Below are 71,024 nucleotides of genomic sequence, written 5' to 3'. Positions count from 1 at the left end.
TCCTATGGATTGGAGATCAATTGTAATTCCAGGATGTCTTCAGAGCCCACCTGGAGCTTGGCATTTGTTTGGCTGTATCATTTTAATGTTACCAGAGTTTGGGGGCAAACAATAGCATTACAGTGGCAATTCCAGAAAGATCACTGGATTAAGCTGTAGAACTGTATGAGTTCTTTATGTCTGTACCCCCCTTTTCAGCCAACCATAGCTTTTCATGCTGGTTTGAAATAAAATGCTAACATGACACAATAGTAAAAACTAAATAAAAAATAATGCATTAGTACACATATGATGAAAATTGTCATAGAATCAATGTTATTCCAAAACAAAATTTAAAAGGAATTTTAATGTAAGACTTACTGTGCCCTAACTGCAACAATGGTTTTAGTTTGTTTCTAGTAACTACTCCAAATGGAACTGTGACTGGAACTAGGGTTGCCAACCTCCAGATGGGGCCTGGATTTCTCCCAGAATTCCAGCTGATCTCCAGACTACAGAGGCCCAAGGGAAGGAGACTCCCCAGGCTTCACCCCCAAATCTTCAGGAATTTCCCAGTCCAGGGTAAACAACCCTACCTCCATCGTTAAGAGATGAAAGCAGGAACATTATTGCATATTGTGAATGTTATGCATTTTTCCTGACGCTCTGTATTTATTCCAAAAGAAGTCCCATTATGTTCACTGAGTTTACTCCCAAGCACTGCAATGAGGCAACCTGATCCTATGAGTACTTGTTCCCAAATAAGAAGGCACAGGAATTCCCAGTGAGACTTACTCTCAGGCATACATAGGACTACAGTTTTACAGTACTGCCAATTTGGAGAGGACCCGGTGTGTCTGGATTTGGTGCGTGTTGAGCATGATGCTCAGGCCCCGGCGTTTCAGTACGGATATTTGTCTCGTTTTTGAAAGCCGCACTAATAAATTTTGATTGTTATTGTATGAATGAGCTTTGGGAGATAGCAAAAGGAAACAAAAACGGAACCAACATGGCCGTCGTGGCTATGCAAGGTATCCCAAAGAACCACGCGCTCCCCCCTCCTTCTCAAGAAAGAGAACGCAAGCTTTCAGGGCCCTTGCGCGCCGCGCCCGCACATATTAGCAGTTACACTTACAGCCCCAATTTAGGCATATTTTCTTAAAAACAAGTCCCGTTTACTCCCCAGTAAGTGAAACAGGGAGTACAGATAGGTCGGGTTCTTAAAAGAGGCGCTTTCACTGCCATACCAAGGCGGGAAAATTATGAGTACCGCTGCGCCTCTCGCAGGCCACAGATTGAGTCGATTAGAGGAAGCCAGGCACATGCGCGGGTGGGGTGGGGGGAGTAGCAGGGAGAAGTGCGGCTACTAATTATTATTATTATTTTTGCCTTGGTCACAATAATTATATAAATAGGAGTTGCACACACGTAGTCCTTTATTTAATAGGGGGGAAATGTCATTCACTAAAGGACGGAAATGAGCGAAGCGGACTTTTTTCAAAATATGCAATTATCCTGCCTAAACGGCGTGATGGACGCCGAGATAGTGCTCGCGCAGTCTTTTCCAGGCCTCGCCTAGGTTATAGCAGGAGAATAAGGGGCGGGCCTTACGGGAGGTGGGTGTGGCCTAGTTCTATAAATACCCACGTTAAGCGGCTGCCGCTCTCATTCCTTTGAGGCGCCAGCTTTGGGGAAAAAGGTTTTAGGACGTCTGTTGTGTTCGTTTGTATAGTTTGCCTTTCTCCCCTCAGCCATTTTTTTTGTTCTCTCGTATCCGTGTTCCGTTTTTGTTGCTTTCCCCCATTTTAAGCTTCTTCGTTTCGCCATGAACGGATTTCGCGACAGCAGAATCGAGGAGGGAAGCTTCCTTTTCACCTCAGAGTCGGTGGGGGAGGGGCACCCAGGTGAGTGAAAGAAAGACTTCGCTGTGGAGAAGACGGAGGATGACAGGCTGGCTGACGTGGTTGGGGGAGAGACACCCGAGGCTTGTTTCGGGCTGACGGGCTGGTGATGAGGAAGGTGTGGGACCGCGTGCGCCCACCCCCGGGAATCCGATTCAGTCGCGCTGGATTGTGGGGCGGGGGGAGACGCGCGCGCCCTTTCTGTCGCTCTCCCCCCCCCCCCTTCGTGCAATCACGGGAATGGGCGAAAAAAAATGACGAGACCGGCTTCTTGTATGGGCGCGCGCTCCCGCCGGCTCGTGTGCCGGCGTGGACGCGCCCCCGCATTGCGGACGACTCTGGCGCTGACCACGTGGTATCCGCATGGAGAGTTCTTGGGGAAGAGGATGGGGACGCGGGGGGGGGGTGGGAGAGAGAAGATTCGAGGCATCCATTTTAAAACATCGTTTTTGAGGTGGTGTGAGGAAGGAGGAAAACGAGGGAGATGCCCAGACTTACAAGGCTTAAAAAAGAGATGATGAACAGGATGGGTGCTAGACTTCATTAAGAAAGGGCGGGTTATAGCTAGCCCTCAACCGGCATTTTTCCCCCCAAATCACTAGTGCGGGTATGGGGAAAAGGGACGATAAAAAGTGGTTTGAAAATGCTTGGTTTGATTAATCTGAAGGGGGAGTAGTGGTTCCTGTGTCGAACTGCTTGGGAAGGAGGTGCTTTTTTTCCTCCGCCATGACGGTTGGGTAGTCTCCAGCGCTGACGGGGGGGGGGGCGAGATGACTGGGTAGAGCCGTTTTCGGGTCTAGGGGTGTGTGCTTTTGTATAGGGAACGATTGTCTCTACAGAATTTTCGGGTGGTCCGTATGCTTATGTGTAGAGTCCTTGATGCAGAACCAGCACAAAATAAAGTCAGCAGTGCCACTGTGAGTCTTCTGCTGCAGGAAATCAGCAGCAGTTACACTATAGACATGTGGCTTGGCCTCATTAAGCCATGTGGCATCTCAGAGCAGTTATGCTGTCTGGGTGGTGTACAAAGACCTGCACAAGAAAATCTATGCAAATTTCAGTGGTTTTATTCTGTTTTTAAACCCACAGATGCATCAGTAACATGTTTTTTCCTTGATAAGTACGTTGTGACCACGTCTTTTTTCTTTCTATACTTGATAGATCTTTGTTCCCCATGAATTCCAGATTCTTGTATCACAGCTATCTTGGTTTTGCCATCATGAACGATTTTTAGAAGAACAAAGTTTGAGTCCAGTGGCACCTTTAAGACCAACGAAGTTTTGTTCAAGGCATAACCATGCACATGAAATCTTATACCCTGAGTAGAACTTTGTTCGTCTTAAAAGTGCCACTGGACTCAAATTTGTTTTGCTGCTTCAGACCAATGCATCTACCTATCTGAATGTAGATTTTTAGAATGTTGTTCTGCTCTGCTTAAATCTTATATTTGGGAAGAAAGGTTAGTTGTTCTGTGATTGTACACTATATTTTGTTGTGATAGAAAATCTAGCAAGTAACTTTTTGATAAGTACATCTGTAGTTTACCTTGAACACTATAACATAATCTGACTTTATAATTAGAGCTGCTGCTGTGACTTCAGAGCTTCAGGATTTAATCATGTGAACAGTGGCAGATGCATATGTTCATTCCCTGCCTGTTGGATATGTTTGGTGTAATGATTTCTTCTAGTTGCTAAGTTGATTAGATGTCAGAGGGTGTTACTGGAAATGACATTTATGGCCTTTTATGTACACAGTGTTGTAGGCTATTCTTGGCTTAGTGGCATACTTAATAGTGGATGGTAGTACTCAAAGTTGGAACTAAAATATAATAGACATTCCTGGTGAGGAGACACTTCCTTTGGTATTGTGGGCCTTCTTTGGTGGAAACTAGACTGCTTCTATTAATCTGGTTGTGGTTCAGTCCCCATCATTGTGTTCTGGAGAACTGTGTTGTATAGAACTGTTGGTGTTATTCTCTGTCCTTGCACTGCTCTGAAAGGTCTGTCATGGTCATCTGCTACAAGGAGTAGTTTGTCAGGGTTACAGGGCATACCACCCGTGGAACATCTTGGGCATAAAAGCAGTGGACTTAAGCATTGGGAAGGAAAGGGAGAAAAGAAAATAAATTGTAAAGGTACCGTAAATCCCTGGGAAGGAGCGTTGTAATCAGAAAGCAGGTTATAAATCCAGAAGTCTCTATATGATGCCAGCTTTAGTTGTAGCATCCTAAGGCTTGGAATCATATTATGTATAATTAGATGAAATTACCTACACAGAGTGGTCCCCATCTGCTTAAAGTGTGTCACAGTGCAGGCAATACATTGGATGTGATTTTAATGTCATAACTCTTGTGGGGCAAATGAAGACAGTAAAGTTAAAGTCTAGATGTATATTTTAGGTTCTAATTGAACTTGGCAACATGATGTCTGAAAAGAATCAAGAATGGCAAAAAAATGGATGCAAGCCTAATTGGCTCAACTAAACCTTTAACTGGTGGGGTGGGAGGTTGGACTCTCCTGTACAGTTCAGAAGATATTTGGGTTCTGCTGTCTTGAAGTTTATCTGTGTGTTGGGATTTTAAGGGTTGTCTATGAGTGGTGGTTTTTAGTTCCCCTGTTTGGCATCAGAAATATAGTTTGCCATATGGTTTAGTAATATGTCATTTTTTTAAAAAAATCAAACAGTTATGCAGTCTGGGAATAACTAGTATATGCTAGATTTAATTTTCCTATTGTATGACATTACTGGTGTTTCTAAACGATTAAGATTGCTAATTTACTGAACTTTTAAAGCTTTGGAATAGTAGCAACCTGATGTCTAGAAAATAATGTGAACTTTCTGATTTCAGATAAGATTTGTGACCAAATTAGTGATGCTGTCCTTGATGCACATCTTAGACAAGATCCAGATGCCAAAGTAGCATGTGGTGAGTGAACTCTTCTGTAAAGAAAACAGCACATGTTTGGAGTGTGGCTAGTGAGATCAGCAGTCCTTCTTTTGGAACTCACACCAGTACAATTTTCTTTTGTAGAAGCTGCTGCTAAGACTGGAATGATTCTCCTGGCTGGTGAAATAACATCCAGAGCTGCGGTTGACTATCAGAATATAGTTCGTGAAACAATCAAACACATTGGGTATGATGATTCCTCAAAAGGTAGGTGGTCCATATGAGATGAGCCTTTTCTGGCTGTGAATGGAAATGTTTGGTTATTAATACTTAATTACTTTTGTGGCTCCTAGGTTTTGACTACAAGACGTGCAATGTATTGGTTGCTCTGGAGCAGCAGTCCCCTGATATAGCTCAGGGAGTTCATCTTGACAGAAATGAAGAAGACATTGGTGCTGGAGATCAGGTTGGTGTTCACAAACTACACAGAACATGATAGCATTCTTAAGGCTGTCTTGGAGACTGGTGTTCCAAATCTCTGTTTGTTACAGGGCTTGATGTTTGGCTACGCTACTGATGAGACTGAAGAGTGCATGCCCTTGACACTTATCATAGCACACAAGCTGAATGCTAAACTGGCAGAACTCCGTCGTAATGGTACTTTGCCCTGGCTGCGACCAGATTCAAAAACTCAGGTAAATGGCTTGTTGGTGTAACTCTAGTGAGAGAAATGTGGATGAAAGCTAGCCTATGCAAGTAAATGCTTCAAAGCAGCAGGTGAACTCCATTGGGCTGCTTCACATAGGTAAATGCATAGAATGTTTCTTTGTTAGAAGAGGCCAGGTAGTTAGCTGCTTAGTTGTAACAGTTTGCCAGAATCTGAAGGTATGGAGAACATATAAAATACTATTTTTTCATCTTGGTTTTGTTTTCAGGTGACTGTGCTGTACAGGCAGGATCGAGGTGCTGTCATCCCCATTAGAGTCCATACAATTGTTATCTCTGTTCAACATGATGATAAAATTTGTCTGGATGAAATGCGAGATGCCCTGAAAGAGAAAGTGGTCAAAGCTGTTGTGCCTGCAAAGTACCTGGATGATAGCACAGTTTATCACTTGCAGCCTAGTGGCCGTTTTGTAATTGGTGGACCCCAGGTATGAGGGAAAGTTTTTTCGCTTTTTGTCTGTTGCCTGTTCAACACAAATGTAATTTTTTCAGAGGCTGCAGATGATAGCCTAATTGCTGTTATCAGTAGCTTAGTTCTATTTATGTATATGAAAATTAATTTAAGTGGAATTGGACAGATTGCCTTGATAATGTAAAATGTCAGTCATGGTGTATGTGTGAAAGATAACTGTTCTTTACTGCCCTTTCTTCAACAGTTTTGTCTTGTGAAGGTGGCAGCTGTGTCCATCTGGACTTTAAAAGAAGGCTAAATGATTTAATTGAGTATTGTTAATTGCAGGGTGATGCTGGTTTGACTGGCCGGAAGATAATTGTTGACACTTATGGTGGCTGGGGAGCTCATGGAGGTGGTGCTTTCTCTGGTAAAGACTACACAAAGGTCGACCGTTCAGCTTCTTACGCTGCTCGCTGGGTAGCAAAATCCCTTGTAATGTCTGGTCTGTGTCGGAGAGTACTTGTACAGGTATAGTCACCCTGCTTTTTCTGTGCTGAAAGATTGGGGGGGCGGGAATGGGGAAGAGGAGAATGATAACACAGTTAAGTTGCGGTTAGCTTACAGTACTGGTTTCTGGAGATGGAACCGTCAGGCACCCTTATATTGACAATTGTCCAATCAGAAAAACTGCAGAATACAAGCTAATTGTTTGGGACAAAGGTGGTTAGGTAGATGGCTAAACAAGGCACAGTGGCTTTAAGTGATTAAGTATAAGTTGGTAATGTGGTCTGGAAGAATTTTCAGAATGGTAGATATATGGCACTTGGTAGGTCTCAATATCAGGAAAGGAAAGGTCCCCTGTGCAAGCACCAGTCGTTTCTGACTCTGGGGTGACGTTTCTTTCACAACATTTTCATGGCAGACTTTTTACAGGGTGGTTTGCCATTGCCGTCCCCAGTCGTTTACACTTTCCCCCCAGCTGAGTCAACCTTGGGCCGGCTACCTGAACCAGCTTTCGTTGGGATAGATCTCTGGTCGTGAGCAGAGAGTTCAGATCACAGTATTGCTGCTTTACCACTCTGCGCCAGGGGGCCTCAGCATCAGACTTACACACAAATAGTGATCTTTTATGTTATTTATTTCCATAGATTTATAGGCCACCCTTTCCCATAGTGAGCTCAGGGCAGCTTCCAACACAATAAAACAATTAAAACAGTTTAAAATAAGACAATTAAGCCACAGCTCACATTAGGTGGGGCAGCAAAGATGGTATTAACAGATTGATTAGGCTTACTTGTCCCAACCCAGGTGCTCAAATTCCGGCTATATTGGTTTCAAGGAATCAGTACAGTGCAATCAGTGCAGGGAGGCCCAGTTTAAATGATAGGATCCCCGTCTGCCTCAGCCATAGGCCTGATGGAACAGCTCTGTCTTACAGGCCCTCCGGAATGGTAACAAATCCTGGAGGGCCCGAACCTCCACCGGGAGGTGATTCCACCAGGTCGGGGCCAGGGCTGAAAAAGAGCCTCTCCTCTAGCATAAGTAGTGTTAGTTACGTAGTAAACATTAGTAACCATTTTTAAAAGTTAGTTTAGGAACTAACCTAGGTTATATGGTAGCTCAAGAGTCAAATGCAGGCAGAGACATGTCTGGAGGGATAGAAACCAGTGGTCCTACAGGATGTCGGACGTTACAGCATACTTTAATACTTGTGGTTTATGTTAATTTTGCTTTCAGGTTTCCTATGCTATTGGTGTGGCCGACCCGTTATCAGTCTCTATTTTCCATTATGGCACTTCTCAAAAGAGTGAACATGAGCTGCTAGAAATTGTGAAGAAGAACTTTGACCTCCGCCCAGGGGTCATTGTCAGGTAAAAAAACACGGTCAGAATAAGCATGCACAGATAAATACAAACAAGGTAATAAGGATGGGACTAGACTGCAAATGTACAAGACCCAGCCTGTGGTCAACTGCCTTGAATGTACAACGTTTTCATATTGCTCCCATTATGTGACACTCCCCCATCTACTGTAAATGGGCAAAAAGAAGCAGTTCATGAGGAATTCAGCCTGCTGGTCTAATGATAAAGGAAGTGGCTGCAAGCTGCATCTGAGGTTAGATCACCTGGACACTACAGGGAATCCAGGGCTCTACTTGCAGAGGGATCTCTGTTCAGTGTTTATTTCAAAAACATGATGAAAACAAGGTGGTGCAACTGACCAGGAAACAGTCTGTAAGGGCTTCATATAAGTAGTGATTGCCTTAAGGCTAAGCCAGTTTCTGTAGTAAGGCTGTTCTTTGGATAAATACTGATCTTTAAGGTAGTGTTAGATTGACTGATGCTCAAGACTCTATAGCCTTGGTGTCAGTTATTAAATGCACCCCCATGGGGGTGACTCCACTGCAGTAGCTCTACAAACATTGTTGTGTTGCTGCCTATGTCCTTAAGAATGTGCTCTGGAAGTGGATAGGTCTGATTAGAAAAAGCTGGTTATTCAAATAGTGTCAACCCCACTGGAGAACCATATGGTGATTTGCAGTTGGATGTAGCAACTCTCAAAGGCTGGTAAGTACTATGCAATGCCAATTGAGCCCAGAGGCTTAGTGCTTTAGGACATACTTTGTGCTGTTGCCTGCATTTCCCAAAATGGGAGCAAATGGGTTACTGCAAGTTGTACAAGGCAGCCATTGATCTGTTTGGGGCCTGCATCATTGAGCATCCCGCATACAAGTTGATCCTTCAGGGGTAGCTGCTTTTTGCTTTGTTTGGTGAATGCCTTGTATTGAGTTACGGACTTGTATATTCCAGGGATCTGGATCTGAAGAAGCCTATTTATCAGAAGACTGCAGCCTATGGCCACTTTGGTAGGGACAGCTTCCCATGGGAAGTACCAAAAAAACTTAAATACTGAATATGTCGAGCTTCTTTCCCCAGACCTGTTGGTGTAATTACAGAGAAACTTTCAGGCTCTGTGGGAAAGAGCTCTCTTCCCTAAACTGGTCCTGTCCTTCTTTGCTCTTAACTTGGTGCACACTGTCCATTGCCAGGCATATTAATTCCTATGGGGACCACAAATTGCACTGTGCTTTTCCCTCTTTCTTGACATACAAGTAGAGCCAGCTGAACATAGGAGTTGTCAATATAATGTAGAGAGGAACAGGTTGTAATCAACAGTGCTTCAGTCTAATATTTTTGTTCTCCCAAAACCTAACAGGACTCCTTTCCTTAAAACAGTGAAAAAGAAACTTCCACTGTAACATGCACAGTCTGTGGTTCCACATAGTCTCTGTTCAAATATATAGACCAGTATGATGCAATGACTTGGCTCCACTGAGAATGTAAAGCCCACTTTCCTCCAGCTAAGTAGTTCTCATGTGAGCCATCTTCCTACCAGATAGCCTTGCATGCAGCACAAGTTCCATCTGGAGCTCCAGTATGGTGTGGTTTTTATACAGAGGCAGATCTGGTTTGACAACCCATGGTATTATGCTCTTAAGTCAGCACCATATTTTAATCATTTCCCTACTCTGTCTTCTTGGAGGATGTACGTAATAAGGTTTTAAAAGAGATCCTATGCATGGTTTTAGCACTAGCCAAACCTCACCAACTTTTATCAGAACAGGCACTTGGCCAACCTCGTGATGTATTACAGAGAAATCACAGGGATGTATCCAAGGTCTGTAGGCTGCATACTTTGGCACCTGGAATTATTTTTCTTCAGAAAAGCCAAGGAATCCATGTTGCACAAAACTCCCAGGGTTTAAGTTTTCAAATCAGGTCCAAATTGCATTCTGAAGTTAGTGGTGTAGCTACAGAGAAACCAGCTTTCTTCAGAACACAAGTGCATTTGGAAAGGAAGCGGGGAGAAACCCTACATACTTGAAGTTTTTTTTATAATTGCTTATTTATTGTGTTTGGGACAGGGTGTGAGTACAGAGAAGCCCTTGTCTCAAATGGCAGCTTTTAAACTTTCTTTTTGACACCACAAATTCCTTGAGTTTCCAGTATTCCCTGCTAGGCCAAGGTGTCCTACAGAAAAGCCTTGGGTCACAACCTACAGGGGGTCTGGCTTGTGTAAAACAGGGGAGGGCAAGTGCTAAGGTGGCTGACCTTGGGAGGGCTAACTTGGCTGGTGTTGTACAGAGAAGCTAGCTTGTTTACCTGCCCATCCCATGGTCAGTGTCCTAAGCAGGAAGTGCCTTTTGCGATCCACTTCTGGGTGTTTATTACGTATGTCTGGTTCATGAAATTCCAAGTTGATTGAAGATCTCAATAAAGTGGTAGGTTCTATCTCAACTTTGTCTGTATGTTCTGTGTTTGGCAAGTGAGGGTCAGAAAAATGGCCACTGACTTGAACAAAGGTGTGTGGGGAGCCTTTTTTAAGAAGGCCAGTACAGGAAGATGAAGCAATGCGGATCAGTAGGATTCTATAGATGCAGACTGCACTCTACATCCTGGCCCAAAGCCAGGTCAGTTGGGCAGAGCTTTTTGGAGATGGTTTCAGGCTGCTCAAAATTTTGACTCCTAGAGAACAGGTCATTCATAAATACTACGAGAACATTATGTCTAAAAGCAATTATAAATTAAGTGGGTTGTTACTGTACTTGGCAGCCTTTAAAAATATGTAGTGAGGAATGCTGCTAGATTTCATTTACCAAGTTCATAGCTGGAAGCTGTATTGTGCAAGTGTTTTAACTGTAGATGGCTCTGCCTTCGTATAGGAACAAGGAAACATCTGCTGATACAACGACTTGAACGACTAGTGCAAAGTTTCCAAGCTTGCCTACTGAAGACCCTCCTATATGGTGTGGAGGGTTGAGGCATGTTTTATGGCATGTCTCCAGGGTCCCTGTTTCAGTCTGTCAGGAACTAAGAGCACCTTAAGACTGCAATACAGTGAAGCATTCTAGCAGAATATTGACAGTTATAGGCAGGATGCCCTTTAAACCTTGTTTGTAGATACTAATCTCATGATACCGTCCCTTATAAGCTCAGAGGGTGCCTTGGAGACTTCTGGAGGGGTAGGGTGCTGTGGTGACAAAATCCCATAACACCATAAGCTTGGGGTGCTGGTAGCTGGCTATGAATTTAGTGGGCCTGTTTTTGAGAAGTGACTTTGGCCCAGTCAATATGTTGCTTATTTAGAGGCCACATACACTTCTTGAGCTTACTGGAGAAAGGTTACAATACAAATGTGAGGGCTGGAATGGGAAAAGTGCACGTGACGATGTGTTTTATTATATTAATGGTAAGTTGTGGGTTTGTTTTTGTATGATTGGGCTGCGGGAGGGGCCGTCCTCAAGACTCCTTTGACTAGGAGCCATTGGTAATTCTCTATCCTTGCTTCCTTCTTGGACAATTGAAATCTCTGGACTATGTCCTACAGACTTATAGTTGAAGCAGAACCAGCATTACAGTATGGAACAACATTGGAACAGATCTGTCTTTTATGTCTGTCAGGTGGAGCTGAGCACTTAACTACCTGGCAGATTTCTGAAGCCTGCTTTTGGGAGGGGGTTAGCCTGACACAGATTGCAGACCCCAGCCTCTTGTTCTAATGAGCTGCAACCTGTGTAATGAGCCCCTTTTCTGAAGCTTTTAAGCAGCTTTTGCAGAAGTTGTCTTGACTGGCCAAACATATATATGACACTTTCTCTGGTGTAGTATTTGGCCTAGATTGGACCTTTCATTAGGACTGCTACTCTGATTTAGTGTGAAACCATACTTGTAAAGCCTAGCTTCGCAGCTTTGCCCCTGTGCTTGTTAACCTGCCATTTGAACACACATGGATCAGCAGCACTCTTGCTGGTATTAACTGAAAGTGCCTGTAGCCGTGCTGCATGCTTTAAGCCTGAGGTGTGTTAGAATTGTCTGGGGCAACTTCCCACTCATTTGTCTTTCTAGGTCCATTACTGAAGTCAGTTCACATAATTTTTCAGTATGTATAAGCACTGAAATCTGCACACCTCTTCTAGCCTCCTGCACAAAACAAGAATTGCATATCTAAAAACTGCATTAAAGTTCAAGTTCTGGGCTGAGGCAGCAATGCTATGTATACTTATTTGGCAACCATTGTGCAGGTAAGACAGTTTGTCAGGTTAAAAAAGAATGTATTAATGTTGGAATGGCTTTACCTTCCAAGTTAGGCAAATGAGGACACAGCAAAGCTGCGTTCATTGATCTCAATGGATGGAGAGGAAAGAGGTCCTAAAATAGGCTGTAGGTCTTCAGTGATTGTGGTGGACTGGGAAAGGCTGCCATTTTGCCATTATTAACTAGTTACACCGGCATCTGCAAAGATGAGGTTCAGATTCAATTTGATGACTTCCCATACCAAGGTAGGTGTATTATCCTGATCTGGATGGCTCAGGCTAGCCTGATCCCAGAAACTAAGCAGCATTGGATCTGGTTAGTGTTTGGATGTGAGACTGCCAGGGATGTTCAGGGTTGCTATGCAGAGGCAGGCACTGACAAACTTTGAATGTCTCTTCCCTTGAAATCCCATAGGAATGCCATAGGTTGGCTGCCACTTGATGGTACTTTCTATCACCTTCCAGCAGGTCTCTGGCTTGTTGAAGGGTATTGTGCTGTCCTCTGGTGCTGAGAAGCAGCAGCATTCAAAACAGTCTACTTTTCAGGAGAACCCCCCTATTCTGGGGGGCGGGGGGGCAAACTATGGCTTGGGAGGCACATGTGACTCACATATATTGTGTGGCTCTTGAAGCCCCTGCCACCCCTTTGCCCAATTTAGAGAAGGCGTTTGTCTCTTTAAATCACTTCTCCAAGTCAGCTGGAGGCTTGGAAAATGCATTTAAAGTTGCTTGCTTTCCCCCATCTATTTGCCTGCCTGCCTTTCTTTCCTTCAAACATCTGACGTGTGGCTGTCACATTAAGCAAGTTTGGCCACCCCTGCCTTAGTCCAATAGCGTAAAAGACTAACAAATTGTGGCTCGGTATGTACTTTAGGAGTCAAACTGAAGAAACGAGCAGTGACTCGAAGGTTCATACTTGGCACATATGTTTTTAGTCTTTTAAGGCGCTATCAGATTCCTGCTGCCACAGAAAGACTACTAACCAAATAAAGTGTACACAAGTATACCTAGCATTGCTGCCTCAGTCCAAAATTTGATACTCTCTAGGACTTTGCAGACCTACAGCTGGCAAGCTTAGCAGCCCTTAGAAACTACATAGCATGGAACTTCAAATTGGGACAAGGCAGGAAGGTGGGGACCAGTGGTGGTCTCAAACATGGAAATATATAGAGGCATTCCTGCAGACTTGTCTAGGGAAGCAGGTGAGCATATACCACATCTGATAAGCGCATAAGCATATGTTCAAGTAATCAGATCAATGTGACATGTTTGCAGGCCTGGTGTAAAAATATCTCCCCCCCCCCGCCCCCAAATCTGAAGCAGTACATAGCCCATTCTGCCTCTTGAACATTTCATTATGTGTTCCAGACTGGTTTACTACAAGGCTCTCCAAGCACTCCTGCCTGTTAGCTATCAAGAATACCAAGCAGTCTGTTACTATATCCAAAATAGTGCAAAGGAGTGAATGACAACTGAGTGCTGTCTTCCTTATGGACATGAGTTGTCATCTCAAAATCTGTTCCTTATTTGGTTTTATCGGAGTAATTCTTCCAATGCAATCCACTGATACATGTTGACTTTCACAGATGTAATTGCATTTGTCATTGCAGATAGGGTATTTGGGAGGCTATTGACAGCTTAGAGAATTTAGTTCTAATCTATGAACACTGATGCTGGAATAAAATTTGAAGTGGCACTAGACCTCTGCCTATGCAATGATAACTGTGCTGCATGGGCCTTACACAGGGAGTACAAGGATTCAGTACTGGGCTTCTGAAGTATTAAAATGCCAGCTTCGTAATGAGTACATGACAGTTGCTGGGTGCACAGTCCCAAGTTTTGCACCTGTAATTGACAGATTTGACAATAAATGGGGTGGGCGGGAAGATCCTTGAAAACAAGATCCCACCCCCGACTGGATAGCAGCATCTTCATTGGACAGAATATCTTAGTCATGGAGATCTTTCTTTGTGAGTGTCTTTTTTAAAAAAAACATTGCATTTATTTGGAATATATAGCTGAAATACAGTATATAAAATATTTTATCCATTTAGTTAAAAGTATATCCTAGGTTTCTGCCAAGAGAGCTGACACAAATGGGAGAGACAAATTTGATTATTATTAGTATTTCATATCAAACAGATTTAGGTGAGGGCGGAGTGAAAATTGGTGGAAGAAATATTAATTTGAGATATGCAAATGACACCATATTCCTGGCAGAAAATAGTGAAGACCTGAAACAACTGATAAAAAGTTAAAGCAGTACATCAAGAGAAAAAAGTAATGGCCACTGGGAAATTATGCAACTTTAAGGTTGGTGATGAAAAAAGTTGAAATTGTTCAAGACTTATTCCTTTGCTCCATCAGCCAAAAGGTAGACTGCAACCAAGAAGGATTGATATTGGAGGGTAGCCATGAAGGAACTAGAAAGGATCCTTAAGTGTAAGGATGTGTCACTGCTGGTGACCAAGATCAAGGTAACTCATACTTGTATTCTGCATTACTATGGATGGTAATGAACAAACAACCGGAAGAAAGTTGATTGATTTGAAATGTCTTGGAAGAGTTTTTTTAATACTGTGGACCACCAAAAAAAGTGCGTTCTACATCAAATCAAGCCTGACCTCTTTAAAAGCTAAAATGAAGCTGAGGCTATTGTATTTGGGTTACATTAGGAGAAAACAAGTCACTGGGAAAGACAATAATACTAGGAAAAGTTGAAGGTAGTAGGAAAAGGGGAGGGATCAACATGAGATGGCTTGACTCAAGGAAGCCATGGTCCTCAGTATACAAGACCCCAGCAAGGCTGTTAGCAATAGGATGCTTTGGAAGTTATTCATAGGGTCACCAAAAGTTGGAAGCAACTTGACAGTACTTAGGAAAAGGAAAGGTGCCCTGTGCAAGCACCAGTCGTTTCCAACAGGGGTGACGTTGCTTTCACAACATTTTCACGACAGACTTTATGGGGTGGTTTGCCATTGTCTTCCCCAGTCATCTACACTTCCCCCCCAGGAAGCTGGGCACTCATTTTACCAACCCCAGAAGGATGGAAGGCTGAGTCAACCTGGAGCCGGCTACCTGAAAACTCAGCTTCTGCTGGGGATCGAACTCTGGTCGTGAGCAGAGTTTAGGACTGCAGTACTGCAGCTTTAACACTGCGCCATGGGGGACAGCACTTAACACACACACTTTGTTTCTGTTGCTGTTGGCAGCTTGAAAAACTGGCTACCATTAAAACAATACTTTTTAAACTTTTTCAAATAAACTATTGAAATATACTGAACAGTTACAAAGCATCAAGAGCTGTAAAAGTACATAAACAGCTTAAATTTGTATTGCTAATATTTCATAATGTTTAACGCTTTAAGAAGGGAATAACTTCAGAATAAACAAAAAGCTGTTGACTTAAGTGCCAAAATTCAGAATTCCTCAAGAACTAGAATGGAAGAAACAATAGAGAACAATACAAATTCTGTCCATATCTTATCTAGAATAAGACAATTATTCAAATATTCCAGTACTTTCTTAGTTCATAATACTATCAGAAACCTTATCAATATATTGTGTTCTGATTAAAACAATACTGGATGGTACCAATTTACTAGTTCACCCTCCACGAAATCATTTAAAAAATTGCAGATCACTTTTTCTCTCTACTATATAACACCACTTATGTTATTAATGTAGAACCAGTATAGTCATTTTACAAAGCCAAAGTTAATATAAGGCACTGTAAGGAGGATTTTGGATCAGTGACAGAGCATTGTGTTATATACAGAAGATTGTGGTTCAGTCCCTGACAAACCTAGTTGTAAGGATCCCAAACAACAGAATGGCCTTTTTTTGTGCCTGAGTCTCCAAGAGCTACCAGTCGGAGAAGACAACAGTGAATTAAAATGGACCAATAGCCTGATCAAATAATGCTCTGTACATATAATCATAATGAGAATTTCATGAGTCATCCCCTACTGCTTGGCATCTGTACCTCATTCCTTGTTTGAAGAAGTGTGCATGCATACGAAAGCTTACATTCTGAATAAAACTTTGTTGATCTTAAAGGTGCTACTGGACTCCTACTTCGTTCTATTGCTTTAGACCAACAGGGCTGCCCATCTGGATCTACCTTTTGAATCCATTGTTAATATTTTATTAAGCATGCCTGATTGGGGTAATTCTTCAAGGACTCATTTCCCACGATTCTAGAAGTTATCCTGCAATCCTGTGCATACTTAGGAGTAAAACCCTGTTCAACTCAGTATACTTAATTGTACTGCACATTTTTGCTTGGAATATGTATTTGTCTAATCTGTGTAAATTCATGCACCTGAACTGGCAGAGACTGACCAAGAGAGAGATCTTGGGGTCGTGGTAGATAACTCACTGAAAATGTCAAGACAGTGTGCGTTTGCAATAAAAAAGGCCAATGCCATGCTGGGAATTATTAGGAAGGGAATTGAAAACAAATCAGCCAGTATCATAATGCCCCTGTATAAATCAATGGTGCGGTCTCATTTGGAGTACTGTGTGCAGTTCTGGTCGCCGCACCTCAAAAAGGATATTATAGCATTGGAGAAAGTCCAGAGAAGGGCAACTAGAATGATTAAAGGGCTGGAGCACTTTCCCTATGAAGAAACGCTTGGGGCTCTTTAGCTTGGAGAAACGTGGACTGCGGGGTGACATGATAGAGGTTTACAAGATAATGCATGGGATGGAGAAAGTAGAGAAAGAAGTACTTTTCTCCCTTTCTCACAATACAAGAACTCGTGGGCATTCGATGAAATTGCTGAGCAGACAGGTTAAAACGGATAAAAGGAAGTACTTCTTCACCCAAAGGGTGATTAACATGTGGAATTCACTGCCACAAGAGGTGGTGGCGGCCACAAGTATAGCCACCTTCAAGAGGGGTTTAGATAAAAATATGGAGCACAGGTCCATCAGTGGCTATTAGCCACAGTGTGTGTGTATATATAAATTTTTTTGCCACTGTGTGACACAGTGTTGGACTGGATGGGCCGTTGGCCTGATCCAACATGGCTTCTCTTATGTTCTTATGTTCTCTTATGCACCTAAACACTAGGGGCATCATGCAGCACAGACTGCCATTGCAGGTATATATTCAACAGCTGATATTCTGTCCTAGTAAACCAATTCAATTTTTTGCACTGGGAACGCAAACGCCCTCATGGTTTTTAAACTGGTGGAAGAGTTGATAGCAAAGTACACTCAGCTTACAAAAAAGGAATTTCAACTTCGACTTTTTGCTATGGTGGAGGAAGAAGATATTGGATTTATATCCTGCCCTATAATCTGAATCTCAAAGCAGTCACAGTCTCCTTTACCTTCTCCCCCCCCCCCCCACAGCCCCGCAACAGGCACCCTGTGAGGTAGGTGGGGATTGAGAGAGCTCTTACAGCAGTTGTCCTTTCAAGGACAAGGAGAACTATGGTTGACTCAAGGCCACTCCAGCAGCTGCAAGTGGAGGAGTGGGGAATCAAACCCGGTTATCCCAGATAAGAGTGCACACTTAACCACTACACCATACCGGCTCTCTACCCTTACATACACACGTGTAGCGCCCCGGTTCTTTTTCCGTTTGAATGATTCCAATATTGCAATACCCTTGAAATAGGAAATGGAGTGTTACAAGCATTTTTTGTCAAAGGTACTCCCCACCCCCTGCCTTTGTTCTACTGTCGGGTAGACGGTGTCATTGGGTTAAGTCTCCCATCTAGGCATCGACCAGACTCAACAAGGGTGGTGTATCATGGGCCTTCCAGCCGCGCCCTAAAACACTGAAGAATGCGCTGCTTGTCCACACGATCTTTTCTTAGCAGTACACGCCAAGCGTCACGATCTTGGGATCACTTTAATGGATTTTTACTACAGCATGAATTTAATCCTCTGCACGTTTCCTCCGAAGCGGAGATCTGTGTTAGAAAGCCACCCGACTCCCAACACCACAACCCTTTTGTTGCAGCAGACTAACGGGTCCTGCCGGGCTTGACGATTAACATACAACAGTAGGGAAGAGGAGAACCTCATCAACAAGCCTGCGTGACGGCAGGGGGGGGGGAGGGGGAGCGGTGGTTGTCGAATGATGCGCGCGCCTGCGCCCTGCGGGCCATTCTGGAAAAGAAGGGGCGGGGCTGGAGCGAGACCCTTGAGCGTTACGCCTGCGTGGAAACGGAGCAGGCGAGACCTTCAGCTTGACAAGAAGGGACAGAAGAGGCCTCGTCGTCGGTGGCCTTGAGGTGCGGGAGGCGGTCTTGAGGAGCAGAAGGGAGGAGAGCCGTTTCGTGTGCCTCTTCCCTTCGGTGGCGACCGGGGGAGGGGGAAGCTGGCCTAGATGGGGGCTGGGAAGGTCCCTGGGGAGAAGCCTAGGCGAGGAGCCTTTTCCCCGGCGCTGGCTGAAAGATGCTTTATTTGCCTTTCGCATCTCTGTCCCGCCGTAAGGCGGCGCGGGAGCCATTCTGCTTTCACAACAACCCTGTAAAGTGGGCCGCACTGAGTTGTTCCCCTGGGCTACGTTCATCTCCCTTCGCTGATGGAAATGAGTTGCCGCAGAGTGGGCTTCCTCAGACTGGCCCTTTTGCTTGCCTGAGGGTTGTTGCCAAGGTCTCAAGTCACAGAGGTTTCTAGGAGGGAGGGCATTTGTATGTGTGATGGGGGCTGGAGGCGATGGGGGCATCGGCGGGGGCACAAGTGTTGGGTGTTTCACCAGCCACAAAGCAAGGTAGTGACCAGCTCAAGAGGCCCTAACCGGTGCGTAGACTGTAAGGTGAAGTTTTTAATGGTCTCTTTCGGGTTATTCTGCTGCGGACACGTGTGAGTGATCTCTTATCTGAATGTTTTGTCTGGGTTTCTTAAGGCTTGGCATTTTGAGAATCAGTGGGGCAAATTCTTTTAAAAGTATTTTTTATTGTTGCAGAGAAAACCTCCATATCTTGTCTTGAACTGACAACGATTGTTCACATGTGCAGGTTGCTGCTTTTAGTGCTTTGATCAGTAAGTGGTGAAGTTGTATCTGTGAACTAGTTCTTAGTTGCTTCTAAAGGGTATGGGTGTGCTAAACGATTGCTGAGAGATTTATTAATGCCATTTGTGTTGCGATTCTTTCCCCAAGGAACTTGGTGTAATATGCAAGGGGGGGTTGTTGTTCCGCATCTTATTCTCTCAACAATCCCAAGAGGTGGGTTAGACTTTGTATGACTAGCCCAGTGTTGCTACCCCAAAGACACTTCACGACTAAAAGCTGGTTTCAGTTTGGATCCCCCCTAATCTGATTCCTTAGCCGCTCCCTTACATTGGTGGGATGGATTTGTTTAAACTACTTCAGCCCTTGAAAACCATTGCAAGATAAAGCCATGGTTTTGAAATCTGAGATGAGTGAGAAGTGAATGAGCATTCACAGATTGCCATTTTATCATTAAATAGCTGTAGCCAGTCTTTACTGTTAAAATGCTACTTGTGTGATGTTAAGGGACTTCATCATTTGTGAAAAAAGGCTCCACTTTTACGTTTGTTCAGATAGCCTGCATGAGAGACCTGGGAAGTCACAGAAGAGTTGTGAAGTCAGCAGAGCTGTCACAGTCCACACAAGAAAAGGATGTGCAAACCCCAGGGCAGTTTGGTATCATGGCAACTGAGTGTCTAACAGTTCTTTTTTAAAGTGGTACTACTGCCTTTTCTAAACAACAGAGCCTTGAAGCATCTTAAAGATGAACAGATTTAACGTGGTATAAAGCCTCAATACTTGCTCTTACATTTCTGATTTTGTAGTAAGATGCAGAACTAGCAGTACAGGAAGTTGCCATTTCCTGAAAAGTGCTGTGACCCCTTCCTACTTCTGGGGTGTTGTTGTTTTTTAAACACATTCTGAAATGTGTACAAACTCCAGAATACATTTTTCCCCATTCTGTTTATTTTCATTTTAAATTTATAACATTTTTTCAATGCATTATATAATATCAAATAGTACATGTTCCTTTAACTCAACCCCCCAATCAAAGAAATAAGCAACCATCCCCTAAGTATACAATGAGACAAAAACATTCCTAGGATCAAGATTTCGTATAGCAGAATATGTTTTTTAAAATGGTGCCAGTTTGGGTTACAGGAGGGTGCGATAGGGCATGAGTATACTTTTTGTATCTCCCTGTGGCTGGGTTTACGATGTAAGCTTACTGGTGGGCCACATCCAAGAATACCGGTTAATATTCTTCCACAGGAGTACATCTATATACTGAGTCAAGTGTGTGAACTTTTTAAAGTATACAGACAAGTTTGTTTTCCCCACTCCTCCACTGCCACCTTTGTTGCACAAATCATCTCTCAGGAGGATGCTGATATTGGAGAAGGAAGGGACTCGTCTGATTTTGCTGTCGTGGTTTTGATCCTCTCAGAAAGCCCAGTGTTACTCACCTCCTTTCAGAATCTCAGCCTTAGTTGATGAGATGCATGCAAAGGGGACTTGGACTACAGAGCAAGCTAGATTGCACTGAAGTAATAGAACTTAGATGGAGTGCCACTTCAGTCAGATACGCTCAACTTTCACTAGTGCTGTGATTAATTCTGCTTTTCTGATAAATGTTGAGACCAATGGATGTAGAGACATGTACTAGACATAGAGGTCATAGTTTCAGGTGAGTAGCCATATTGGTCTGCATGTTGGAGGTATCTGATGAAGGGAGCTTTGTAGGAAGCTTTTTAAAAGCTTATGCCCCAAAAATCTTGTTGGCCTCTAAGGTGCTACTGGACCCTGATCTAGCTCTTATATGGTGGTCGTAGTCTCATTATTGCATTCAGTGTGCATCACTGGTACCTTTCAAAGCCAGCATCTGTTAAGATCTTGTAGCAGTGGAAATTCTTGTGGTTTCTTGTCCAGGGTATGCTCAAAGTGCTGAGGTGGCATATAGTGAGGCCCAAACCAGATATTACCTCTGACATGAATAGCATTCAGATTCCCCCAATCCCTTCTGTGTTCCTTTTAATTGTGGCATTGGGGAACTGACTTCTCAAACACATGGGAACTCTATTCAGCTTGGGAGCAAGTGGTGGCGGGGAGGATGGGCCTTGACTAGTGTCCCATGTAATGTTTTGTGTAGATTGAAGTAGCTATCTTTCACTAGGCCGATTTATTGAAACAAGTGAAGAGGAAAATAATTATTTTGACAATGTACCATTCATTCAGCCTGAGTTAGTCAGTGCAAGGTATAAAGTTGTACCTTAAGGGGTGGGATGCTGATTGGGATGGATTAGAACAGCAGAGAAATTTTCTCATTGAAGAGCAGAATTAGGTAGTAGCCAAGGGAGGATAAATAGTCCATTTAGGGACTGCTCCTAGCCCGCTTTCAATTTTGTCCTTTTTTGGGATAGCAAACCACATCAAAATAGTTGCAGATCTGAAAAAGTGGTACATGAATGAAACACACTAGTCTAGTCAGAAGGACAGGCAAATGACATGGTCACCTCTAAGAAGCAAAACATGACATGTGACTTGAAATGTTCTTGAACAACTATATTGTTAAAACATCTTATAAAGAGTGATGAGGCTTGGGATGATTCTATGAAAGTGCTGATTTGCAGGCTGGTTTAGGTAAGTTGTATTATTGTGTATCAGTCTGTATTATTGTGGAGAGCCAGTTTGGGGGTAGTGGTTAAGTATGAGGACTCTTATCTGGGAGAACCGGGTTTGATTCCCCACTCCTCCACTTACACCTGCTAGCATGGCCTTGGGTCAGCCATAGCTCTGGCAGAGGTTGTCCTTGAAAGGGCAGCTGCTGTGAGAGCCCTCTCCAGCCCCACCCACCTCACAGGGTGTCTGTTGTGGGGGAGGAAGGTAAAGGAGATTGTGAGCCGCTCTGAGACTCTTCGGAGTGGAGGGCGGGATATAAATCCAATATCATCTTCTTCTTCTGTGGCTCATAGTTACAAAAGCTGCCTGCATACTGTTAATTACCTCACCTCTGTTCCTAGCATATTAGTGTAGATTTGTATTTTTCAATGTATTCCATAGTTGACACTGGAAATCAGTAGAATCTTTCTACTGTTCCCAGTTCAACAATTAACTACTTAAACCATGGGATATGGTTCCCCTTCTCTTGTGCCTTATACTATAGGCTGAAGTCTGTTCTGGAGCATTGAGTATGTGCCATACAATCTGTTGTGTCCAGAAGGAGAAGTGTGTGTTGACTGTTTTGCACACACCAGTTTATGTGGATATAGGAAGTAGTACATGTGACTTCTTGTGTCATGTGTACGTGTGTTCGGGAAACTGCTAGGTCACAATCTGTGTATAAATGGCAAAATAGGGACATGGATGACTGCACATTGGATATGGCGTATATGGATTTTTCCCTGAGACTCTGTGTTAGAAGTGTTATTATCAAAGTGACCCATTCTGTATACCTCTCATTTGGGAGTGCAGTCAGTGGGAGAATGATTTTAACTCACTTTATTTCCTGGTTTTGCACATGCTTCCACCTCTCTGCCTTGAAAATAGAACAGAGTATATACTCCTGTGATCCATGTGCCACATTTAGAAGGAATAGGCTAAGTACTTTTCAAAGACTTCTAAGAAACATTATAAACAAAGAGTAGTAATTCCAGAAAGGCTCATTTAGGTCCTTTCAGAATGACGGTGTTGAGGTTGTAGTACAGAGAGAAAATAATTTTAATATGGCTGTTGCCAGCAAGCATGAGTTATATTTTGAACTTAAAGTTTGAACTGTATGAGGAACTATTTAGAAATAATTTAAATGGCATTTATAAACCAACATCACTAATTGGGTTTACCTCTAAAAAACTGGCACCAGATATGTTTCTTTTGGGGAAAAATTCTAATAATGAGTTTAAGAGATCAAATCTGGGATTAGATAATACAGTTTTGAGAATTATGTAATTATATTTAAAAATTAAAGTTGATATGATACTGTAGTCATATAGTCATAGAAAATTAGCCTTTTCTGGTATAGTTTCCAACACAAGTAACATGGTATTTATCTCTAATGTTGCATGCATTTTCCCCGTGTATTTGACAGGTCTATATAAGAGCTAGAGAAGAGCCCTTCTGTAGGTTCACATTTGAGAAGTAAATGATTTAGGAGCATAGTTGTCATATAAGAAGTCTGCAACCATGTTCAGCTGTTCTCCTACTACTTCTAGAGCCCCAGGTATTGTATTCTTACAGAAGTTCAGATGGTAAAGGTAAATTGTTAGAAACTAGACATGTTAAGATAATATGTACACTATAAAGAGGTAAAATACCCAGCCATACACAGCTGGTTTGATAACTTGCTTCACAGTAGAGCTGTGCAGATCAGTTCTGTGTTTGACTAGGGTTGCCCTTTGAGAAGTGATGTTAGAAAACAGATGTGTTAAGATAATATGTACCCTGCAAAGAAGTAAAATACCCAGCCATACACAACTGGCTTGCTAACATGCTTCACAGTAGAGATGTGCAAATCAGTTCTGTGTTTGAGTAGTTGCCCTTTGAGAAGTGATGATAGAAACAGTATTAAGAAGACTAGACATTTTGTCGAGCAATTGTCAGAAGAGTACCCACTTGGCTTCCAGAGGCAGAAAAGAAGCTTTGCAATAGTAATAAAGCCACTGTAAAGCCATATTTCTTTGTAGTGCCAGAGACATAAGAATTTTGTCACTGGAAAACCAAAGGTCAATTTAGTGTGACTTTTTATTACCGGTATTTTAATCTAGTGTCCTGAAGTTAGAATATTGCAAGAAAACTACTGTTCAGAATAGTAAGGCAACACAGTGCCATTAAATGAAGTAGCCATGATCACTAAATATGAACAGAAAAAACTGCCTTATACTCAGGGGTGGAATTCTAGCAGGAGCTCCTTTGCATATTAAGCCACACACCCCTGATGTAGCCAATTCTCCAAGAGTTTACAGGGCTCTTATTCCAGGGTCTACTGTAAACTCTTGGAGGATTGGCTACATGAGGTGTGTGGCCTTATATGCAAAGGAGCTCCTGTTAGACTTTCACCCTTATACTGAATCAGACCATTGGCCTATCACAGTCAATATTTATTTATTTGCTTACTTTGGATTTATATGCCGCCCACCCCGCGAGCGGACTCTGGGCAGCTAACAGTCATAGTAAAAACAATGCAAATTATAAAAGCATAAAACACATATAAACAATTTAAAACTACATTATTAGGTGCAATATTAGGTAGATATTATTGTCTACTCAGATTGGCAAAGGCTGGCAAGGGTCAAAGGTGGAAGCCTCTTAATTGGAGATATGACAGGAATTGGACCTGAGACCTTCTGTATGCCAAACAGATGGTCTTCTGCTGAGCCCTGGCTCCTCCCAAATGGAGCTTCTCTGTTCTGAAGCAGTAGATCTCTAAATACCAGATCTGCAGGAAAGGCAGCACCCATGGCCTTCGTGCTCAGTTTATAGGCTTCTGGTTGGCCACTTAATGGAACAGTGTACTGAATTAAATGGATTATTGATCTGATCCAGCTGGCTGTTCTTACATTCTCGTTCCTTTAGTATATTCAGCTGCCAGAGGCCTGGAAACTCCAACCCAAGAGAATTGGGATCAAAAGTATTTACAGTTGATGGAGGGAGTAGTTATTGTCACAAAGGAGGAAATCTGTTATTCTTGGAACTGTACACTAGCTTTAGATGTGTGTAGTGTTCTGGTATAACAGATTGTCCCTTAGAACAAATATTGCTGAAGTCCCTTTCCACTAATGAAGTCACCTTCCACCCAGTGTATTTTGGGTTACGTTGCTTTCCCCCCTAATACTGTTCTTCCTGGAAGGAAGAACTCTAAATACAGGTTTTTTATTCTTCATTATGCATTACATCTAAGGTGGTTGTAAGTTGATTGCCATTCCATTTGTGAACTGTCTACATTCATGTTTTTGAATGAATAGTTACTTCTAAATCTCTGCTGTCTTTTTCAGACCCCATGGCTATCCCACCACCTTACTGTGACCTGGGGAAAGCTGCCAGGGATGTATTCAACAAAGGATATGGTATGTAGTGTAATGACCACACAATCTTCTGCTTTATGCTATCTCAGCACTACATTGGCTGACCATATTGGTTATAAATTATAAAGTAGCATCTTTATAGTGGTATTTATCCTTGAGAGTTATGTGGGTGTGTTGACTAGAGATGCAATGTTTATGGAACTGCTAAAGTTGCAGGCAATAACTGATTTTTTTTGAAAAAATTACAATACATGTAATACTTATAGGACCTAAACATTACTTTTAAAAACAATTAGATGCACTCAGTTAACAACATAAACAATTGGATTGTTTGGTATATTTATGAAATATAAATGTATAATGTTATTCAAAGAGTAATTACAACTGTGCCATGCACCCTAAGGTAATGATGTATATTCTATTTTATGCCAGTTGGGAAGATGTGAAAATTCGTTTAGAAGCTTTGAGCACTCAGTTGAATCTGCTGACAGCTGCAGTGAAGAGTAGGAACCAGGCAGAATTGCTGTCCCTGGGCTCTTGCACCTGTGAAGCTGCCTCAACTGATGGAAACCTTTCATTGTTGAAAGTGGGGTGATTTCAGCATGATTAATAGGAAACCCATGTTTGGCAATTTCAGGGTTCGGAATGGTCAAATTAGACTTGAAGACCAAGTCTTCCACTGGAGTGGTAAGTAACAATACATGTTGACATTGCTGTGAGAAGAGAGAGCTGGTGCCATATAAGTCCTAACTTGATAGCACTGAAGTGACCCATGGGCATCATTGACTTCCATAATTTTTCCATCTTTCAGAAATTTGATGACTAAACAGGTAGCCTCAGTATACTACTGACTGTGTGTTAAGACTCAGTCCTTGAATAACTTAGCATCCTATAGACTAGTTTTATGTGAAACGTGAAGCTGATTGTCAGTGGGTGGTCCTCTTGACTGCCATGTTTGAGATAGTAGAGTAGGAGAGACATGGCTATTTAAAACAAAACAGAGTTCTACTGACAAGGGAAAGGATCTGGCTTTGCAAGTGGAAATGGTAACATATGAATGAATATCCCTTACTGATGGATTAAAGGTGTTAATTACTAACATGTTTTCTCCCTTTTCCATGCAACACTGGGGCTTGATGTTTATTCAGCTGGTAAGAATATAGTGTTTGCTTTTGTGTTCCTTGTATGTTTTTCCTTAGTGTTCATATACTTGCATAATGGCCCACCGCCATGCCTGATTGAGCAGTGGGACCGGTAATTAGGCATGAAGTACTGCAGTTGAGCATAATTTGGTTGTGCTGCAGCATTGGTACTGGAATTGGCTGCCAAAGTACTGGGGATAGGGGTGTAGTCAAATTAGAAGGTTACATCTCTGGCCAGTCTCATACCACAATATTATTTATTCCAAAGCTTTCTCTAGATTAAAAACAAGTTCTCTAGGAGTAAGGCAAGTTAGGGAGGTTTTAGGAGTTTGTACATGCCTTCTGGCAGGCCCCTTCATCCGCATCTTTGGTAAACAAAGCAGGTCAGAATCCCAAGTTTTGGGGTTTAACTCATTTAGCTTTTAGCTGAGCAGCTTGAAAATATGTGGGTGAAATACAAAGGTCCAAAGTACAGAGAGCCGTGTGGATGGTTTTAGTGTGGGCATTTAAGGGAGTCTTCTCTGCCTTCTAAATTGGGCTGAATTGTTGTATCAGATACATTTTTGCAAATGATCCAATCTGTGTAGTTTCACTGCTGAGCTTGGGACTGGTTTATTGCTTGCTCCAGGCACTACTGAGCCCTTTTTCTAGTTAGCTTATTATTTGTGCCAAGGCTGAAGCCTGAGATACTACTTTTGCCTTTCCCCTTTCATCTCTGTTAGTTGTTGCCAAAGCTTTGAATTGTGACATGTGTGATTTACTGAGTATCATCTCTGTGTTGCCTTCGTGTGGTGAACTGAAATGTCAGAAGCGGAATTTTCTTAGATCTGCCCCAAGTTCACCAATGAGTGTCCCTTGTGTTTAGCCTCATTCATCTGGCTCCCTCTGGAAATTAGAATGTTTTTCTTATTGCCCCGCCAGGTGGGATCTCTTTCCAAAGCCACATGCATGGCCCCTTCTCCTTCAGAAGTGCTTGCAAAGCACTATTTTTCTAGAAGACTTCCTTTTGATTGTTTCGGCTGCTGTTAATATTGCTTTGGGACCATTTTTTGCCAGGCTGGGCCTGGTTAGTGCTGTTCAATATTGACGTATTGTGATATGCTTGAAAGAAAGCAAACAAGCATGTTGTTAGTTGCCTTGTGCTATCTATGGAAAGATGGGATATACATTTTTGTAATTTAATTGGGGTCTAGTTCAGACTAGCAAAGCTGCATTCAGGAGGCAGAGGGTATTAGTGATGATCCTATCATTACATTGCTCATGACTGTTGTCAAATTAATAGTAACACATGTTAGATGCACTCTTTTCGCACCCTGAGGGAAGAAGTCTTGTTTCAGCTGCCGGAGAAGCCTTTTTGATCACATGACAAGGTTCTTTTTCTTCTGTGTATAGCAAAGGAGATTTAAGAAATTTCTCCTATTTTTCTGTCTTTTCAGCCACCAAAATATGAGATGGAAGTTATTTTTAAATAACGGATCATGGTTTGAAATTCTCATATTTTAAATGTTACAAAAATGGCGTGTCACAGACATTCCCACTCTTGTATGCTGAAGGAAAAGCAGCATTTTGAAGCTAATTCAATTTTCCCATCTATAACTTTATTTCTGTTTTCTGTTCCTTCTGGGTTGGTTTCTTGTTTTAGGACAGTAAACTTGTCAGGAACTTGTTTTAAGTAGGACCTGTTGGGCAACATTACAACTAACACCTACAAACTAAGTTCTGTACAAGAATAAATTGAGACAGACGTGGACCTCACAATATAGCTGTAGGACAGTTATCAGGCTTATAAATAGCTACTTGCCTGGGTGCCTTTGAAAGAAAAGAATTGTCTTCAACCAGCCACAGAAAGCTGGTATTGTCTCTCCCCTCTACCCCCCCCTCTTGAGGATCAAACTAGAGATGATGTTTTTACATTAGTCAGACCTATGCTAGCTGGAACAGACTCCCTTTCCTGATAGTTACATGGAAGCTTGCAGGGAACTAATTTTTAAAAGTACTGCAGGGGTTCTCATTTGGATTGAGAACATGGAACCATTTCTTTTTGGGAAAATGGCAGGGGCGGGGAGGGAAAGGTAGAAGCCCCTCCTTTCCCCTATGCTATTGTCCCAATCTGACACCACCCCCTGCAGTGCTTTAAAACTTCCCTGCAGTTGCTGTATGACTGCAGGGAAAGCAAATTGGGTCCCAGAAATCCAGACCTGGTTTTGCTGAAAATGCCTTATTTACTTTTATCCTATGTGACTAACACAGACACGTTGTAGGCAAGCTTTTCAGTAAGAATTGTTGCTTGCCAGCAGTGTTTATCTGTCTTGCAAACAGTACTAAGGTGTTCACCTTGTCTCTTAGTAGAACCGCCCCCCCCCAGCTTTATGGGTGTTCTGAAGTGCCAGTGGAACTCTGGTACAAATCAGCTGCTATTTTCCATTGATGAGAGGAGTGAAGGCAGCTACATTTATGCAAGGGGGAGCTTGCCAGGAACAAGCCTTTCTGCTGTTAAGGGCAGTAGAGCCTAGTGGGTCATGTAAATAAATGTTATTTAAATGTGCCTGGTTACTGTAACCCATGTTGAGGCAGAGTTAAGCTTGCATGATTCGTCAGAATCACATTTTTTAAATTAAAAAAGATCAGATATACGCATTTTAATTAAAATGTGGTGTATTTACAGGAATTTACCACCGCTGGCTCTTCCAACACAGACACAGGCAAGGCTACAGGCAGCCTAGAGACCAAATATAAAATAAAGAACTATGGTCTTACATTCACCCAGAAATGGAACACAGACAACACCCTGGGGACACAAGTGACCATGGAGGATAAGGTAAGAAGAGATGGCATCTGACAGTAGTGCTTTTTTTAACAAGACTGATACTAATTTTAAGATTGAGGGAAAAGGAGGAGGCACCAGAATGAGGCCACTAGTAATAGGCAACTGAAATAAGTAAACTGTAATAACAATGAAGATAAAGGGAAATGATGGTACATCAAACCAGTAAAGGGGATGTACAGCAGCAGAGTGCAATTTAAAAAAATACATGCCATCATAGATTTAATTGTATATGGGACTGAGCCTTGTGTTTAAAGAAACTTGAAGAAACTTTGGATTCCACAGGTCAACTGTGCTAATTGTGGTGCTTTCTGCCTGCAGAAGAGCCCTTTGCTTCAGTGAAAAAGTCCCTTGTGCTATAGGAAGGTACTTCTATTAGTTAGATGGATCTCTGGGCTCCATCCCTTTGATTTGCTAGAATCTCCATCATATGTTCTTCTTGGTGCACATAAATCATGACCTTAGTTATATAGCAAGAGTGAAAAAAGCTGAGTAGTAGTTGAAGTAGGCGAAAATACAACTTATCCCTTTGTATATTAAAGAGAAACCCAATACAATCTCTCTCTTTCAGTTGCTTGACGGTCTGAAGCTGGACCTTGAAACTATATTTGTACCGAACACAGGGTAAGTATCCATCCTTTGTAAGATGGCATTCTTTAACTGCGTGTGTTCCCTGATGTGTGAGGAGTGTATCACCTGCAGCCGACTCTTACGCTCGTAGAGAACATTGGGAGGGTATTTCCCCTCCATGTGTTTATTTGCAAATGATTGCATCACAGTGTTCAGATTTATCTTCATGAGATCAAGTAGTCCACAGAGATATGTCACTGCCAAATTCTTCTAAGCTTTCTTGGTTTAAGGTTAGAAATGTTGTCGAGTATCAATTAACCAAGGTATTCAATTTGTTCCCTCTTCAGGAAGAAGAGTGGGAAGTTGAAGACAGCCTACAAACGGGAGTATCTAAACATAGGGTGCAATGTCGATATTGACCTTTCTGGGCCCACTGTCTATGGCTGGGCTGTGTTGGGCTACCAAGGCTGGCTTGGTGGCTACCAGATGGCTTTTGACACAGCCAAGTCTAAATTGTCACAGTATAACTTTGCTTTGGGATACAAGGCAGCAGACTTCCAGCTGCACACAAACGTGTGAGTATTGCTTTGAGCTCATAGAACCAGGCTGTGAATAGTAACAGAGACTCTTCCTTTGGCAGGTGCTGCTTTTGGGCTAAAGGAACTGAGTCGTTCCCCCTCCCCTCCGCCTTTAGATATTCAGAGGTAGATTCCCTGTGTCCTGAAGCTCTGGTTAGGAAGCATTTGTAGTCATCATAGTCTGCTTAAAATTTACCTTACTATTTGGAGGAAATATGTTGAAGGGTTTCTGGGATGAAAGCTTGGAAGCACAGAGTTGCCTCGACAGGTTATTATCCCCCCGCCTTTTTCTGATGGAGTTTGTGTAAATATCCTATGCAGGCCTCAGATTCAGCAGGAGCTCACAGGAGCATAGCTCCTGAACCTTTCTGATGGTTCCTCCTCTTCCTCCCCACCTACCCTGTCCATTGAATAGTAGGTGAAGCTGCATAACTATCCCTGGATCAGGAGAGCAGCCAGCCAGCCACCAGGGACTTTGCCACATCCCTAGTAACTCTCATTAACCCCTGGAGAAGCCCACACCACCCTTTATTCACTTCTTATGTGATTTTGGGCAGCGGGTGGCTTGCTGGCCTTTTGACAGGAGAGCCCCAGGCGAGCGAGGTCTACTTGGGCTGGCTGGATCTCTCGCCAATTCAAGCAGGCCTCACTCGCCCAGGGCTCTCCTTTCTTGCATCAGGTCGTGCTGAGCTCCACCACCTCTTTTTCTACAAAACAACCCCTGATCCTATGAACTTTTCAGTATTTGGGGGTTCGATCAAGCCACCTTGAGTCTTTGTAGAATGGGCAGGATATAAATCTAATGTAATAAATAATAAATAAATATCCAGGAGCTCATTGCACAAACACAATCCTCCAAGATAACTTCACAGTCCTCCACCATCTTATAGTCATGGCAGGAGGCTGAATGTTTGGGAGCCACAATATAATAATTGTATTACTTCTAAGCTGCTTTCTTTGATGAAGGCTCCTTTCCCCATTCACCTGTTCCTGCACCAAGCTCACAATAGCACAGTTTAGTTTGCTCGGCACATCTGCTTTGTCTTTCATGGTGGCTTTTCTCTGGGAAAGGAAAGCTCGCTTCTGTGACCATCCCAAATCATACTGTGTTTCAGCAGCTGCTGCTATATCTTCATATGTAAGGTGAAAACTAGTTAATAAATATATATATAATGGAATGGTGAAATATCTGTGCAAGAAAGGAATATATTTACTATATTTAAAGCTGCTGTTATTCATGAAGAGATATCTCTGTAAGAAGAGCTAGAGCTTAGTACTGTGGTAGGGTAGGGGGATGTTGGGAGAGAGAGTGTGGCTGGTGGAAGTGGGAGCTGTCAGTACCAAACTGACCCTTCATGTGATTTCTTACAAACAGGAATGACGGAACTGAATTTGGGGGTTCAATCTATCAGAAGGTCAGTGACAAGGTTGAAACAGCTGTAAATCTTGCTTGGACTGCTGGCAGTAATAACACTCGGTTCAGTATCGCCTCCAAGTACCAGCTGGACGATAAAACTTCTGTCTCAGTAAGGATGTTACCTTTGTCAAAGTATATTGTGAATGTTACTTGCTAGCTGTGTGTCATTGTCTCTCCATTTTTTCTTGCATTGTGGCCATCTTGTAGAGGTATCTTCATGACTATGGAAGTGCTCTGTGTTACTTCTGTAAGACAATGTAATGTTGAAGGGTTGGGAGCCAGCTGGTGCAAACTTCAGCATATACCAGCATCTTTTAGAAATGCATTCCCTTTAGCTTTCAATATGCTAACTATGAACTGTCTGTCAAGAAGCTACTGGAAAATGAGAAAGAATTCACTGGGGTTTCACTTAGGCCTGGTCTTCACATATAACAGAACATATCATTTCGGGCTGTTGGTGGTAAGGCCTCATTTTAATGCTTCCCCATGTAATAACTTCCTGCAAATAAAAACCATCTACATTAGGGAGAAAGGTTCTAGTCTAGCCCTTCATTAATGTAGGGGAACTTTGAAACCTGTAACACTGCCCCTGCAGCCTTAAGTACTGCAGCTCATTTTATCACCCTAGCCCTCTTCACCCTGATTGTTCCCTCATTCTGCTGCATCTCTTGTCTGGGCCTGAATATTATGCTGTGAGATGCTTTGACATTGTTGATAACTGAAAACTAGTTATTAAAGTGAACCTGTTTGAGCTGTGCCATTTCAGGACATAGGAGAGGGCTGTCGTTACTGAATGCACTTCCATGCAGAAAGCTAGATGGTGAGAAGGGTTTTAGCCTAGCTTGAAACATTAGATCTTTGTTGTAATCTCTGTGCATCACAACTGTGGGAGACAGGCATTTGCACCTGATTCAGTTGGTAAACTTGGCAAAACCTTTGCCTTCAGTCTGCCCCCAAGGCATGCCCAGGAGCTCCACTGCGCATGCCTACCGGTGGGGGGGAGGCGCTCGGGTATCCTGCCAGTCCTCTTCTGATTGCCACGTTGATCAGTCATTTTCCAGTTTGATTGGTAAACCTTTGCCTTACTGCATTGTTTTGGAGACTTCTTCACCTCTCCAGCTAAGCCATTCCCTTCTTTCTCTACTTTTCTGCAAAAACAAAACACCTCAGAAGAGGAGACTTTACTTTGTTCCTCATCCACTCTTCTTCTTCCTCCCCTTTTCCCTCTTCTCTGCCTTTCTGCTACTTCCCTGCCTGCAGAAAAACTTTGGGGATTTTTCAAGCATTGCGGCCGCTGTGGGAGTAAGCTTGCCCCCCCCTCCAAGACAGACACTCTCAATGCCTCCTTGGCTTGGGAGAGAGCCATCAGACAGACTCCTGTGCCCACTATTCAAAATTCTTTAGACAGACCGGGAAGAATATAGTGGCAAGACTCTCGGCAGCCCTCGTAGAATCTGCCCTGTCTCCCACCCCGATGGCTTCCACTTCATTTTCTCATCAGGGATGCTCCAAACTGACCCCAATGCTGATGGCATACCTGTCTCCCTCAAGCCAGGCTCTGATTAGCTCGAAACCGTCTTGATACCAACCACTCAACATCAAAATCTGAGTCCTCTACTCCTGCTAAAAGATGCAAGGAGGAAAAGAGCAACAAGATGAGCAAAATGACTAAGACTAAGTTGGACTCCAAACACAAGCTTGGCTCGAGCCTCCTGTGCACTACCCCACCGAAGCAACTGTCACTGGCGCCAACTTAAGTCACAGAGATGCCACCAATCCAACTGCTCAACTCTCCTATCTGTTGATCGAGCTCACTGGGCAGCACTTCCACCATCACCCTTTTTTTCAGCATCCAGCACCCTCAGAGACCTTGACAACAGATGCCTCCATGTGAGGTTGGGGTGCACACATGAGAGGACTCTGTGTAGGTGCCATATGAAGCATTCAACACCAGCATTATCACAAACTTTCTGGAGCTACTGGCAATCAAAATTTGCTCTCTAGTAGTTCCATGCAGGGAAGGTGGTCTCTGTCCTCATGGACAACACCACAGGCCTCAGCTACATAAGCCATCGAGGGGCACTGTACCTCAGAGTCTTTACTCACTTGCACTGTATCTCTAGTTCATTTGCATTAGTCATGGGATTTTTCTTGTAGCCACTCAGTTGCCTGGGATATAGAATATTCAGGCAGACCTCCTGAGCGGGCGTGGTGGGTGGTGGGGAGGTGGCTCTTCACGAATGGGAACTCAATGGGATCTGTTTCCAGTGTTTGAATGGTGGAGTCTCCCCACTGTGGACGTTTTGGCTACAAGACTTAACCAAAAGTGCCAGATATTCTGCCGCAGGGGAGACAATGGGCCCACTATTGTTGGGCGACAGACTTCTATATCCTTGAACAGGAAAATTCCTGTACCTCTTTCTGCTGCTACCACTCTTTACAAGAGTAGTCGACAAACTGGTGAGGGAGAAGCCCAGTTGCGTCCTAGTCACACTATGGTGGTTCCGACAAGGGTGGTTCCCTGTTCTCTGAAGGCTGCCCAGGAGGAACACTTACAGTTTTCCATCAGCCGCCAGTTTCCTTCTCACTCTCGGAGGCCAGATGCTGTATTATGACTTCCCTCACCTGAAACTCACAGCTTGGCAGATCATGTTCAGTCCTTTACTGCAAGAGAGAGAGAAGTCATAGTCTATAGCAGAAAGCTTTCAACTTGGAAGTCTACAACTTCACCTGAATGAACTGGCCTTCTGTCTGTCTTTGATTTTCTGCTTTCCCTGGTTGACTCAGGGCTATGTCATTCTTTGGTAAGGATTTATTTGGCCACAGTTTCGGTGTAGCACCAGAGAGCCAGTTTGGTGTAGTGATTAAGTGCGCGGAGACTCTTATCTGGGAGAACCGGGTTTGATTCCCCACTCCTTCAAATGCATCTGCTGATGTGACCTTGGGTCAGCTCCAAGTTCTCTCAAAGCTGTTCTGCTTAAGGCAGTTCTAGGAGAGCTCTCTCAGCCCCACCTCCCTCACAGGGTGTCTGTTGTGGGGAGGGGAAGGGAAAGGCGAGTGTAAGCTGCTCTGTGACTCCTTCAGGTAGTAAAGGGCGGGGTATAAATCCAATCTCTTCTCTATTCATGCACCCTGACACTAAGAGGTTTCTCAAGGGCCTATTACATATGTCCCCTTCAGTTGAGCTCCCAGTACCAGCATGGGACCTTCCTCTGGTATTGACAGACAGGCCATTTGAATCTGTGGCCTCCCGTGAACCACGGCTCCTTGCCTGGAAACTGCATCTCTGGTTGCCATCATGCCAGCCAGGCAAGTGTGTGAACTCATGGCTTTACAACATGATCCCCTTTGCTTACAGATCTGCAGTGACAGCATTGTCCTGAAACCAAACATTGAGTTCTTACCTAAGGTGGTGTCAGAGTTCCGCCTTCACTCTGGCATCACACTCCCAGACTTCTTTGCTAACCTCCAAGGATGATGCAGAACAGCTCCTGCATTCTCTTGATGTGAAACGTGCTGTTCTGCTCTACCTACATAGAACTAAACTGAACCACGAGGACCCAAACCTTGTTTCTTATGTGACACACAGAAAGGGCCACAGAATTTTGGCACAAAGACTGTCCAGATGGACTGTTGAGACAGTCAAGCTGTGTTACTTTCTGGCAAAACAGCATCTACCAGGACCAATTAGGGCACGTTCTACCAGGGAAATGGCTGCTTCTACTGCCTTCCTCAAGGGCATCCCATTGCAAGACATTTGCCAAGTGGCCACATGGGTGACCCAGCGCCTTCATCAGACGCCATACCCTGGACATCTGGATCCAGTGGGTTGTCTTCATGTGATTGAGTAGCTGCTGGCTGCTCCTACAGGTGTGATGCGCAGAGACCACAACAAGGATAAACAGATTGCTTACCTGTAACTGATTATCTTTGAGTGGTCATCCGTGCATTCACATCACCCACTCAGCCTTTCCCTCTGCTGTCAGCCTTCTCTTTTAATCTGGGGGTTGTTTCAGTGGTCAGAAGGAACTGGCAGGATACCTGAGCCCTACCCTGGTAGACATGCATGGTGCAGCTCCTGGGCATGCCTCGGGGGGTGGAGCATGGGAAAAAGCTTTGCTGAGCTTTGCAGAGTTTACTGATTGAATCAGGTGCAGGCACCTGTTTCCCACAGGAGTGTTGCACAGATGACCACTCGAAGATCATCAGTTACATGTAAGCAACCTGTTCTTTTCTATGTCAAGGAATTATCTTTTTTTGTGGTGAAAAGTATTCAGTCATGTTAGTCCCTCTTGCAGTCTGAAGGACACATAAGAACCTGTCCTTGCTAAGTTTAAAGAGCATTTCTGGGTTGGAAATTGCACAACTATTATCAGTGTTCTCAGTCTTCCATTCCTGTGTGGGTAGCTCTAGTTTACCAACTATCTCCTGGGGAAAATGCTTATGTGTACTTTCATTGAAAAGGAAGTAAAAATCTGTATCTCATTCCTGTTTCTAATTTTTTAAGGCCAAAGTTAATAACGCCAGCCTCATTGGACTTGGTTACACTCAAACCCTACGACATGGTATGTAGACTGCTGAATATATTAAATACTTAAGTTCCTTAATATTGCTTATATTTCACCTGTAGATCAGGATGTGCAGATATAAGGAAAAGTTTAGGTATGGCCAGAGTTATTACACCAAATAAATGCAGGAGAAACAAGATACATGTTTGATGATAATTACAGAATCTTGGCTTAATAAAGGTTAAGCAACTTTCTAGTCATCCTGGACTAGAATCTACAGGGGCAGTGCATGGTGAAACTTCAGGAGTCAGAGGAGTGACAGAGGATTACTGTTAAATAAGCAAATATTTGCTATTCAAACCAAGTGTGGCCTGCAATGCTTTTTACTGGTGATGGTTTTCAGAAAAGAAATTGCGGGTGGTGGGGTGGGGGTGGAATAGAAGTCATAGCAAACAGAGAGCAGGCATTGAGAGAATTGATCAGCTAGTGGACAGTCTTTCCTAAGACTAATTTTGTAACTGAGTCCAGGACCACTTTGTTTTATCACTGTCTTATTGGGTCTTATGCTTGACTTTTCCTTGTTATGCTTTCCTTACTGGAATGATGATGATCTGCTGTATTTTCTAACACTATTTCTGCCAGGTGTGAAGTTGACTCTCTCAGCTCTGATTGATGGCAAGAACTTCAGTTCTGGCGGTCATAAAATTGGGCTGGGATTTGAGCTTGAAGCTTAATGCAGGTTTTGATGAAGTATTAGATCTTTATTTGGAAGATGAAGGAGAAACAAACCCCACATGTTCTGGCCTTAAACTCTTCTGTGAAACTTCAAAAAGTGTGAACTTGATATTCTTCCAAAGAATTGTTATAATCCCAAACATTGAAGTCTGGAGAGTGCAAACCACCAAGAAGGGCAATACTTGAAGGCATGCATGGAAGTTGTAATGGTTGTGCTACATTTCAGTTCAGTTCACAGTTACTTTAAAATGTGTTCCTCAGACGACAGCATAGCATCTGGTGAAAGACACCCCCCTCATCCCTTCTTTGTTAACATGTCACATCCTGCATGTTCTACACCTCATGACTGGTCTCTGTGCTGTAGTGAAAACTTTGGTTTTGCATCAAAGTGGAATAAATCAAATCACATTTGGAACCTATCTTGTGTGTGCTTACTAGTACTGATGTTTCTTCAGCAACAAAATGCTTGTGCTAAGGGCCAAGCTAGCAAACTAAGAAAAACAGGTGCAGCATAAAATGCAAGTCTATAAATGTTGAGTCTCTTCAGTGAATTGAGAGTAACCAGTTAAGGGTTATTTGTCCCATCTGTGTTGTAGGGTATTGCATAACTCTGAGCAAGTATCCATCCCAGCAGATAATCACTCCTAATTGTAGATGATCACCCCTAATTACAGAAGGTTGAAACTTTGTTGCCCTGGCCTGGATAGCCCAGGCAAGCCTGATCTCATCAGATCTCTGGAAGCTAAGCAGGGCTGACCCTGGCAAGTATTTGGATGGGAGACCTCCAAGGAATACCAGGATCAGAGAGCAGAGGCAAGCTATCAAGCCATTTCTATGAACATCTTCCATGCCCCAGTAGGAGTCACCAGGGGTAGTCATGACTTCCAGGCATGGGGACATACACAGGCATGCACAATGCAAAAATAAATAAATGAAAAGAAAATGTAACTTTGTTTTTGGAATCCAGCTTATATGGCAAGTTAAGAACTCCCTCATGCAGTTTAGGCTGTGGCAGAAACAAGGGGCATCTTTGCAGCAGAGGGTGGTTTATCTGACAGAACACTAATAGCCTCTTCAAGCTCTAGAAAGGGTACTGTTCCCTTGGGAATAAAAAACACTAATGCCTTAAAATTTTATGACTACTTAAACTTGGTTAAAGGGGCCTGTTAGTCTGGAAACAGATGCTTCAAGGTCTCCAGTTTGGTGTAGTGGTTAAGTGCGCAGACTCTTATCTGGGAGAACCACGTTTGATTCCCCACTCCTCCACTTGCAGCCACTGGAATGGCCTTGGGGCAGCCATAGCTCTGGCAGAGGTTGTCCTTGAAAGGGCAGCTGCTGTGAGAGCCCTCTCAGCCCCACCCACCTCACAGAGGAAGATAAAGGAGATTGTGAGCCGCTCTGAGACTCTGAAATTCAGAGTGGAGGGCAGGATATAAATCCAATATCATCATCATCTTCCACTCAAAATTGGAGGGCAACAAGTCAAATCCCTTCAGGGTGCCTTAAAGGAGGCGCACAGGCTGTGGCAAAACCAAAGTAAGTTATTATTTATTAGATTTATATCCCACCCTCCCTGCCGAAGCAGGCTCAGCTGAAACGCATGAGAACCAAATTGTTGAACACTGAGTATATTTTCACTAAATCAGAAGCTGGAAAGCAGCCAGGGGCTCATGAGAATAATGCGTGAAAGGATAGCAAGACAGGGAAGCTGAATGCATTCTTTGAAGCTGTTATGATAAATGCGGAGCTGTCTTTTTCACAAAACAATCAAGGTCAGAAATTGAATTTTATGGTTGCTGGATAAACTAAAACTTCGTTAAGTCAAACATACACCTATGTATCGGTAAGGAAGCAAAATATGACATTGTTGGTCTAATAGATATTAAAATTGCTGCTAAATTTGCCTCTGCAGGAGAAGATAGTAAATACAATACAGATTTTTAAAAGGATCTAATATAAATTCAGGAAACAAAATAAGGTCTATTCCAGGTAAATTGGTAGAAATTTAAAGATAGGAAGAATCACAGGAAATCCTGTCTCACCAACTTTTTGGAGTTCTGAGAGTTACACATATGGATAAGAACAATCCAACAGACATGGACTTCCAAAAAAGAATCCCTCAAAGGCTTCTTAGTAAGGCTAGCAGTTGTGCAGTAAGATGACCTCTTGTAGATTAGAGTCTATTAAAGGACAGGAAGCAAAGAAAAGGGAAAAGGAAGTAGGCAGTTAGATTTCACAAGAATTGGTTTGAGGACTAGTTAATTTATGAAGAAATAATCTGGGTGGAAACAACAGAGTAGCTCAGTTTGCAGATAATAAAACTTATTTAGGATTGTAGTATAAAGTCTGAATTCAGTGGCACCTGTAAGACCAACAAAATTTGATTCAAGGTATAAGATTTTGTGTGCAAGCACACTTCTTCAGATAGTGAAACTCAGGATTGTGGCTGTGGATTGTTAAAAGCTCTTCAGGCTGGGCATGTAGGTGTCTGCACATCAAATGAGTATCTATGGAAGAAGATACACTGGTCAAGGTAAATAACCTCAGAATTGTCGACTCAATATACAAAAGCAGAAAAAAGCAAATTCTGTGTTAAGACATTAGGAAAAGTACTGAATGCAGTGTTAGGTACTGTATTTACCATGTATAAATTAGTGATATAGCTACATTTGGAATACTAAGCACACAATCTCAAAAACAGCGAGACTGTAAGAAATGAAGAAAAACAACTAAGTGATCATAATTATTTGCATAGCCCTGCCCATGTGACAAGTAGGAGGCATAAGTCTCTTAGGGATTTGTAACATGAGGAAGGTAAATTAGACCCCTATGTAAGCATTGAGTCATTACTGACCCATGGGATGACCTCACATCATGATGTTTTCTTGGAAGACTTTTTGTTATGGGGTGGTTTGTCATTGCCTTCCTCAGTCTACACTTTACCTCCAGCAAGCTGGGTACTCATCTTACTGACCTTGGAAGGATGGAAGGCTGAGTCCATCTTGAGCTGGCTACCTGAACTCAGCTTCCACTGGGATTGAACATAAGCAGAGCTTGGACTGCAGTATTGCAGCTTTCACTCTGTGAAAGGCTGCCATTTTCGAGTACTGGACCCCTCCAAGTCCACTTGCAGTGAGTCAAAAGTGCCCACTGGACCTTAAATGAAAACAGTCTATATTCATTATGGTAGCTTAAAAATACTAGAAGGCAGGAAGACACGTCACTCAAAGCAGTACAGAAAATCAGTTTTATATACAGATCCTTAAGAGATTCTCAGGTAGCTATAAATCTTTATGCAACCATACGCCAAGGTTTCCCATTGTCAGAATGGCCTGTAGTAGCAGTTCCCTCATAGGAGGAACACACTGAGTGTTTAAAAACACTGCTCAGTGAATGTTTTTCACATCTGAGTTTGTTCTGGGTTCTCTCGTTCTTCTACTTGAAGTTTCAGCCAGCTCCAGTCCAAAGCCTAAAAATAAATCAGATACCAACAGTTAAATGCATCTCACCTATAACCTACCTGTCCCTCTTCTCTGATTCTAAATATGCTGCTCCCTTTGCTAAGAACTTTTGTTTGGCGCAAGGTATCAAGAGGAATAGTTAAACGTTTGGCTATAGGTAGAGGAAGGTGATGTAAATATTATTGAAGATTAACCATGCCTGTTTCTTTACTCTTCTGTGCCTCTTTCCTTCCCCTGCCCTAGTTACTAAGCATATAATAACATATTTAGAAGAGAACTAAACATGGACTTAGGTAAGTGGGAACTAATTACTCTTTTTGTGCCTCCTTCCTTTAACCTCAGTGCTTTACAGTTAAAAAAACCCTAGAGGTATTACCATAAAACTGAGGTCTTGATCCTTCATTGTGTCAAGCATCACGTTCTCTAGTTGGCTGCAGAGGCTTTGAGATTCCATCAAGAGCACTTCACTTTAAGAGACAAATTACAAAAGATTGGTGTAAAAGAGTGCCATGCAAGTATAGAAAAAGTATTTGTTATAGAGAAATTCCACTTGCTGATGCACATTTTTTGCTAAGATCTGAAGAGCTACTTAAGCTCCCCTGAGAATCATGCTGAATATGCTTTTAACTCTCCTTGGTTTCAGAACTGCCCATGTTGAAGGCTGTTTTCCGAGGAGAATGTCTGATAACCCCAAAGGTTCTTTGGTTTGTTTCTGTTAAAAAATCCAACAGGTTTAATAAAAACAGGTACTTGAAGGGAAACTTCTGGTCCTGTTGCAGAAAGCAAATTCATTAACTGACTTGAGAAAAAAAACAGCTACAGTCCAGTGTCTGGGCAGATGTCAGAAGCTAGTATTTATCTGCAGGCATTACAGTGTACATGCTTTTTAATGTAATGAGGGTAGACTATCAGGTATAAGATAGGTAAAAATACAACATGGAAAACAAACACACCGCAAAAACAAAAATGATCTCTATTCTTTTGCTACATTTTCTAAATTATGCATTCATTCACTTTAAAGGAGAGGTTTAGAATTTCTCTGTTTCTGATAAACTCACTAATGTCATTAGTCAGTCCTAATGAGCTGGAAACACACACCATGGACTAAATCAAACCAAAGTAAGAACAACGTGTATAGAAGCATTAACACTGCAGATTTCCATTGCCACAACTTCAGAAGCCTCCCTACCCAAGATATTTGCTAGTACCTTTGTGTTTACATGTGAGAAGGCTGTGGTCAAAAGTTGCCTCCTAGTAATAGGCTATTAATGTTTTAACCACACCGAATGATTTCCATTCCTCACCTAGATGTGAGGTATTTTGAATAGCTCTTCCCCATATCTGTGCTTTGTTGCATTTCTTTGTATGAATAAAAGCAGGGCCGGCCCTAGACTGTCTGTCACCCTTGGCAAGACTAACGTCTGGTGCCCCCGCACTGATAATGTCATCGAGTCACATGGGGAATGCCCAATTTGGTGCCCCCAAAAGACCAGCACCCTAAGCAATCACCTAGTTTGCCTAGTGGCAGAGCCCGCCCTGAATAAAAGACAATGAGCGACATAAAGGACCAGGTTACCTTTGTCCCAACCCCACTTTTTTTTAGGGGTGATAGAGAATTGGTATATACCTGAAGCAGTGGCTAATCTAAAGGATGCATTTTGCCTAAATGTAGCCGTTATTATTGTTAAGAAACAGACTACACACACACACAAAGAGAAACGTGATAAGAAATTACACAAGCTGCTCTGAAGGGGAAAGATGCTGATAGGGACACAGAAAGGGTAGCACAGCATTTTATGAAACCAAGAAAGGCTTGATTGTATCAAGTGGGTAACTGTGCTGGTCTGCAGTACAAGAGCTAGCACAACAGCACCTCCGAGACCAACAAGATTCCCAGAGTATAAGCTTTTGAGAGTCAAAGCTCCCTTTGTTGGACATGAAATTATATCTGACAAAGAGCTTTGAATCTCGAAAACCTGTACTCTGGAAATCTTGTTGGTCTTCCAAGGTGCCACTGGACTCGAGTCTTACTCTGAAGGGACTCAATCATAACTTTAGAGGAGCAACTGCAGAACTTGATCACAGAGGAGGGAGACAGCCCTCACTCACAATTAAGAAATTGTAACTGCTTTGTTAGAAGTATATAAAATGTTCCTCCTTTGCTGACATTTTCCAGTGGTTTAGGAAAAGCTTTGTGTGTTATGTGATTTTTTTCAAAGAATCCTGCACCCGGTGGCATGAATTTACCTAAGGCAGACCTGTGCTGCTGTTGACACAGCGGCCCCCTCCCTTTCTGTGAGCAAGCTCTATCCATTCTTCTGGTAACGATAAAATGCTAGATACAAATATTATTACTCCCCCCCCCTTTCTTGTCCTCCACACTGACATTAAAGGTTTTCAGAGTTTGACTACCCCAAAGCCAGAGGGGTAGTTGTTTAAACTATCCTGTGGCTCTTCTTGTACTTTAAAACTTGTTAAACTTCAGAGTGCCATGAGACTCCAATTAGAGTTAGTATTTATGTTCTGCTTATCATAAAGTTATCTTTCAACCAGCCAAGTGGAGTATTGTGAGACTGCAGATGAAGTCATTCAAGCACCCCACAACAAACCTTCAGAGAAGAATTATTTACAGAGACATCATTACAGAGAACCTGTCCGGAAATCTGAACAATCACTTTAAACATTACCTTTTAAGCATGGGGTCTTGTAAATTGCCATTGGGGGCTGAGCCCTGCAAGGACAGCTGACCGGGATTACTAAAACGTGATGTATTCATGCTATCTGGGCTGCCACTGACAGGGCCACGCACCTTACTCTGCAAGGAAGGAAAAGACAAATTACATTTTCTGTGCACAGCAAAGTGGAGAAATAAATTGCTATAATTCAGTGGGAAGTGTTGCTGCCACCATCCTTCCAGGAACTGGGAAGGAAGAAGGGTGTGTTAGTGCAACATTGGCAAGATTTTAAAAGTCCAGTTAAGGCTGTGGTTTTCACAGTGAGTTCTGGGGAGTCCTTAGTTTCCTCAATGGGAAAAACAAGGAATAGCAGCAAAAAAATTTTCCCCAAACATCCCCTGCAGTGTTTAGCCCTACAACAGTGATGGGAGTGGTCAATGGCACTTTCCTAATTAAAGCAAAGTTCTACCAGAGTCGCAGATACTAAAGTATGATTGAGAACATAATCCATTTCTACAACACATGGAGATTTTGTGGCAGATGTGCAGAGATGCCTCAGCTGAGAGCATTTGTGCCTAGACAGAAAACTTTTACAAGTTGCTTGATTAAGGGATGGAAAAGCAGATTCAGATATGCAACCTAATCTCTCAATGGGAGAAAAAATATTTTTCCACCGCACTCACACAGGCAATTTTCAGCAAGTTCCACAGTTCTTTCTGCCGTTTCTCCTGGAGCCCGATAACCTTTTTTTCATCTTCATTCATCAGCCGCATCACTTCATCCACTTTAGGAAACAGTTTTAGTGCATTTTGTTTGCACACAACTGTGTTGCTGAAAAATAACAGTCTAGTCACTAGTCAGCAGCTGACTCCTGAAGCCAGGAGCAGATGAGAGAGAGAATACATTGCTCACTAGTAGGGCATGACGCCATCGCTAGCCTGCAATAGTCTGTGCATTGTGTGGCATTCTGCCTGTTCCCACTCTATTCCAAGTCGTCAACATAACCTTCCCCCTTACAACATGTGGTTTGGGATCCTACCTGAGCTGCGCATAAAGAAGGCAGACTTTCTTTTCAAAGGTCTGAATTGCCTGCAACAGCAGTCGTACCACATCCTGGCAATCTCCACTAGTCCTTTGATCTAGCGAAAGACATATTAGATACCAAAAATCAGGGTGAGGAGAAATCATTTTAAAAAGCATGAGCAAATAATTTCATATTGGTCTTAGCTCTTTTCAGGAAGGGATAGAGCTTGGGCAGCAAGTGACAGCAGTAAAGATCACACCTGCAGTATAATGAAACAAACACCATCTCTTGTTTTTGTCATGGCTACAAATGAAGATATGAATAATATTATTTGGGACACATTCTCAAATACTACTTAATGTAAATTAGAGCCAATCGTTATCGTCATTTTAGGACTATCAATATTGAGATGAAGCTTACAGGAGAGGGAGAGTTGAATGCATGAAAGTGGTTGTTAGATCGCTTTACTCTGTTGTCAGACTCAAACTCTTTGGCACTACAAGTCTTCCCATCCTAGGCTTTCCAGTGGTACAGCAGTTTGCAGTGAGACTACTGCATGAATAATCCATGCATCAAATGAAATTTTCATGCAAATCAACCCTTAAACACTGGCATCCCCTCCCCATTTTTTGTTCACACACCACCAAGTCAGTTACTGAACATTAAAAGTTGATATGTTATTAATTATTATTTGTATTATTTATACACCACCATAATCATGCATAGAGCTTTACAGAGTAATGATAAAGAACATCCCTGCCCCAAGGAACTTAAAAACTGAAGTTCAATATAGAGGAAACAACAAGGAAATGAGACTGAGGCGGCAAGAAAGAAGTGGAGAAAGTGCATTCCTCCCACAATTTTAGGAAGGAGTTGTGCTGGAGGTTTTACAGAAGATGTGGGGTTTAGAGAAGGCTTTGAGGAAAGTGAGTATGATAGCATCACACAGTGTTCAAGGGGGGAAAACCCAGATGTAAGTGGGAGGAAGGAATAATCTGGGGATGCAGGAGACCTAAAGCACAGTGTAGTGGAACTCATGCTGCACCCAACAGCAGATAGAAAAAGGTTGGCATCCACACATTGTTGGATATTGTGCTATTGTCGAACTATTAACTGGATTGGACTAGGTTGTCCACAGAGGACAGTTAAAAATCATTGTTATAGCACAAGGATAGCACAATTACCAATGGTGTTTGGGTGCTGCCAGTACAGTAAAGAGAGGGCACCGCATGGTCAGAAAAATGAAGAATGAATTATTTTAATGATGGGCTGCTAGAAAGAAATGAGAGGGACTTCAATGGGACACCAAAGAGGAATCAAGACAAGACCCTCTTCCTTTTCAGCTTGTGTTTATGAAAACTCAATTTCTTTATTTTTTACAAATTTCTATGCCACCTTTCCACCAAAATTGGGTCCCCAAGACAACAAACATCAAAACATTGCACCAATAAGCATTAAAATGCCATTTAAAAGAGAACATTATAAAATATTTAAACTATTCAATCAAAACATATAAGCACATACTACACACCATGCACCACTAGGGAGGAAGGCCAATAACAGCGGAGAAAACAAAAAATCTTCACCTGCTGGCAGAAGACAGTGATAGAAGGAGACAAAAAAATCTCCCTGGAGCAGGAGTTCCAAAATTTTGGCTCCACAATTAAAAGAAGTTCTTTCTTCACATGCCACCCATCAAGCCTTAGCTGGCAGGGGCACCCAAAGCAAGGCCTCCAAAGATGACAGGAGAGAAGATGGTCCTTAAGGTATCCTGACCCCAAGCCATTCAGGGCTTTAAACTTCACTACCAGCACCTTGAATTGCACATGGAAGCAAATAGCCACTGAAGATGGAACAAGAGGGGTGTATAGAGGGGCGTATAGTGTGAATTGGAAACTAAAAAACTGTCAGCCAGCTCACTAAGTCAGCTTAGTGGCAACACTGGTCCAAGGGTGTAAAGGAATAAAGGAGAAGTAACTAGGTTTGTAAATCAGTATCTGCGTAACACTATAAAGTTACACTGGGGCCCTGTAGGGCAGGCTGGGGAACAGAGGCATGAGAAAGAGCTCCCGACAGTCAGTCTTACATCCCTTCCCTCTTCTTCCACTTGGGCTCCTTTGGAAGAAAACATGCTGCAGCAATATTGCAAAGCTATTAAACCTTTTACCTCTTGGCTTTTCCCTCAGTCTTCGGTACAGGTCCTTGGCTTGCTCCTCTCTGCAAAAGCATCAAGAAACACAACACCACCCTGAAAAATCTGGATTTGAAATAAGTCTTGCATAGTTCAAGAAACAGAATTATCCTGGAGACAAACTATAGGTTTCTGAGTAGCTGAGTGTGATGTGTTTCTTTATCTGTTTTGCCAAGTGGGTCAGAGAAAAACCTATCATACTTCCTTCTCTTTTGTCCTAAAGCAGTCTTACATTCACTGCCTGTTTTTAACAGGAAGAAGTGGGGAAAATAGGAGGCAGGTGGCTATGCTGTAAGCAGGGTGACAAGGTTCAAGACCCTTTGCATAGCCTCTCTCAGCCTCACTCCTCCACCTGTAAAAGAAATACTGGAGAATGTATGTATGTTTTGTTTTGTTTGTATTTTGTATATATATTTATATTTTGTTTTCTGTTGGTATGCTATACTTATACACAAAGAATGATTGCAGATACAGTCATTGATTGCTCTATTTGTATGTTTATTAAATTCAATAAAAAAGTTTTTGGACAAAAAAAGAAGAAAAAAAAAGAAATACTGGTAACTCACCTCACAGGGCAAAAGTTAACAAAATAAAAAGACTGTAAACAGCTTTTAATCTGCTACTATGCACCTTGCCCTTGTGAATTGCTACCCTCCCCTCATTTCTCTTCTCTGGCCACAGTCTCCATCTTTTTCTGCTGACATGGCTTCCACTACAAAGAGCCTCCACTGCCTTCGCGGTATCACCTCTTTTCTGGACAATGACAGCCAGAGTCTTAGGATGCTTTGGACCAGGGAGAGCTTCATGCAAAACACTAAATTCTGACCCTTGCAGCATCTGAATCTATGCAAGCAAATACAAATTTTTGGTTATTTACTGACCTAAAATTTAAATTCCTCATATTTCACAATTCAAGATGGCTAACATCAGTTAAACATGAACAAGACCAACTACATATCCAAAGAAGTTTCATTTAGAATACAACTTTTCATTTGTATTCTAAATGGGGTGAGAATTAAACCTAGTTTGTACACCCAGCATGCTGGAAAGCTGAACAGTATCACATCAGTTTGAAAAGGTGGGGGGCATGTAGTAGGTTTTTCCTATTCTTCTCTGGCTAAGAAAGTCCTTGCATGTACAGAAGTAGAATTCAATCAACCAACCTCACCTGCAATAAGTAATTATATAGCCCAGGAAAAGCTTTACTACTTGACTATGTTGAATGTATAAATGGGCTTTTACTGTTTGTCAGAATAAGAATTAGATTACCAACTGTCCTTTTTAATCCTGGGTAAATCTTTTAGAGAGGCCTTGAGAAACCCAAACAAATAAAGCCCTGTTCACTGCATTATATATACTGCCACTTAAACTCTTGCCCAGGCTGTCAAAGGAGGACCATTTTCAGTCCCACCAAGCTGATGAACACTAGGGAAAATAATCTCTTTTGGAAAAAGTATTAAAACCATAGTAGCATCCCTTACAGATCATCCAAGGAGCTCCCCTGTTTGCGGCCCTGTGGGATCCTCTGTAGGTCCACAATCTCTGTCTGCAGAGCCATTGTCTTCTTCACCAGCTCCTCAACTTCCTCCTCCTGACAAAGAGAAAAAGACAGACATGGGAGCAACAGCAGCTTGGGAACCATCCTGTAAATTGTCAAGAAACTATCTCCAACCAGTTTCAGCTTAGTGTTGATTAATCTTGGATGTCTTTGCAGCACTGAAGCTCAATCTTGTCTCCCTAATCAGTCTTCTGCTTTTGCTTCTTTTTCTCTACCTCTTCTCTCCCCTACCTACCACTCTGTAGCTTGAGCTTGACTCTGTTCTTCCTTTTCATCCTTTCATTAATGCCAGATCTAAGTATTACTGATTTCTGCTCATTAAAATTTAAAAAGTGCACTAATTTTTGCTGTTGATATATTTTAAATATTAGTTTATTCCCGTATTTCTTCTAAACTTGATGCTTGCAACAATTTATGTTGATTCCCCTTATCTAAACTACCATTTCAATTCCACTCTCCACCTCCACTTTTCTATACATAGTTTTGTCTCTCTGCGATTCTCTCTTCAATGGCTTTCACTCCCTTGTTGTAGTCACCTATTTTTGCTGATAAATGCTGACATATGATTAGTCCTCTCAGGGCTTTTTTGTAGCAGGAACTTCTTTGCATATTAGGCCACACACCCCATGATGTAGCCAATTGTTTAAGCGCTTACAGGGCTCTTATTACAGGGCCTACTGTAACCTCTTGGAGGATTGGCTACATCACAGGTGTGTGGCCTAAAATTCAAAGGAGTTCCTGCTACAAAAAGAGCCTTTGTCCTCATTATATTTATTTTATTTCTTTAAAGTACCCACAGTGCCTACAAACCTCGTGCTTTTCCACTCTCTAAACCAAAATGGTCATTTTCACTCAGGAATGCTGTACCAATAAGCCTCAGGCATGCCACTCTGCACAGTTTTTTAAAGCTTTTGCTTAGTTGAGCATTTACCACTTTATTCTCCTCCCCTCTGTCTTAATTCCCAATTTTCCCTTATTTTATTATACTCTGTATAGCACATGTTTTATATTATGTTTCACATAGTGTATAGATTTTGTAAGGTGCTTTATAGACAACAAATATTGCTACATTATTCTAAAAGAAGGGAAATAAGAAGAAATGTACTGCTCATCAGTCCTTACACCACTAATCTGCACCTTTCCCCTAAAGTCTAGCACTACAGACCAAGCTCTCTGCTTACCAAAAATCATTCCCTTTCTCTTACCAATTTATGGGCTCTGGCTTGCTAACTCAGATTGCAAAGGAGATATTCAGTGAAGCAATTAATGCTAAAAAGTTGGAGACATACTTGCCCACAGAGTTCTACATCCTGCTCCATTTCCTTCCAGGCAAGTAGTAATTTCTCAGAGGCTGTGAAGGGAACATAACAATGTTTTTCAAACTTTGAACCAAATTAATCTTCCTAAACCAGAAAAATATCCGCTTGAGTCTTTTTAAGGGTAACAAAGATCAACAGAGATTACTAATTGGCTGGCGAAGCCAAGGTCTGGTAATACAAGACAGGGATTTAAGGCAATTTTGGCCCAGCGCACACTTTACAGTTTACAAAGATGATATCACAGGGTTCTGGCTAGCAATTAATCCTTAACAGACCAAGGACTGAAGGGCCAGTGAAGCCTCCATTATTGGTTGCACTGGGAAGGTAAAGGCAGAGAATATCTATCAGAATGCTAGTGCATTCAAGGACGTAACACACATTCTATTTAATGAGTTGATTCTATGAGTGATTCCTCACCAGCATTCACTTCGCCCCCCCGCACTTCTCCTTGCATTGGCACAAGCCATTGATTTCCCACCAATCGCTCCCCAGCACCTCTTGCTTTGGGGCTACTTCCGATTTCCGTAGCGACAACTGGAACTCCAAAAAACCAGCATCATGTTGCTATGACGGTAATAGGAAGTAGCTGCAATGTAAGAGGCACCCATGGAGCAACCACTGGGGAATCTATCGTTTGAGCTGACGCAGGGAGAAGAGCAGGGCGGAGCAAATACCAGTGAAGAATCATTCTATATATTTTCTCTTTTATGAAAGAAAAAACTGATGAGAAAGTACTGTTGAGAGATTTTAGCACAGATGAATATTCAGGCCTGCAATCCCTTACCTGCATTCCAGCAAAAGCTGCAGCGCATAATTCTGTTGACCAAGCAGTTTGGTAAATAATACAAGGAAAAGATCAACAGCCTCTTTGAGCAATTGCTTGTACTTGAGGCTCAGTGCTGGCTAAGGTTTGGGATATATATTTTTAGGAAAAACTTTCCCATTGCAATTTAGGTAAGTGCAAACTGTGGGGCCTTCATGGAATATGATTTGTTGATTCCGTGGCTAAACCAGATTCACATACTGCAAGGTCAACCCAATTTTGTTTGGTGATGATTGATCACTGATAATCTGGCTTCGACGATGTCTTTATCTAGTCTTAGGGAATTTTATCTAGTGTTAAGGAATCTGATCTCCAATTTTGTTAATATAAAGGTCTTCATGTTTTTCTTTTGATCTCTGCCTTACAGGAGACCCACATGTGGGCCTCATTTAGAGAAATCTGCGTAACTGTTGCCTTTGACAGATGCAAAGGAATGCCCTATTTTTCTCCTCCTTTGTCCCAGTAACTTGATGCAACTTGACAAGCACCATCTATAGCAATCTCATTTCATTTGCAGTACATCCTAAACCCAGGTGGCAGCTGCAGTCTTCATAACAGGGTCCCACAGAAGTCCCTTCACTTTTAAGAATGTCACTATCTGGGTCTGAGACTTACCACTCCACAACTACGGAACTGTCTCCTGGAAGTATACCTTACTCTAGAGGAGGTGGAGGAGGAGATGATGATTTACACCCTGCCCTTCAGCTTATAATCATTTTCCCTTCCTCTCCCTATAACAGACACTCTGTGAGGTAGGTAGGGCTGAGAGAGCTGCTCTTGAGAGAACAGCTCTGAGAGAACTATGACTGACTCAAGGACACCCGGCTAGCTGCATGTGGAGACGTGGGGAACCAAACCCATTCTCCAGATTACAGTTCACTATTAACCACTACACAAAACTGGCTAGATGAGGCATTAAAACTGATTGTAAGACAGCTTATGGGACAAGATGTGGGCCCCACTAACATGTCTGCTCTGAGAGTGAGACTCACTGATTCCAAACTCAGTTTGCTCATTGTACTTCTCCAGGTCAATCTGGATACTGGTTTTGAAGAAGTCTAGCTTTGCCTTCAGCTGCTGGGACAGGGAAGCCATTGAGTTCTTCATCTTGGAAAGTGTGCTGTTATGCCGCAGCAAGTTCCTCCTGCAAGGCCACGGAGGGTGGAAGGGGGAAAGAGAGATTCTTAGTTGAGTCTCAGCATACTAAGCAATGAGTTGTGCATCTGTGTTCTCCCATATTTGCCTTCCATCCCCATACAATGTCAACACAATAAAATAACCCAAAACTTCTTAAAGTCTTGAAGTCCTTTTAGTGCCCCATGAGACACATTCTCAGTGTGTGTATGCCATGTAGTTATTATCATCTTGCATAAACAAAGAACTTGGTCCCAGGTACAGAATTTTGCATCTTGAAAATTCCTGCATTCTGAAATTTCAGAAGCCAAAAGGCAACTCAGCAGGGCTTCCAGACAAGGAAGTGTACTGATTAGGTCCCAGCTTCTTCCCTCTGATAAGCAAGAGAAGAATCAATTGGGCAAATAAAAATCTATGTTTCTATTGCCAGAGAATTCAAAGAGGGGGTACAGAGTTCACATCTGTCTGTCTAAAATACAGCTTAGCAGCCAGCTCAGTTCTATTCACTAAGGTATAGTCCTCCCTTCCACAAGGAACTCCATCACATACATGGCTGCTCGCTGACCATGCTGAAGTTGGTTAAAGTCACGATTCAGCTTCTGGATCGAATGCCAGACTTGACCCCACATCTTGCGGAGTTGGAAGAAAGAGAGGGTTTTCTTCGGATCCTGAACTGCATAAGAAAGAGGAGAAAGATTTTCATCAAAAGCGACAGGAGAACTGGACCAAAACTGGATGTGGGGTGGAGGGAGAAAATGCTTCAGAGATTGTGAAGCTTAACACTGACTGTGAAATACTGGCTTCCATGAAACAACAATTAGGTTTGTCTGGGCTTTATGGGCTTTCCCAGGCTTGGATTCATTCCTAGCAGTGTTACTTGATTGGCTGGAAGTTATGTAGAATACTTCTCATGGTCAAATCAAATCCTAAATCCTTGATCCTCAATGCTGTTGGCAACCACAACCAACAAGGCAGGACGATTTGCACTCCTTGGCCTTCCTCATTCCCAGCACACCAGGTTTGAGAAAGATCACATAAAAGATGGAAACCCTGGGAGGTGCACAAATGTACCATGATGTTGTGGGAAAGCAGGAAAAAACCCACTCCCCAATAGCATTGAACCTGGGACTGATAACCCATGTGGAAATGGCCTAAGATTTCCAATAACTAGACCTGAGACTTCAAGATATGCATTGCTCATTGCCAGTTTGTTGGGGGTTTTTAGAAAAATCCCAGCAGGAGCTCACTTGCATATTAGGCCACACCACCTGGCCTGGGAGCACGTGGTTGCTGCATGGCGAGTTGGGCCAGCTGAAGCCCTGGCCAACCCAGGTGGAGCTCCGTTCCTGCAGGCTCCAGCAGAAGAAAAGCCCTGCTCATTGCTCTTTCTCATGACAATCAGAAACAGAAGTTTATGTTCTTACGAATGTAGTTGATGCTTTCCGGATGAGGCTGCAGAGAGATCTGAGGTTCATAGGTATCTTTTCTGTTGTCAAATAGGAAGAAGAGGTCTGCATCAGCAGCTGCAACATCAATTAACTGCAAGATATACCGTAAATAACATTAATTCCACTACAGCAATGTATCTCAGTAATGGAGACATTATTTAGTCATGTCTATAATCCTGCCCTGTTCAAATGACTCAGACTGCCAAACAGCAGTAGCACATGGTCAAGCCTCATTATTCGCCCCAAATAATTCTCTGTTGTGCCTTTCCTTAAGAGGGAACACACAGGAAACAGATGCAGCATTTTTAATATAATAGGACAAACGTATCTCTTTTATTTTGCAGTCTCAATCCTTTCCACTGGGGTTCTTTCAGCAAGCACTACAGTAGGTTTTTGAAAGACTCTCTGGTTAAGAAAGAAAAAGTTGTATCTGGCTAAGTATGCCATCATCAACAGAAGGTGCCTTAGTGCCTGACTGAGGAAAAATGTTCTTGAACCTACCTTGCTGTCAGCAAGATACTGGATGTCTGGTTTCTCAGGAAACAACGCTAAGCCCCCTTCTTGCAGCAACTCCTGGTCCTGCTCTGGGATGCCAGTATCAGCCTGGATCCTGGCTTTCAAATTCTGCAAGGTCTCATCCTCTGCAAGACTGTACACGTGAATGACACCTGTTACCATATTCAGGATATGAACTAGCTGCAAAGGGAAAGGCACAAGCAGCAGGGAAAACAAACCTGCATTATTCGGTACAGAATGCCTCACCTACTCCTAAAAGAAAGCAATAAGTGGAGCTCACCCATCAGTAAAACCACCCTCTTGTTTTCTCTGCCAGAATGGTTACAGGAAGGAATGGTGTCTTTTGTGCCCACAGAATCCTGCTTTTAAGGCAAACCAAACTCTGTGACTGACACACAAGCTTTAAATAGACAGTGACATTTTAGCATGAAGATGCAGACAATTTCTCTCACATGTGTTCTGAAATGGTACAGTCTAGAGATAGAGGCCCAGGAAAAAAATGGGAAATTTGAAAAAAAAAACCCTGTACCCCCAGACTACTCACTTGCTCACCATGGAAAAGAAATTTTGGGGAACACACACATTTAAAAAACCCTCTTATTTCGGAATGAGTGGAAGACAAAATAGGATTCTTTCAAAATGTACAGTGTGAATTTTTAATGTAAAATAGCACTATTATTATTATTATACCACCCTTTCCCGAAGGGCTCAGAACGGTGCAAAACAGGTTAATATATACAAAATAATTAATTTTCGTTTACAATAAACTCAACAAGACTTAATAATGGCATGAAATTATACCTCGCTCCTTCCCTCGAGTGGATCAAGGATTGGCCATGGAGATAATATAACGAAAGTCACATTAAAGGCTGATACTTCCTGCCTATACTGTACAGACAATATCTTCAAGCATATATTTATTGTTTAAATGTGGCTAATTCAGTCAACAATTAATATCCTACAAGATAATATATTATTGACAAATTCACCCATGAAGTTAAAATATTTTAAATCAATCAATCTGGAATCTGGTCACTGTACATCCCAGGCACCATATGCCAATCTTTTATGTCTTCCCTCCAAACAGAACTTACTTTAATATTCAGGATGTCATCCAAGGCCTTGAAAGAGCCATTGGGGCCATATGTGGGGTCAGTGCCTCTCTGCCGTGGGTTCCACTTGAGCATCATCTGTAGCCATTTCTCCAGTCGATCAGCCAACACACTGCAATCACACATGCATGAGGGAAACAGTGGCCAGCAGCATGCCAGAAGGATTCTTAAAAGTGGTAGACTGAACAAAGCACCCTCCTTTCTATACACAGAAGGCACTCAAATGCCTGTGGGAGGTAAGGGCTTGTGTACACATTACAGCTGCCCAATTCCCAAGGCCTCCATTTACTGTACACCCAGCAGGTACTATAAGCCAAATCCATTTCTCCCTAATTTCCCCCTCTCATCTGTCTCCTCTTATGTGAAAAAGGACTATAAACTCCTCAGTGCTAAGACCTTTCTGTTTTCTGAAATTCTGCAATGAAGCTATAATAATAATACTGGTGATGATGACGATGACACAGTGATGAGAATCATGGAGCTTGGTTGTGGGAAAACCCAAATCCCCACTTGGTTCTGGAGTATGATGGACGGCTATGGGCAAAATACCCCATGCTCAGAGGGTTACCGTGAGTATAAAGTGACAAGGTAGATTAACAGAAAAAATTTCATTCTCCTTGCAAGAAACGTAGGATTAAAATGTAATGAATGAACTGGCAAATAAGACATTTAAAAAAAAAATAAAAATCAATTTTTTCCTCTAGTTTTTCCTAACCTAGATTTAGCAGCTATAAAGTAAGCAAGGAAAAAAAATACTGAGCAGTGCTATTTGCATACATGATTGCCCTTTCATAACTGGTGTGGAGATGCAGAACTAGTGACACTGACAGCCCAGGCAACCATAGAAGCAACTTGCTTTTTCTGACTGCACAATTATTTCCTTACCAGTTCAGATTATTGGGCTGCGGCAATTTGCTAGAAAACTTCACTTCTCCAGACAAGTCTTCATAGACAACAATATCCAGCTCACTTTTCTGCCTCACTTTTGCATGCCTAAAAGAACCAAGGTAAATTTAGGGGACTCTTTTTTCCAGAGAAAGTCTCTTCATATGCTTAACAGTTAATAAGGTTGTAGGATAAGCTTTTGTGAACTTGAGCTTTGAAAATGTCAGAGGTTTTAGTCTCAGAAGGCATATGTACACATGGATGGAAGGAAAACAGTGGGGGCAAAAAACCAAGATGCAAATAGCTAGAGTAGGTGTGCAGCATTACTATGCATTGACCAAAATGTATCTCAGATATGAACAGAAGGACTCATTCACAAGAATAGTGTTAATAAAGCCTTCTTGGCTTCCACCTTGGGCTTTGTGTAAAAATGTCACAGACCTCTCACATTTCATAGACTCTGAGTTCCAATGTTTACAGTCCCCCCGCCCCAGTGCCTGTGTGCATATTTCTGCCAGCTGAGAAGAGCAATTAAAGTATCTGATGAGTCAGGCACTAATTCACAAAAACAAATGCTACAACAAATCTATTAGTTTTTAAGGTGCCACAGGGAACTTCTTTATTTTCGCTGTAAAAATTTCTCTTTCCCTGCCTGCTTGTTTCCACAGTTCTTAGTGAATTTTCATTGTTGAACTTGAGAACGAACATGCTGTAATTTGTGCTGCACCTCAACAGATGCTACTCAGGTCATCTCCTGCCAATAAAGCTACAAAGGATATTTCAGTACTACAAAGTTCGCCAAACCTCCAGATTACCCATTTTGCTCAAACATTCACCCTCCACATTTGTACTTCCTCAGAAGCCAAGAAGACCTCACTTCTACCCCATCCTATACTCTTTACCTTCTCAGCCAACAATCAGCCAAAACACAGGAAGTAAGCTATCAAGGTGGTACCTTTTTGTGTCAGAACTCTAAAACCTTACTCGGGCTCAAGAGTGCTACCTAGAAATGAATGGTTATTCTTTTCATCCTACTACACTGAATCCTCCTGGACCAAACTTAGACCTAGGTTTCCTGTCTCATTACCAATGCTAGTATCTTTACACCTACTACCCCTCTGCATATCACACCTAATCCCAGCCTTCTCTGACAAGCAAGTTTTCTGTGTGTCAATTTTCTTTCCTGAAGGAACATCATAATTTATGAACCTAATCTGCAGTCTGAATTGGTCCAGCCTAGACACAGGTTTGCTACCAATTAGTGTACAAAAGGTAGGAATCATAAACACCCCAAACAATAAATGGTCAATTGTAAACATGCATCCTGTACAAATAAAAATCAGCAGTACAAGGAGCCACAGGATTAAATTGCAAGTTCAACCATTAAGGAGAAAAATACTGCAGCAACAAGAAATATAAACCCTCATGCTAAATAGTGCCCCAAAATGAGTTCTCTTCCTGAAAATACTGTCAGCTCAGGTTTTCCTCATTCCTCTTCTTGGCCTGAAGAGGAGACAGTGGCTAACTTCATTTATTAAAATCCACTCTGGGCCTATGGACAGCAATAACTACTTCCCTTCTCTCTATTGCACCAAACAACTACTGACCGCTTTCTTTTCTGCCTGCAAGTTACAGGAGATAAGGTCTGAGTCTCCTCCTTGAATTACTCACCATTGCACTGGTTGCCAGTTGGGCAGAAAAGGTCGGAAACCTGTTATACACTCAAATGCCAGCGTGCCAAAGCTCCAATAATCAACTGTCACTGTGTACTTCTGCTGTTCCAGCAGTTCTGGTGCCTAGAATATTGAGAACAAGAAAAAGTCTAAGTCAAGTTCCTTGTTTCCCTAAAAGGAAACCTGTACAGGGCCTGTAAAACAGAGTTCTTCCACCAGGCCTTTAGTAGAGGTAGTGGATATTGTCTTCTATAAGGCCTCCCCTTCCCAGCAATTTTTGGGATCTGATGGACTTCTGGACCTCATTACTGTTGCAGTATATTTCCAATTATGTATTTTAGCTGGTTTATATTGTAAATTTTAATATTGTTTTAATGTCAAATTACTGATGGAACCTGCCATGAGCTTGCTTGTGGGAAAGGCGGGATGTATAAACTTAATAAAATAAATAAAAGGCTCTTTGGAAGCCAGTCAGAGCTCCTGGATGGCCTTTCCTCATTCTCTTTTAAGCCAAAGCAATGTAAAAATGACAATCAAAAGCTTTTTCTTACATGGTTATCAATGGCTCCTTTGTTTGATATGTAATTAACACAATTCTCTACCACAAGGCTTAGTGATGGCTGCTAGCTTAGATGATACTTTCAAAATAGGGTTACCAAGTCCAATTCAAGAAATATCTGGAGACTTTGGGGGTGGAGCCAGGAGACTTTGGGGGTGGAGCCAAGATCAAGGCTGTGACATAACTGAACTCCAAAAGGTGTTCTGGCCATCACATTTAAAGGGACGGCACACCTTTTCAATTCCTTCCTTCCATAAGAAATAATGAAGGATAGGGGCACCTTCTTTTGGGGCTCATAGAATTGGACCCCCTGGTCCAATCTTTTTGAAACTTGGGGGGTATTTTGGGGAGAGGCACTAGATGCTATACAGACAATTTGGTGCCTCTACCCCAAAAAACAGCTCCCCCAGAGCCCCAGATACCCGCAGATCAATTTTCCATGATTTTCTATGGGAATAAATCTCCATAGGGAATAATAGAGTTCACAGCAGACATTTCCCTTCCCTCCCCCCGCTTTCTGATAACCCTGAAGTGGGGGGAGGGTCTCCAAACCGGGAGATCCTCTGCCCCCACCTGGGGATTGGCAAACCTATTTCAGAATGATTAGACAAGTTCATGGAAGCTAAACTTGAATTTGCTTGTACATAGGCAGTATACTGCTGAATACCAGATACGGGAGACAAATAATAAAGGAAAAGGAAAGCCATTGCCTTCATGCTTTGCTTATAACCCTGCCAGAATCAGGTATTGAAACACTCTGCTAGATGGGCCTTGTCCTGATCCAGTAGGGAATGTTCACATTACACAGTTGAAATGCTTACTTTTTAACAGCTATCAGCACAGTACCCACTTGGTTTGTTGCAGCAGGCCCATTGCTTTATTCTACCTGAATCCCGGCAGCACTCTCTCTCTCATACACACACAGAGAGACAGAGGTACAGTTCTTACCAGGTACTGCAGTGTTCCAACGAAAGAAGTGCAAAGGCTGCCTTGATCCAGCTCTTTGGCATATCCCAGATCAATGATCTTATGTATTAGCTGAGAGAAAGAACAGAGACAAAATTTATGTGAGCACATTAAGATGGCTCAAAGGGAAGAAACTATGGCTGCTTGCACACAGGGACTATTCTCTATGTAACTCTCATTGCTGCTGCAAACACAGAAGCATTCACAGTGGCAATGGAGCCTCCACACAGCAGTTTTCCCAGAAGTTTCCTTGCATCAGCCTCCTGAGGCCAACATTTCTTCACCTTCCGCTGAACTTTCCCCCCTATTGTAATGCTGCAATGCACTTGTCTAGCTTTCATTGCACTACTCCATTCCTCAGTTTCTAGCTTTTTTCATTGCGGTTGTAAGGGGAAATGTGTAGTGTGCACCTTTCATCTTCTAACTCTTTCTGACTAAAAATGGTGAATCAGTCAAGGCCAAAACAAATGTGATAGAAATTATCAGTCAGTCTGTTAAAGGGAAATTGTACATGTACATGCAATTTGTATTGGGGACATATGAAAAATAAAAAAAAAATTAACCGTTCAATCCCAGCTTGGTTTTGCTGATAAAGAGTGGGTTGCTTGCACTACTGAGTAGCTTGATTTCAATAAGTGAAACCAAGTGGAGGGTTGAAGAATTAAATTCTCCTTTCCCTTCCTGTGCCACCTCCATTTGACTCGGGGCTGTATGCATGCAGGCAATTTATCTTTATTAGACTGATGGAGATCTGTGATCTGTCACATTTGCTGTGGCTCAGACTCTAAGGCGGGCATGAACAAAACCACCTACTGAATCTCCCCAAGTGATACTTTGACCTGCAGGGGTGTACTTCTGCTCAACATCCTAAGTTTCTTCATGACTGTTCCAGAGGACTGGTGGAGATTCTTAGTGCACCACTCACCCTCCCATTTCCTTGTTGCAGAACAATGTTCTCTGGTTTCAAGTCTCTGTGGATTATTCTGTTCTCGTGAAGGTATCTGAGAGCAGAAGCTAGGGAGGAAAGGAGGGAGGGGCAGGAGAGAGAGAGAGTTTATCATTTTGCTGATCACCTATTAGCATCAGTTCAACTTCTGCAATCTATTGCCAATGTATGACAAAAGGCAATGAGGAACACTCAAGCACAAAGGCTCATAACACCAGAACTGATAAAGAAACAGGGCAAGCAACTTCCAGTATGCATGCTGAACAGAGACACGGCAGATAATTTTGCTTGGCACACAGGACCCATTTTCAGCACCAGGAGCTGAAGGGTGTCCCTGAGGTACTGGCAGCACCACTGAAGCTTAGTTTGCTCCCAGTGTGTCTGGCCAAGTACACACCCTTGTCTTTCCCCTCCTCTCTCTTTTGTTTACTAGAATAACAACATTTTCACATCAGACATTGCAGGTTTTCTAGTACTCAGTCAAGAAAGTTTGCCTAAACCTGCCTTAAACAAGATAGAAAGACTTCAGTGGGACAATCAGGTCAGCCTGCAACAGTGAGAACCCTGACACATTTTGCTGTTTCTCTGCAAGGTCTATTTGGCGCTCAGAGGTTGTTCTGTATGAGTGTCCAACTCCTAGTTATGTCAAAGGACAAGTCAGAAACACTTTGATTTGTTTGAATGCTCACTTCACCTACACATATTGCAAGGGAGGGTACTTCCCAAGTTGGAAAACCCACCACACCAATGAACAGGGGACACAATCCCCCTCACTGAAATGAACAGGAGCTGTGCAAAAGAACTGTCATACAGATCTCATTCATTTCAGCAGTGCAGAAATTCCAAACACTACATTATGCCCTTGCACTGGAGCTGCCTGTAATCACAGCCTTCTGCTTTTAGTGTCACTCAATTACATTCTGCCTGAGGCCACTTTTTCTCTTGCCCCATGAGGGGACTCTTTCATCTCGGCCACTTACCAATGTCTGACAGCAAGATGAGGATAGATCTTTCTTGCAGGCCACAGCAGTTATCAAGCTGGTTTAGATACTGCAGAATTAAAAAAGAGGATGTAAGAAAATTCCTTCCCTTTGCAAGGGTTTGTTAAGAATTAGCACTGGCACCAAGAGGCCCTTTTGACAGGATGCTGGCTGAGGAAATGCTCGGATTATAAACTGAGGGACAAAAGGAAGCTTTCATAGATAGTATTTTTTTATAGAATCATTCAGCATTGTGTCTTTTTGTTGTTGAGGTGCACATAATTCTGAATTTGAAACATCATGGGCCAGCTGATTGCTTCCAGGCTCAATACAAGGTGCTGGTTCTTACCTTAAAAGCCCTGCAGAACCTGGGACCCACACACATAAAAGACCACTTCTCTCAGTATGAACCCTTAGACTTTGTTAGTTATGCCACCCACCTGACTCAAGTGCTGACATCATCCGCAAGATCAATAGAAATAATAAAACAGCATCAGTAAATATTATATTCCCATAGACAGACCAGTAGCCTTCCCAGATTGATGCTGTGGAACTGCAACTGGTTTGTCCAAGGGGACACAATATTTTCTAATGTTGTTTTATTGCTTTTACTGACAATGCTTTTATGACCATTTTTCTTTAAGAGCTTGTACACTGAACTTCTGGAAGAATAAGATATATATTTCTAAAATAACAAATAAGAAATGTAGGCACGCTAGGTATGTGTATAAAGATCTCTTGAACAACAATACCAAATTTCTAACAAACCAAATGGATATCATTGTCTCAAGAGAATTAAGCCTCTTGTCTCATGCCAGGGCTTCAAGCACATCCCACACTATACCTGTCACAGATCAGCCAGGGCTCAGCAACAGTGAGGTCTCCTCAGAGGAAGAGTGATCCTGTGTAGCCAGCCCAGAGTTGACAGAAGCCAACCAGCAGGAAAATGAGCTTCTGACATGCCAAGACTTACAGCCAAGAGCTGGTGCAGAACCACCTTCAGCCCAGATTCAGCAGGTGAAAGTCAGTTGACCACTCCCAGCCCTCAAGATCACCTGCACCTTTGGAACACCACAGACTAAGGCTGAGAGCTGAGTTACAGGGTAGATGACAAAGTTCACACCTCTTGGCTCACTGACAGCTGCCTGCTGATAATAAAGATGAGTCTTTGCAGGACTGCTCCTGAGCAGCTGGCTGAAGGCATCATACTTGGACAGAGTCTTTTGGGCATGGATGCAACACATACATTCCCTGTCCCTGGCCTGCAGGACCCTGGTGTGAAGCAGAACAGGATGCTGTCATCTGACACCCAGAGCCTGCAAGTCAGTACACTACCAGTGACTGAATGACGTTTGAATCCAGTGGCACCTTTAAAATCCACAAAATTTTATTCAAAGTATAAGTTTTTATGTGCATGTACATTTCTTCAGTGTATCTGCAGAAGTGTGCATGCACACGAAAGCTTATACCCTGAATAAAACTTTGTTGATCCTAAAGATGCCACTGGACTCAAACTTTGTTCTGCTGCTTCAGACCAACATGGTTACCCATCTGAATCTATATTGTCAGCTAATGGTACATGGGATGCAGAAATAGTCTTGGTGACATGCAGGATTTTCATAACAAATCCCCCATTTCTCCCTGCCCACCAGCAAGCATTTTTGATGAGCTGCTTCCTCCTGAAACTTCCAGTCAAGATTATCCATTGTCCTTCTGTAATTTGTTTAATATCCTTAACATTTCTGTAATATTAAATATAACATCAAAATGTTTATGAACAGATATGAATGCCCCTTTCTTGTTTCTATCAGAGCAGGACCCAGGTTCTCTGCTACAGTAATTGTGGGGATGCAAGATACAAAAGACAGAGAATCACTGCACTATACCAACAAAAACAAAGCAGTCTGACTAAGTCCAGCTAGAATCCCCACCTCCCAGTCTGCCTAATGTATGGTGCACTTCCAATTACTCACCCTTCTAAGGTCTCCTCCCTGGCAGTACTCCATAGCCAACAGGGGCAAGTCATTAGGGGCAAGATTCTGCATCCCTTCTGGGACATCACGGGCAGCCACCACATTAGGATGATTTAGTCTGTAGGAAAGAAAGTGTAGATAACATACTATCTCAGGACCCATTCTTTCACTCTAAGGCAGTGGTTTTCAAACCTTGTCTATTTGGGAGCACTTTCTGCATTAACTTGTCTGCTGAACTACCCCTGAATATCAGTTGTAGAGTCTAGGGCACATTCTACAGCATATAATGTAATGCATCTTGTTGGGCTATCACCATCGTTCTTCATAAACCGCGTGTGCTGTAGTGGGGAGGCAAACTCTGATTAAGGAAGTGTATCTGCCACATTCTCTAGAACACAGCTTGAAAACAACATTATACCAGGGCATTTGTTAAATTTTAGTGTAAATGAACCCTCAGCCTGGGCCTGACAAATGATGATGATGATTAGTCTCCTCTTCCTCTCTGTTTATTGTATGCTGTTTAAAGTATAAATGCTTAAGTGCTGTGATTCTTCTGAAGGCCACAAGATGGGGCAGGCTAAATACACCTTCAATTGAACAAGATAACTCTTCTAATGCAACTTTGCACAAAACACACACAAACCACAGATTTTTCAGTGCAGGAACACTGCTCACCGCTTCATTATCTGTATTTCTAGACACCATCTTTCTCTGTTGCGGAGGCTGAGCTCCTGGCGACACTGTTTAATGGCAATTTGCTCCCCAGTCTCCTGTTTAAAAAAAAGTTCAAGAGTCTGCATACAGTGTATTGACCTCTACATTCCCAGCACCTTGACAAGAATACTGACTTTGATTTATTTACAAAACCCTGCATACTAAGCAGTACTGTTGGGAATTCGAGGGAAAACCATATATTGGTAGTATCATGTAGCAATTATACATATGGGTTTTTCACTGCCTAGGGACACACACAAGCAGCTAAATAATCTTAACTAGCACTGTTCCAAATGTTCGTATTTGCTAGGAACTGTTACCATTTTTCTGTTACCAGTTCCTGATAATTTACTGCCCCTATTTTGCTTTGCAGAGAGATGAAGGGAGTGGTTTTTAATTTTTTAAATAACTTGCACAGGTAAGTTTTCAACCCCTCCCATGGTTCTCTAATTGAGTAGGGTGGATATAAATAAAACATGTATATGTAAACTGAAAACACCAGTGCAGTAATGCTGTAAGCATGCAGTTTCTGAAAGCAGAGTCAAACACATCCCTTGGAAGAGTAAATATTCTTAAGTTAAAAGTCACCCCAGAGTCGGAAATGACTGGTGCTTGCACAGGAGATTACCTTTACCTTTTTAAAAGTGAAGGGAGGACAGATGGGCAAGAAGCTGTTATTGCCCAGCGGAGGACCATATACTGAAGATAAAAAAACGTAGCAAGTAGCAGGGTGGAAAATCCTTCACCATTGCCAATGTGATATTTGGGACAGAGGGGCTGTTTTTAACTCACATGATTATTTTTTTATATGAGAATAGAGGCATTTCAACTAAAACATTCAGTTTCAAGTCTCTGTTTTCATCTGTAAAAATGTTTTAAGGTCTATGTATAGAGACCATGGAAAACTCTGTATGACATATCAGCACATATTATCATAAAACTACATAGATTTTTTTTCCTGAAATAAAGTTTATGTGGAAATCTTGTAATTTACATGGAATTTCTGCTTGTGGAAAGTCTGAAACACATAGCATATAAGGTTGTCAACCTCCAGATTGGGCCAGGAGATCTCCCAGTATTATAATTTATTTTCAGATGACAGAGATCCATTCCCTGGAGAAAATGGCAGCTTTGGAGGGTGGACCCTTTTGCATTAAACCCCACCGATGTTGCTTCCTAAGCTCCACCCACAAAATCTCCAGGAATTTTCTAACCCAGAGTTGACAATGCAACCCTCATTAAAAAACTGAGACCATAGCATACAGCAGCAACCAGAAGCCACAGGCTGAGAGCAGGGGGAAGGTGAGTGCCTGGGTTTGCCTCAAGTTGCTTTTCTTTCTTTCCTTCCTTCCTTCAGGTATCTTTGTATTGTGTGTCTGCATCTGGAAGTCATGGCACCCTCTGGTGACTGACCCCTACTGGGAGTTTGGGGGATATTCAGAGAGATGGCTAAATTAAGCCTGTTGCTGTCCACCTGACTGCTGATATTGCAAGTTCTCCCATCCAAGTACTTGCCAGAGTCAACCCTGTGTAGCTCCAGAGATCAGGCCTGCCTGAGTTATCCAGGTCAGGGCGATTTGCTTTTTCTGTACCTGACACTAAGTGAGTGAGATGTTTCCCACTCAGCTTTGTAGGGAAAATAAACATTTCCCATAAATAACCATTTATTTTCTTTCCCTGCCAATAAAAAAATAATTTGATAGACTTATGTCTCAATGTGCCAGTTAATGTGGAAATAAGATGAAGTATCTTGGGGAACTTAAAAACCTAATAAATTTGGCATAGCCCTAGCAAACGTTTTCCTGAGTCAAAGCCTGGATTTGTATCTTTGACAAAATGGGCTCTGGCCTATGAAAGCGTAAATAGATTTACACTACTTAATAAACTGCGAGTTAGAAGACCCCCAATTAAAATACCACTTTTCCTGCAAGCTTTTCCTGTAGTGTGTGAAAAGCCACATCCCAATGTTGGGATAATAACAGTGGCCTACTTTAGAGGGCTGTTGTGAAGATATAACATATCTGAAGTGCTTTGTGCATCTGACAGCTAAATCAAAGCTCAGTGTAATATAAACAAAATTTATTTCTGGGAAATGTTTGTGTAGCTGCCTCTTCAGAAACACAGCAAATGTTTATACCTTTGAAAAGCGGCATAAACATCAGATGACGTGGGCTTCTGTCCAGAAAACCATAGGCTTCAGTGACTTTTTATAAGGCCAAAAGTTGTTTTTGCTACCCTAACGGAAGTTGCAACCTCTTAAAGAAATTGTGCCTTTCTAGATGTTGCTGCTAATGAGATATCTGTTTTTGCTTATTCGTTATTTTTGTTGCAGCCTTTGTAAGAAATTGTGCCTTTTGGGATTCCGTTGCTACTATTGAGTTTAAGATGTCTATTTTTGTGTATTAGTTTTTACCATACCACGAAGGAATATAAGTTGTAGAAGGAAACTGCTCAAGCAACCAGTGTTCATTTTACAGAGAATGCACATACATCCAGCACGTATATGTATCTGTAAAGCGAATACACTTTCACTTTACAAAAGAAACCAGGATATGTTCAAGCGTGAGGCTTAAACCACACATCCAGACAGCACTATATGAACAGTGAGAATAAGCACAAGTATAAAGAAAAACCAAGCGTGTGCATACACTGCTCCATGTGTTCACTGTGACTAGTGAACAGGAGGACTCGTTGCACGTCTTTTACTCCAGGCTATTTCACGACGTCTCCCTCATACTAAAGTGCGTTTATATACACACACGTGACGCGACCCGCTGCCACTCCGCTTACGTCACACTAGGGCGAGAGAAAAGCAAACGCGCTCCCGCCCGGCTGCCCCCTCAGGGTAGTGCGCGCGCTGCTAGCCGCCTCTTTCCCGCCAATTTAATTTTTTATTTTTAAATTTCTTGTCAAGGGCGCTTTCCCTGCCGGCCTCTCCGCGCCCCCGTCGCACCCACCTTGTGGTGCCAGCGGATGACGTTGCCGAAGCCTCCTGTTCCGAGGCGCTCCCGCATCTCCCACGGGCCGCAGGAGCCCATCGACTGAAGGGGCGCGGGAGGCGGCGGCGGCAGCGGCAGCGGCAGGGGAGGCGGCGGCGCCATAGCCGGGCCGAGCAGGAGGACCGTGAAGGAGGCCCCCGGACTAGACGAGGCCCGTTAGTAGTACTGACAACAACAGGCCCAGCGACTTCCGTGTAGAGGGAGGGCAGGAGAGCGCGGCGGGCCTGGGCAGGTCGATCTTTAAAGGGGCAGCGTCAAAAAGTGAAACGGGCGCGAAAAGAAATTGGGGAGGCCGAAGAGTCAGAGTCACGGTCTCGAATAGTAGTTTTGCAGCTCGAGATCAACCTCGGCGCCGTGTTCCTAAGCAAGCTCTAATCTTGTAGCTTTCGTCTCCCAACTCACTCAGCCTTCCGATCTCTCTCCCCGTGAGATTATTCTGAAGCTGTACTGTTTGTAGATTATTTTTGGCCTGCAAGTTACCCCCATGGACTTCTACATTTAAAACGTGTATAAATTCCACAAGGCACGCTTAGCAATTTTGGTCACACAAGGTGGCTTCCTCCAACAACTTTAGTTAAAATGGGATTTTTAAAAAAAAACAAAAAGGCAGTATCCTCAATAAAATAAACAGTACTTACAGCAGCTTCTTAACTCTGTAATCGTATTTTTTTCTTTAAAAGAGGACATGCAACATAACCAGACATGACATTTTCCTTCTGTACACTTAAGACCACCAATACATGTTTCTGTGAACAAATAGTTAGGTCCTTTGGTGTGCATTCCCTCTTCTAATGTTGCTTTTAGTGTGGTTGTGTACCCTTGTGTGATTGCTTACCTCCAAGGTCACTGAGACTGAAGCACAGAGTGTGAGGTTTACAGTAGTCAATCTGTGTTTTTCATTCATTGTGTTTGCATTACACAAGGGGCACTGCTGTAGGTACCCTTGTGGTGGAATTCAAATGGACCTGATGATTTCCACCAGTCCACATACAATTATTAGATGTTTTGGCATCCTTGCAGGGCAGAGGCAAATTTTTGACAAAATGAAGGTAAAGGATCAACATGCAGGAGCTTAAAATCATTATCCTATGCATGATTTCATTTTAGCATGCCTTCAGACATTGACACCACCTTGCGTCCATACAGGGATGCCAAATTAGCAAACCTTTTATTCTGAAGGAGGTAAAGAGCATGTTCAAAACTTTAAGGGATCATGAGATGGTGCCCATATGATAAGGGCCTCATGCTGGCACTGAAACAAAGACTCATGTTTGGGCAACAGCAAGCATTCATGAAGATAATCACAAATACGGCTAAAACAGCTGATTCCTTACATACATAAAGGTACACATGGATCAAGGAAATGTTTCTTTACACAGGGATGTTATGAGTGGTTAGGGTACAAAGTCACACCAACATGATGATACCCAGCTCCTGCTCCTTTCCATTTAACTCTAGGGAGGCAGTGGAAACTGAAGCAGTGCTTAAAGACTGATGGGCTGGGTTAGGGGGAACTAACCAAAATTTAATTAAAATGGGACTGAAGTGTGTTGTTATTCAAAGGTGAGGCTCGATTGAAAGTAGACCTACCTACTGTTTTTGAATGGGGTTGTGCTCCAGAAAGACCTGATTTAACAGTTTGGATATAGTCCTGGAGCCCTCACTGAAGCTTGATAAAGCAGAGGTGATCAGAGCAATTCTTCACTAGACATTCCTGGAAGAAGTAGACCTGGGGCCATAGTTACAGGCTCCTTTTGAAATATGACCTGAAAGTTCTATCAGCATAACGTGTGGCAGCAAGGATCTGGATTGGGACCTACTACAAAAGAGCAATGTTTGCTTCTGGACCTAGTTCAAAGTGCTAGTGTTAATTTTGGAAGGCCTAGCTCGAGACAGTTTTAGACTGAAGTATCTGTCCATCCATATGAATCTTCCCTGCATTTGAGATTTGCTAGCATGCTCTGCTTGCTGAGCCTTCTTTATCCTAACAGAGGACCAAACACTAAAATTATAGTGTAGGCCATCAGTACATACAGTGGAAAGTTATGACTCCCTGGGGCTGTTTCAGGTTCAGAAAACAGTGCAGGAGAAAGATCTAAGCTTCCTTTCCCTGTGTGATATGGTCCTAACCAGAATTGGGCACATGTACTTTAGAACCCTGAGACTACTATACATCACTTAAGCCAACCCAAGCATGTCCCCAGAGAAAATATGTGTATCAGCATTTTCAGCCATGGCCATAAGACTATGGAAAAAGCAAAAAAAAAAAAAAGTTGAGCAAGAGTATAAAAAAAAGTTGAGCAAGAGTATAAAATCTGTTGCTTAAAAATGAGTGTTAGTAAACAACAGTGTCACAAAGTAAACAATATATAAACTACTCTTTGTTTAAGACTATGAAATAAGACCAATTGAGTTCAACAGCATCTTGGAATCAGTGTTCCATTATAGCAAAACAGCAATAAAAAGTTATTCCTTTAGTTATTGAATTAATCTTACAGATTATATTGCTTTTACTTTCACTGCCATTTTTAATTAACTATTGGTTGCATTGATTTTGCTGCTGCTGTAAGACCTTACTGCTATGTCCTGTGTACTATCTGACCACAACTGGCTTGATGTTCATTTTACACTATAACTATTGATGCAATTGTGTTGGTTTTATAGTATATTGGATTTTATGCTATAATCTATATAATGTAATTTTTATTTTCAATTATTGCAAGCCTTTTGGATGGTTTTGAACAGAAAGGTATAAATGACTTAAGTAAATAAAATATATGACTATGCAGTTGAGAAACCATTTATATATTTGATTAAGTGGGCTCTTGCTCAGAGACATTTACGGTAGAATAACAGCCCAATCCAGAGATAAGGCGCGGCCGGCCACGGTGTAGCTGCTGCACCGCTAGTAGACTTCCTGAGGACTTTGGCACGCTGGAGTGTGGGGAGGGGAGAGGCGTAGCTTGCCGTGAGGGAGATGGTCGGCATGGCAATGCCGCTGGTGGAGGCACAGAAGGGAGGCGGATGCAGCCGGCATGGGCCAGCTCATCGCCCCCCATTGGCCAACCCTGGCGTATGCACCGCAGCTCATGATAGTCAGGGATGGGGAGAGGAGGCCCCAGAGAGGCTGACAGCCATCCCCAACCAGCCCCCCCAAAAGAGAACGAAGCCAATGATGGGCAGACCATCACAGGCAAAGGAGAGACATCCCACCAACACGGGGAGGGAAGAGGAGTGAGGGTGGGCATGTGCGCATGAGAAGCCTGGCTTGGTGGCGAGGTGGGGGTGGGGGCAAGAAAGGCCTGCACGAGACCACAGAGAAGCTGTCAATCCCCTCACACCCTCCCACGGTCAGAGCGACTGCCAATGGCAGGCAGGCAAGCAGGAAGTACCAAGTGCAGGAGTTTGCTGTCATAGACAGCGGCTGGAATGTGTGTCTGGGAGTGAGCAGCCCAGCAGCAGATACCCCCCCCCCCCATCCAGAGACCCCCTGTGCTGCCCTGACATCCCCCTGCCATGTGCATGGAACATCTCCCCCAGGGGCCGCGAAACTCAGAGTGTGAGTGCATTAGCCGCAGAACTCTGAATCCACTTCATCAGCCCCCCCCTTAGTGCCCTGCGCACAACAGCCCTGTGGGGTCAGGTACGCTGTCAGCCCAGGCAGGCTGAGGGGCGGCACTCCCCCTCCCCTGTCCAGCCACACCGGGGGGGGGCAGTGTGGTAGCTCATAGACCACTCCCCCCCCCCCCCGCAAACCAAATCTGCCCACCCTCCCAGGCCTTCCCACAGAGAGGCAACTGACAGAGGGGATGCAGTTGCCCAGGGAACATGCAGCAGATGCCAAGCAGGAGACACAACAGAGGGCACAGCTCAGACTTTATTTTTCTCGCCATGGGCGGGGCTCCATTCCGAGCGGTGGGCAGAAATAGCTGAGGGAGTGGGGGGGCGGTAGAGCGGCACACGCAGAAGGCTCTGTATTGGAGTCCCACCTGCAAAATGGAAATAGACATCAAGAGCACCTGCAGGGGCGGCGGCTGGAAGAGTGGGCTGCGTTTCAGCCGGGTGCTGTCTTAAAGGGACAGTCTCTGACCCACCTCCCTGCAACAGGGCAGCTGCCACACACACACACACACACACATCTCGTGCCCTGCCAGGAGTTGGGAACGCGGCAGAGGGCAGACCAAGGGAAGGGAGCAGGCTGCAGCACAGGGGAGCAGGGTCAGCAAATGCCCCCTGCCGGAGCCCACTGCCTCATTTTTTATTAATTTAATTTTAGAAGAAGAAATTTGACTGTTAGACTTTGCAAACAGCTCTTCACTAACAATATACATTGAATTTAATAGAATTGTGGTCGCTGTTCCCATGTAGCTCAACAGCAATTAAATGTCTAACCAGATCCTTATTGAGTGAACAGCACACTAAACACTTCTGTTCTTAAACTAGAAAGTATTTGTTGATCAAACCCCACCTCCCACCCACAAAATAACTACCAAGAAGATCTAGGCAAAAACGTAGTCTGAGTTTAAGGTTCCCTTTCATGAATGGATGACAAATCCATGTTCAGGAAGGAAATGTTGCATTTGAGTCATCTGTATCCCTTACAGATGTATGTTCTGAGGAAACTTGGCTTTGTGATCTTAGATGAGGATTTTGAAATAAAACAAAGGTGAGGAATATTATGTTTCAGGCAAATGATAATCTGTCTGTTCCCACAGATTCTGATGGATTCAACAATAAATAATGCACATTGTTATATACTTGGAGTGAGAAGAGTTTAGCAATTAAAAGTCAAGTGTCAGGTAGACCTTTATTGGCATTAATGTAAGAATACAGTATACTTTAAAACCAACAGTAACACTATAGGATATAATAAAACCTTAAAATCAGCAAAAGTTAAATGACATAAAATAGCTGTGGGCTATGCATGAGTAAAAGCCTCTCTGATTTGGATTGCAACCTGTAAAAAGCAAGCAACATGAGTAGTGACAAAGTTGTGTTTCCTGTGGAGTAAAAAGCGGACCTTGGCATCGTCAGAAAGGCCTTGGTGGTCAGAGAGCAGTGCATCTAGGTATCTTGCTCGTGGACTGCTATAGAAAGAGCAGTCCAGAAGTACATGAGGGACCGTTTCGATGACTCCTTGGCTACAAGGGCATCGTCTAAGATTGTGAGGGATTCTGTGGTATCTTCCGAAAAGGATGGCCGATGGTAATGCATTGAATCTAGCCAGCATGAGTGTTCTTCTTTGGTGAGGATCAGTTAAAAAGAGGAAATAGGGAGCTAGAAGCCCAGGAGTCTGGGATAAACCCAGGTGACTTGGGGAGCAAGATTTCCGAGCTGC

At 42.8% G+C, this 71,024-nt stretch overlaps 3 protein-coding genes across 4 annotated transcripts; 2 read left to right on the top strand and 1 right to left on the bottom strand.

The window, feature by feature from the left end:
* Window positions 1-1,640: 1,640 nt before the first annotated feature.
* MAT2A (methionine adenosyltransferase 2A) lies at window positions 1,641-10,188 on the top strand. The gene is made up of 9 exons (XM_060251594.1): window positions 1,641-1,883; window positions 4,732-4,809; window positions 4,915-5,037; window positions 5,124-5,236; window positions 5,322-5,465; window positions 5,706-5,924; window positions 6,236-6,418; window positions 7,628-7,761; window positions 8,701-10,188. Exons 1-9 carry the CDS (start codon window positions 1,805-1,807, stop codon window positions 8,801-8,803), a joined length of 1,176 nt encoding a protein of 391 aa, XP_060107577.1. The 5' UTR covers window positions 1,641-1,804; the 3' UTR covers window positions 8,804-10,188.
* A 7,895-nt stretch (window positions 10,189-18,083) lies between these two features.
* VDAC3 (voltage dependent anion channel 3) lies at window positions 18,084-37,149 on the top strand. 2 transcript variants are annotated; one of them, XM_060250457.1, is made up of 10 exons: window positions 18,084-18,235; window positions 23,024-23,155; window positions 24,927-24,998; window positions 25,594-25,643; window positions 28,764-28,916; window positions 29,494-29,546; window positions 29,840-30,067; window positions 31,446-31,596; window positions 35,995-36,052; window positions 36,638-37,149. In XM_060250457.1, the coding sequence occupies exons 2-10, from the start codon at window positions 23,119-23,121 to the stop codon at window positions 36,727-36,729; spliced, it is 894 nt and encodes a 297-aa protein (XP_060106440.1). In that variant the 5' UTR covers window positions 18,084-18,235; window positions 23,024-23,118; the 3' UTR covers window positions 36,730-37,149. The 2 variants fall into 2 exon arrangements, with proteins under 2 accessions (XP_060106440.1, XP_060106441.1); XM_060250458.1 differs by lacking the exon at window positions 23,024-23,155 and having other exon boundaries at window positions 18,091-18,235.
* A 2,814-nt stretch (window positions 37,150-39,963) lies between these two features.
* On the bottom strand, window positions 39,964-65,903 carry IKBKB (inhibitor of nuclear factor kappa B kinase subunit beta). Its single transcript, XM_060250948.1, has 21 exons — window positions 65,645-65,903; window positions 62,649-62,743; window positions 61,974-62,091; window positions 60,001-60,070; window positions 59,000-59,088; window positions 58,057-58,146; window positions 56,548-56,672; window positions 54,877-54,984; window positions 53,974-54,103; window positions 52,865-53,059; window positions 52,340-52,454; window positions 51,465-51,588; window positions 50,774-50,925; window positions 48,929-48,990; window positions 47,563-47,672; window positions 46,058-46,107; window positions 43,906-44,005; window positions 43,550-43,697; window positions 42,879-43,006; window positions 40,568-40,658; window positions 39,964-40,199 (listed from the first exon to the last, which is right to left on the bottom strand). Exons 1-21 carry the CDS (start codon window positions 65,786-65,788, stop codon window positions 40,131-40,133), a joined length of 2,313 nt encoding a protein of 770 aa, XP_060106931.1. The 5' UTR covers window positions 65,789-65,903; the 3' UTR covers window positions 39,964-40,130.
* Window positions 65,904-71,024: the final 5,121 nt, after the last annotated feature.

Source organism: Heteronotia binoei, chromosome 12 (genome assembly GCF_032191835.1).
Source record: "Heteronotia binoei isolate CCM8104 ecotype False Entrance Well chromosome 12, APGP_CSIRO_Hbin_v1, whole genome shotgun sequence".
Classification (NCBI taxonomy): Eukaryota; Metazoa; Chordata; class Lepidosauria; order Squamata; family Gekkonidae; genus Heteronotia; species Heteronotia binoei.
Note: the sequence above shows the minus strand (reverse complement) of the source record. Positions and strands in the feature narration are given on the sequence as shown.

Coding starts and splice junctions, on each gene's coding strand:
- VDAC3 (XM_060250457.1), top strand. CDS start 23,119: ATGTTCAGCTGTTCTCCTACTACTTCTAGAGCCCCAG. Junction 23,156..24,926: donor TACTACTTCTAGAGCCCCAG/GTATTGTATTCT, acceptor TGTCTTTTTCAG/ACCCCATGGCTATCCCACCA. Junction 31,597..35,994: donor ACGATAAAACTTCTGTCTCA/GTAAGGATGTTA, acceptor TAATTTTTTAAG/GCCAAAGTTAATAACGCCAG.
- IKBKB (XM_060250948.1), bottom strand. CDS start 65,788: ATGGCGCCGCCGCCTCCCCTGCCGCTGCCGCTGCCGCCGCCGCCTCCC. Junction 62,092..62,648: donor GAAATACAGATAATGAAGCG/GTGAGCAGTGTT, acceptor TCTTTCCTACAG/ACTAAATCATCCTAATGTGG. Junction 48,991..50,773: donor GCAAACTGAGTTTGGAATCA/GTGAGTCTCACT, acceptor TTCCCTTCACAG/CCTCTGAGAAATTACTACTT.
- MAT2A (XM_060251594.1), top strand. CDS start 1,805: ATGAACGGATTTCGCGACAGCAGAATCGAGGAGGGAAGCTTCCTTTTC. Junction 1,884..4,731: donor GGTGGGGGAGGGGCACCCAG/GTGAGTGAAAGA, acceptor TTCTGATTTCAG/ATAAGATTTGTGACCAAATT. Junction 5,237..5,321: donor ACATTGGTGCTGGAGATCAG/GTTGGTGTTCAC, acceptor TGTTTGTTACAG/GGCTTGATGTTTGGCTACGC.